Source organism: Talpa europaea (genome assembly GCF_964194135.1).
Source record: "Talpa europaea genome assembly, chromosome: 9".
Lineage (NCBI taxonomy): Eukaryota > Metazoa > Chordata > Mammalia > Eulipotyphla > Talpidae > Talpa > Talpa europaea.
Genome location: NC_140076.1, coordinates 26,462,300 through 26,514,789, shown reverse-complemented (window position 1 = coordinate 26,514,789; position 52,490 = coordinate 26,462,300). Strand labels below are relative to the sequence as shown.

Below are 52,490 nucleotides of genomic sequence, written 5' to 3'. Positions count from 1 at the left end.
GCAGCATCTTCCTAAATCTCTCACTTTACTCCTTCAGGCCATCTTCTATGTAATGGGTGAGGTGTTTAAAATGCAAATTGGATTTTTTTTTTCACTCCCCTGCTTAAAAACCTCTGATGATCTCCTATTACACTTAGAATAAAATCCATATTCCTTCTAATGGCATGCAAGTTTCTGCCAGATCTGGTCCCTGCCTCTTTAAATCTTATCTCCTACACTATCTTTTTTTGCTATAACCTCAACTTGTCTCTTATCTTAATCCTTATCAGGTTCAACCTGTGTCTAAGATATATTCTTTTCCTTCCTTGGATTCCACAGTGTGTCATGGTCTTCTGGTTTTTCCCTATCTCCTGGAACATTCCCACCCAGTTTCTTTCTTTGCTCTCTCCCTTAAGTGTTGCAACTCCCAGGGGTCCTTGTTCCACCCTTTATATTGACCTAATGGCTTCAGTACCACTTATAAATGAGCAATTCCCAGACTTTATCACTCTCTTGACCTTCAAATTCTCAGTTACTTTTTAGACGTCTCCATTTGTTGTTCCACAGGCACTGCAAAGCTCACCAAGTTCCAAATGGAACTACCACTAAGTCCCATGTACCCTCTTGGAGCTTCTCTTGATATATTCTGCCTCCCACCATAGGCTGCCTAGGCATCTAAGCCAGAAACCTGAAAGTTGTCCTCAAATCTTCATTCTCCCTTCGCTCCTGCATCAAATCTGACCAAGGCTTTGTGCATTTTAGCAGGAGGCAGTGTAACTGTGGTTAAAAGTCCACAAGATAGGGGACTTCTCTATGACTGTGATAGGGTTGACTGGGGCTTTCTGCTCCTGAGTGGAAGGGGGTCCAGCTTCCTGTTCTTGTCATTTTTCTATTTCTCTTTGCTTCCATACACTTGGAAAGAGGTACCGTACCCCCCATCTTTTACTACTTCAGAATATCAAGCAGAAGCTGCAATGGAGCTAGGAAAAAGGAGACCACTTAGGTCTTCCTACTCTTTGGCCAATCCAGTAAGCTCTTTGTAGTCAAATACAGATCAGCAAATTTAGGTGTTTCTGTTGGGACATAAGTTGAAGCCCTACCGTGCAGCTGTTGCTCGAAGAACTCAACGAGTTCCTGGAAGAGGATTGGCTCAGGCAGCAGTGTGCTGACAAATTGTTCTCTGGGTGAGGGAGCCCTGTTTTCTAGGATTTGCTGCTTTTTGTGGTGTAAATTCCATGGCCTTGGTGTAAATTCCTTGTGGTGTAAAGTTTCAAGTGACTAAGATGATTTCACAAAACAGTGATCTGTGCAGAGAGTTGGCTCTTTTGAGCCCATCCTTATGCTCTAGCCCTCCATCTCCCCAAATTTTTTCCAATCATATCCCAGGATAGGCAGCTTTAGGCACTTGAGTTCTCTGTCTCCCCACCTCTTTTCCAACATTGCCAAATGTCTCTCTAAAATGGTGGTTCCTTTTAGATCGCTAGCAGCATGTAGAGCATTGTATTTCCCCTACACCTTTGTCGATGTTTTAAGTTTGCCATTCCTATAGCTGACAATGCTTTTTTCTGAAGTTTAGATTGACTTTTATTCTTGCCCTGCTTAAAATCCTTCCATCACTCCACAAGATCCTTGGATCAAGACTCAGCCCCAGACGCTGTCACCCTGGCCTTCAGAACTTGCGTTTTCCTATTCCCGCCATCTCTACCTCAGGATTTTCCCTTCATTATTTCCCAAACCTTTTCCTGCCACGGGGCCTTGTTTCCTTGCTTCCCCAGTCACAGAAACTTGCTGGAACTCACTTTATGTTTCAAACCTTTCCTAAGTCATGACTTCTTGGGAGTCTTTTCTTAAGCCCTAACTATATGAAATTGGGGAAATGCAATTTCACATCCCTTTCAGAGGCCTCATAGCTCTTTTGTGATTACAAACAACCAGTTGAGCCTTTGGTTGTGGCCTTGATAGAAGGAGTCAGAGAACTAAATATGTTGATTAAGAAATTGATGATAATTTTAGAATGGACTGTGGGAACTCCAGAGGAAAAGGAGGGCTAGTAAGTGAAAGACCTAAGCAAAGAAAGCAACCTAAGCAAAGAAAACTTACCCAAGGGGAAGGTGCAGGGGAAAGACTGCTAGAGGATGATTTCAAAACAGCGATGCCTAATACTTAAAGTGTTTTCCCTACTCTGTGAATGCTTAAACTTCCCTATAGCCTCCCCAAACATTCAGCAAAAGTGTTCTATACACAAAACCTTACAGTCATGGCATTTTAGGAAGAAAGGCAACATGGCTACCCCAGAAAGTGGGTAAAATATAACCAAGAATTTAGAGAAAGCAGGAATTCAGACTGAGCAGTGACCGTGGGGACATAGCCCCTTGGGGAGTCCTAGTGAGAACAGGAGGGGCATGGACTTCCCAGAGGATGTGGAATGTGGACTGAGCTATTCTAATTGGGTATAATGGAAAAGGTGACCCCAGAGGGCTGTAATCCTTGAGAACATTTGGGTTCCTATGCAGTCATCCCAGCCCCAGAATTTTGTGCTTCTATTGGGTTGCTTGTATACATAAACAACCATGCTGCACTTCTGCTGTAGCTAGACAAGATGTGAACCCCATCAAGTCATCTTGGCTCATTCCTCCTGGGTAAGAGTGGGTGCCTTTTCCTCCCCGGTTCCCTGCCCTACTATCGTTCTGCCAGTTGCCAGTACCCAGCACTTGCTGTTTGCCAGCATTGTCTCGTGTCATCACACAAAGCGTCTATTAGGTGCCCTTGTCCTTTCTTTACAGAAGAGAATAGATTAAATGAATTGTCCAAAATCTGAGATAGATTAAATGAATTGTCCAAAATCACTCTGAAGGCAGAACCGAGACTTGTATTCAGGTCTGTTTAACTTTAAAGCTCGTTCTCTTAACCACCACACAGACACCTCTGACGGGGGCTATTGTTTCCTCCCCTTTATTCATTTATTTAACAGTATGTGTTTGGCGAAGAGCCTGGCATGAGTCTTTCTCAGAGTATGAGGCTGGATTCAAAATAAGCATCAGGAAAGCTTTAACTCAGGTAAGTGGAAATGGACAGTAGGTGTCCAGCAGTGACCCCAAGCAAGAGAGTTTCTGGGGTCCTGGTTAGGTCAGCCCTCTGTCCTTGTAGAGTAGTGGGGCTCTCTCTGAGCCTTGAACCCAAGACCAGCCAAGGAATCATGAGGTCCAGCCCACTCTAGCTGGACTCTGGTTGGCCTGCCCACCCAGGAGAGGGAGAGGGCCAGGGCCCCATGAGATAAGAGGATGCACAGCCCAGGGGAGGAGTCTGAGCTGCCCAGAGGGCCTGCAGGAAATCACCCCTTCCTTGAGGGCCAAGAGGGGAATGACTCAGGGCCCACTTGTGGAAGTTCCGTTTTTTGTGGCCAAGACCAGGACGGCTGCAGAGAGGCCCCTTGGTTAAAGTGCTCAGGTTTGCCTGCCCCTGCTGCTTGCCTCAGAGGCTTTATGAGGTGTGCCGTGGCCTTTCCTCTTCCCCTTCTCCTCACTTCCCTGGAAACAAGTTTGTGCTGCTGGGCTGGTCTCTCCCTCCAACCCCTGCCCAACCCAGGCCAGCTCCTGTGAGAATACGAAACAGTGAGGACTGGAGCGAGCTGGGCGTGGGGCAGGTGAGGCAGGGCTCCGGGTGCTCCGTATTGCAGTTTACTGCATTGTTTGGGGGCTTCCAGGAGCTCTGGGGCTAGAGTGGAAACGTGGGGACCTTCTGTTTGGGAGGGGGCCCTGGGGGCCTGTCTTCAGACCAGGACCTAGCATGCAGTATGTGATCAGTGTATTTGTGTTGGATTTGGAAGTTGTATTGTACCCCAATCTCTCACCGTCCCATGATGCCAGAGAAGCCACATGGCACCTTGGCGAGGAGAGGGACTCTGAAGTCAGAAAGGCTTGGTTTGAGGTCCAGCTCTGCCTTCACTAGCTCTCAGACTTTGGCTAAGTTACTTACACTCTCCGAGCCTGATTTCTCTTTGTAAAATAGGGATGATAGTAATGGTACCTACTTAATAGGGTTGTTGAAGATTGAAGGAATTAATAGGTACAAAGGGCTTTATAGTTTTAGCTCTTACACTTAGGTCTTTGACCCATTTTGAATTAATTTTGTGCATAGTGTTTGCACTATGTACATAACACTTTGTACATAGTGTTGCAGCATAATTTGTTGAAGACTGAATAGTCTTGGCATTTTTGTTGAACGTTAGTTGACCTTAGACACATAGGTTTATTTCTGGACACTCAATTGTATTCTCTTGATTTTTGTTGCTTTATAGTTTGGAAATTGGAAAGTATAAGTCTTCCAACTTTAGCTCTTCTTTTTCAAAATTGTTTTGGCTATCTTGAACTCCTTGCAATTCCACATGGATGTTAGAATCAGCTTGTATTTTTCTATAAAGAACTTAAGTGGAGTTCTGATAGGGATTTCACTAAATCTGTAGATCGATTTGGGAAGTACTATTATCTTAACAATATTAACTCTTCAATTCATAAACATGAGATGATTTTCCATTTATTTAGCTGTGCTGTATTTTCTTTCAATGGATTTTGTGGCTTTCAGAGTGTAAGTTTTACACCTTTGTTATATTTATTTATTAAAAAGATTTATTTATTTATTTATTTATTTATTTATTTATTTATTTATACAAGCACTGGGTACAGTCAGAAGCGCGGGAGGGTGAGAGAATTCATCAGAGCCAGAGCGGGGAGCAGAGCAGGCAGAAGGACCGAAGTACACTGCTGAGGGGAGCAGCGGGAGGCAGGAGAGGTCTGCGCGCCATGTGGGACCCTCCTCTGGTGGCCGGGGAGCAGCCGGGGATTGAACTGGCGCTGCAGAGACTGCGGGCAGCTTTGCAACCCAGCACTCAACTGCTGCGCCACTGGGGAGGCCCTTTGTTAAATTTATTCCTAAGTATTTTATTCTTTTAAATGCTGTTTTAAATGGAATTTTCTTATTTTCATTTTCAGATTGTTCATTGTATAAAAGAAAATGGCTTTTATATATTAATCTTGTGTCTTGTAACCTTTTTAAATTCATTTATTTGTTTGAGTAGTCTTTGAGTGGATTCCTGAGGTTTTCCTATATACATAATCATGTTATCTGAATACAGAGGCGTCCTCATTCCTTTTCAGTGTGGGTCTGTTTATTTTTCTTGCCCAACTGTCCTGGCCAGGCCCTCCAGTACAGTGTTGAGTAGAAGTGGGGAAGACATTTAGTCTTTCATGATTAAATGCAGTGTTGATTTTTGTGACTATCATAGATCAGGTTGATGAATTCTCTTTCTGTTCTTCATTTTGTTTTATTCTTGCATCATGAAAGGATGTTGGACTTTGTTAAATGCTTGTTTTGTGTCTATTGAGATGATCATATTCTTTTTTTTCTTCCGTGGACATCATGTCACACCAACTTTTTATTCCTAGGATAAATCCCATTTGGTTTTGGTATATAATCCTTTTTACATGTTGCTGGATTTTGTTAGCTAGTATTTTCTTGAGAATGTTTGTGTCTACATATCTGGCTGTAGTTTTCTTTTTTCTTTTTTAATTTATTATTTTTATTTATACAAGCACTGGGCACAGTCAGAAGCACGGGAGAGTGAGAGAATTCACCAGAGCCAGAGCAGGGAGCAGAGCAGGCAGAAGGACCGAGGTACACTGCTGAGGGGAGCAACAGGCAGCAGGAGAGGTCTGCGCGCCATGTGGGACCCTCCTCCGGTGGCCGGGGAGCAGCCGGGAATTGAACCAGCGCTGCAGAGGCTGCAGGCAGCTTCGCAACCCAGCGCTCAACCGCTGCGCCACCGGGGAGGCCTCTGGCTGTAGTTTTCTTATGATGTCTTTTCTCTGGGTCTTAGGGTAATACTGGTCTTCCAGAAAGAGTTCAGAATTCTGCTTGTTTCATCATTTTTTGGAAGAGCTAGTAAAGAATAGGTGTTAATTCTTCTTTAAATTTTTGGTAGAATTCACCAGTGAAGCCTACTGGGTCTGGCGGTTTTTCTCTGGACATTTTTCTGTTTAATTATTATTAATCAAATCTCTTCTCTTGTTTTGAGTCTACTCAGATTTGCCTTTTTTCCCCTTGGGTTAATTTTGGTAGTTCTTGTTTTTTTAGGACTTGAAACTCCGTCTTTTTTTTTTTTTTCTTTCCTAACAACATATGGATAGAAACCTCATCTCCACTCATGCTCCTCTACAATCATCCTCCACGGTCTTCAGATGATCTTTAGAAAATGCAAATCTGATCATGGCACTCCCCAGCATGCAGCTCTCCTGAGGTTCCTCTCTGTCCTGGGGTTAAAGACCCACCTCCTAATTCTGCCTGAAGGGCCCAGCAAGGGCTGGCCCCAGGAACCACACTGGCTCCTCCACCCCCACAGAACTATGTTCTCCCCTTGTTCTAGCCACCTGGAACTCTTTGCAGCTCCTCAAGACAACATGTCACCGGTGCTGTTTCCTCAGGAGGGGTCTTTTCCTCTGGAGAGCTCCTGCTTCTTCATAGCCCAGATTAAAATGTCACTTTCTCCAGAAAATCTTTCCTGACTCCATCTCCTTCCTATGGTCCCCTCCGTCTCTGGAGCTGACACCACTCTTTTTCTTATATGTTTATGTATCTGTCATTCCACAGGGGTGTCTTTGTTTATGTATTAGTCACCACCAGGGGAATCTTTTCAACCCCCACATCCTGAACCTGGCACTAACCTTGCAGTGGATCTGAAATGAAATTTCATTCTAACAAATCCCATCTTTCCTATCCTACACGGCCTTAGTTAATTTCTTGTTCTTAAATTCAGCACCCCCGCTCCACCACCCACCATTCAATTCTTTTTTGGACCACAGATTCTGATGATCCTTGCCCGCAACCTCCTGCATTTGTATATAGTATCATTTCACCTTTTTAAATGTAAGGACATAAACCTCATCTTCACTATGACTAGCCCAGTGTTGCGAAAAATGTGCTGTGTCATCTTATTTAGTGCTGACACCATTGAGGTAGTTCTTACCTCAATTTCCTCAATAACCCCATTTTCAGAGGAGAAAAAGAAGCTCAGAGAGGATAAGTGACTTGACCAGGGTCACACAGATATTGAGATGGGAGGGACAAGGACATAGGTCTGTGTGTGATTCCAGAATCTGCTCTTAACTACAATGCCCAATGCCTTCTTTGAGTTTGTCTGATTCACCAAAAAATTATATGAAGCAAGACAGGTCTTATTTCCTAAGGACCAGTGGGAGTGGCATCTGAGGCCAGCAGTGACAAATCCAAAGTGTAACATGGTGACAAGTCTGAAGGGCTATCTCTCAGAACACTCTGAGGCACTGAGGAAAGCAAGAGTCCCACATGATGGGCTAAAGTTGGAGGTGACTTCTAGTTCCCTTCTTTGAGGCCCACAGATGGGGCAATAAGGTGGCTGCCAAGCCCAGGAAGGCTGTCTGGAGACATAAGGAGAAGTGGGGCTTCCAGACCCACCAGAATTTGGTGCAGAGATTGATGCTCAATGGACTGTTTGGACAGAGCAAAGGATCCTACACAGGAAGTTACTTAGAGATTCAGGGAGACTTGTTGGCGATGAAGGTTGGAGAGCAAGGAGGAGACCAGGGGAAAATCAGAGGTTTTCATTGCCATGGAGATGCAGGGGTGGGGGTACAGTTGGGGGTAGTATGAATGTAAAATGGGTCTTCTAGAACATCCCCCATCATGGAAAGCCAACCCTAACTGAAGACAGTGTAACAGGGGACAGCATATCTTTTCTGGAGAGGTCAGTTTCTTCCTTTTTAGTTCAACTTTTCCCAGGGATTGACCAGCAGTAGAAGGTAGACATTGAATAGAGCTTCTCAGAACATTTATTTGTTCTGATTACAAGGCTGGGGCAAGAGTAGCTGAACAGGGCTTGTTAGTATGTGAGTGTTGGTTTGGGTGAGGAGCTGAAGTAGGGGTTGAGTGTGGGGAGTAGCAGAAGAGGAACATGTATGTGGAGCTGCTCAACTATAAGGAAGGGTGTGAAGGGTAGTGGGACAAGCAAATGCAGGATGCAGGGAGCAGCTGCAAAGGATGAGGACCCAACTCCCCTATGCACACCCCATCCTGGGTTTCCGCTTTTCTTCTTAAGTTAAAAAAACTTTCCTGAGGCAGCTCAGGTCAGCAGCTCCAAGGATCAGAAGTCACAGGTTGGCATATGGGGTTTGCTCTGGCCAGCAGAGCCAGCTTCTGGCGGGATGGCAGCTCAGGCCTCCTCAGCTGTAGCGTCAATGCCCGCGTAAGTGAAATTCTCGAACAGCGACATGTTCACATAGGCCTGGGGAGCAGAGTAAGCTTTAGTGCGGGTCAGGTTTGGAGGCACTTCTGGCCTGGAGGTTCTTGACTTTCACATCGTTGGGGCGTTTGAAAGACACTGATTTGTACTGGACACTAATGATAGCACCGTGGTGGAGGACAGCCCTTACCCATCCAGTGCAGTGAGGGCATCAGACCACAGCTGGGGCACGTGGTGGGAGGCCCCTGTCACAAAGTCAGACAGGAGATTTTTCATGCCCTCATCAGATGACTTGCTTGCTCATGCAGGCAGCCATTTGTTTGCTTGTCATCTCTTCACAAGGCTAGTTTTGATGATTTGCTCATTTATCTGGTTGATCATTCCTTTATGCTTAAGAAGGTTTACTAATTCCTATAGTTATTTAAGTCATTAATTCATATGAAGAACTTCACATTTATTCATTTTGGTATATTTCTTCATTTATATTTGATCATTCATTCACATGCTTGCTTGATTATATGTTTATTTCTATGATTATTATATGACTATTGTACCATCTACCCACTAGTTCTATTCATCCATTCACTCAGTTTCTGTATCATCCATTCCCCCATCCATTTGTGGGCTGGCCATTCATACATTTCACTCCGTCCCTGTGCCAGCGATGATACGTGGCCCAGCTAAGGAAGGACTGAGGGCCCTGGCAGAGGACAGACAAGCATTCTGGGGCCTGGGGGTGGGGTTTGCTGCTGGGGCCCTCTAGAGTCTAAAAGGGCCTAGTGTCTAACCCATTAAGAGCTGGAAAGGGGTCTCCATCCTGGAGCCAGTGGGGACAGCAGCATGGAAGCTGTTGCTCTCAGTTTGCTATGATAGGGCAGGCACCCCAAGAGGCTGCCCATCACCCTCAGTCTCCTCACCTTCCTGGCTTCCAGCATTCGGCCCAGCTGCAGTGCGATCTGAGCAAAGGGGGGTCGCTCGTATGGACGGTCCCGCCAGCACTGCCGCATCAGCTCGTACCTGCAGATGGGGCACTGCTGAGGTGAAGGGTCAGGACCAACAGAGGTGATGGGTCACAGGGCTCAAGGTTAAGGTCACTCCTCAGAGAGGGGGCCAAGGGTTGAGGGATGCGGTGACTCACACTTCATCATCACAGTTTCGAGGCTGCTCCATGCGGTAGCCCTGAGGCAGCTTCTCATAGAGCTCAGCGCAGGTCATGCCGCAGTAGGGTGTGCCTCCTGCAGGACGAGACAAAGCTCTCCCAGCCCAGGACCCGGGGAGGAGGGGTGTTAAGGGGGCCACTTGGGAACTGGAGGTTGGGTACTTACCAAGACTAACGATCTCCCAGAGGAGGACCCCAAAGGACCAACTGAAAGGGGGAGGGTGCATGTAATTAGCTGCCAGCCCTGGGCCAGCAGCTCAGCATCTCCCCACCCCAGGTGTGAAGCCTCCTCCTGGCCCCTGCACACATGGGCCTCGATCAACGGTTGTCTCTGCGCCATGGAGAGACATTCACAGTCCCTCCAGGCTCAGTGTAGTCATAGCTCACATTCCTATCATGCATACTCTGGGCCAGACACAGATCATTTAGTGTATATAGTAATTCTTTTAACCTTCATGCCAAGACTTTGATAGAGGGACTATCAGTCTCCTCATTTTATAGATGGGGACACTGAGAAGCTGGCTAGCTTGCCAAAGGTCACACAGCTAGTAAGCGGCAGAGCCCGTACTCGAAACTTGGCAGACTGACTTACTCTCTTAACCGCCCCTTGTACTGTAAGGACCTCTGTGCCAGAGAGTCAGGTGACACCAAGGTGGAGGGGATCTCTAGAGGGAGGGGATCTGGAGTCCTGGGGCAGAAGGGGGACGTTGGCGAGTGGTGATCAGAGGGATGTTCTGTGTGGTGGACAGTGAGCCAGGCAGGCCGGTCAAGGGGCTTGGGGTGAGGGGCAGAGTCAGGGCCGGAGGACTGGCCAGGTAAGCTTCCTGGGTGGGGAAGGGTATGCCAAGATGGCTGTCCGGTGAGGGAGGAAGCACAGAGAGGTCTTGGAGGTTCAGTTCTGGTTAAGTCGTCAGGTGGGGATGACACTACCCTTCAGAGAAGAAGGTGAGAGCATTCTTAGAGTGGTCTCTTGGCCACCCTGGCATTAGCTGCCAGCATTCCCAACCCTTCCAATGCATCCCTCAGTCTCTTACACAACTATTCCTACCCCACTCTTACTCCTGAAATACCTTCCAGGACTAAACTTCCTTCCAACTAGCCCTTCCCACTGAGATACTGGGCATCACCAAGGTAGACCCAAGACACAACTGTGTCACACCTGGACACTCCTGGGAGACATGTCCAGGTTAAGCCTGCCTGCCTGTGTCCTGTGTGAACAAGCCCTCTCTGCCCCTCCCCCACTCACACGTCACTCTTGGTGGTGTAGACACTGTAGTTCAGAGACTCAATGGCCATCCAGCGTACAGGGAGCCTCCCCTAGGAGAGAGAGGGATTGAGCGGGTCAGGAAGAAGCCTTCTGGGGTCAGGCACAGGCCCTGAGCAGGAGGACTGAGACTTACCATTGTCTTCTTCACATAAACCTCCTCCCCTCGAGAAAGGCCAAAGTCTGCAATCTTGGAGGCCAGGTTCTCTCCAACCAGCACATTCCGGGCAGCCAGGTCCCTGTGGATGAACTGCAGGCATGGTCAGAGGTCAGGGAAACCTGGGGATGAGTGAGCCCAGGACTCCACACCAGCCTTTGTGGGTGCCCTCCATGCCTTTAGCAGCATCATACCCTCCTTCCACATTCCCTGCCCCCTGTGCTGCCACCCCCCCACCCCGAGCCTCATCCTGGATCCGAGTTCTGCCTGAGAAAAGTCAGTGCAGGCTGTCATCCCTCCCTCCCAGGACTGCCCTGGCCAAGCTCAGTCTGACCCTCTTCCCGGGATGGTGGTGGGCTTTCCCCAGCCACCACGTCGCACTGCCCCCTCTTTGCATGCTCACCACCTGCTCTCTCCCAATCTCCCCTCTGCCTCCATGGAGGAGGCTGGGGAAAGCCCTTCTCTCACCCAAAGTGGCTTTCCCTGGAGTTCTTGGTCCTCAGCGCTCAGCCCTTCATCATCCTCAGAGCCCTGCCTCCATCAACCCCTCCCTCCCTGCTTTCAAAGACACTCAGAACTGTCCTAATTTTAAAATGCCTTTCCTCAGATCATATTCTCTACCCTTGTTACTGTCCCCTCTCTCCTTTCATTCAAGCAGGCCTCCACTCTGCTCCTTTCTGCCCCCCACTCCTGGTGGGCCCCACCTACTCCCTCTCCATTACTCACCATCTGTGGGGGTGACAGCCAGATCGTACTGTCTGGCTCAGGCTTCTCACCTGAGTTGTAGGCTGGCACCTGCAATTACTAACTCATCTCCACCACCAAGATGTCTCTTGGATGCTTCGTGGGCAGCACCCCTCTAGACCTGCGTCTTGTCCTGCGATCACACTCATTCACTGAGGCCAGCAGCCTGGGCCCATGCCCCTATTCTGCTTTTCCATCCCACAGCCAATGAGAGCCTGCTGGTTTGATCTCCTGAAGTTGACCCAGTGGCCCCCTTCTTCCCTCTGGCACTGCCCTCTCAGCGCCCACACACCCACACACCTGCTTCTCACTCAGGTACTGCATGCCGTTGGCAGCATCACTAGCAAAACGCAGCAGCTGCCTGGAGCTGAGGGTGGAGGCTGTTCCATGTTCTCGGGCAAAAGCTGGATCTGTTTCCAGGACCCGGCTCTTCCGGAGAAAATCCAGCAGGTTCCCGTAGGGTGCATATTCAATAGCTATATACAAGTAACCTGGGAGGTGAGGAGGTAAGTGGTGGTTTACGTACAGGTCACCTGGGGTGGCAGCAGGTGCTCAGTGGTGATAGACAAGGGGCCTGACGCATGAAGGAGAACTGATGTTGGGAAACATGCAGCTCCCAGCCAGCTAGTGATGTGGGGGAGCTGATGCTGAAGATGGGGGTTCAGAAGAAGGGCTAAGTGATAAATTGGGGGTTCACCTCGGTTCTCACAGGCCCCCAAGAGGTTGATGATGTTGGGGTGATGCCCCAATTTGCACAGAACTTCTAGTTCTCCAGCAAAGTCACGATGGTCATTTTCAGAGGCATATTCTGTGTAAAGAATTGGCATTAAAAAATAAATAAATAATCTAGTATTACCATTGTCAGAAGTGACTCTGGAGAAAGGGCATGGGAGTTGAGGGCTTGGGTCAGCTGCTAGAGGGAGCCAAGTGGGGCCTGGGATTTGTGGGAGAAAGGAGCAAGTTAGGACTGGGGTCAGGGGTCACTCCCAGGGGACCTTTCAGCATCTTGATGGCTGCGTTCATCTTGAGTCCATCCTTCTTGATCATGGCCCGGATGACCTGGCCAAAGTTGCCCTCCCCAATGAGATCCTCGAAGGTGATGTCCTCCCACTCCAGCACGGGGTAACTCAGGGGCTCCGGCTGTGGTTTTGGCCGCCGGGTCAGCGTCAAGGTCCCTGAGCTGAACTGCAGGATGGTCTCTTCACCCTTCACAAGGTGGGCAGGGGCAGACACAAGAGACATGAGCTGGCAAGGGGGCACTGACAGGTGTATGCAGAATGGTTAGACTAAAGGACAGAGACCCAGACAGAGGGCACCCTGGTGGTCAGCTAGGGACAGACATACAGACAGAGGACATGTACTGAGACAGAATCATAGGAGACAGAGCCATGGTTGGGTGTTGGGTGGATGGAGGCACAGACTGGGGATCAGGTGAATCAAGCTGCTAGAAGTCATGACGTGAGTGAACGCAGGACTAATGTTTCTAACATTAGAAACAGAAAGGAATTAGAATGGCCTGTGATGGGAAGCAGTGAGCTTCCCATTATTGTGCTGATTGCACAACCAGACTTTTTGTTACCAAGGATGCTCTGGAGAGGAGTCTAGCTTTGGGGAGGGTACATGCATGGAGCACCTACTATGTGGTAAGCCCTGAAGTGCTGTGAACTAGTGGAAGGGTCTTCTCCACAGGAGCCAAAGCAGCGATGATAGCTTCCTACCCTTGGGCAGTCCATCCATAGCCCTAAACTCACCCTGGGTCCTGAGGATGGAAAGATCATAACAGAGACTAACATCTACTTCCACCAGATGTGTGGGACCCACCTGGGCAGGACTGATGATGGGAAAAGGAAGCAACTGAGCAGGACCAGTATGAGAAGTGGAAGCAGAGCTGAGACACTTGGCAGTACAGACCCCTAACTGAGCTGAAGTCCAGTTTGATGGACACGGATGAGGACATGGCTCATGTGGATCTACAGCTTAAGGTACACACCAGAATGCACACACCTGTCCGGGTAGCAGGACTGCAGTGCAGCCATGCAGGGCACACTTGCTCATGTGCCCACAGAGGAACTCAAGCACAGGGACACTGCATCGGGGCACATGCATATACCGATGGGGATGCACACATGTGCTTGTACATGGAACACACACACAGGTGCACGCATACCTGCCTGCAGGCACATGTGGCAGAAGTGCCTCTGTTGTATTAGGATAATAGATGTGCTAAAAGCTACTTTCCCACCTCCTTCGTGCAACACTGGGAGCTGTTACCCTGCCCCCACCATAGCAGTAGCTTTCTGTGCGGGCTGACCTCACAGGGAGAGCCAATGAACCAATGCAGTCTGGAACAAAGAAGCCAATTGAGTCTCTGAAGGGAGATTTGAAAGGCAAGGCAGAGACAATAGCCTGGGACACTAGGCTTTCTATCACAAGGGTCAGCCCTTGAGAGAGAAGAGCATTTTTTTTTTTTTCTTGAAATGCCAAAGCTTGGCTGTAAATATCAAATGCTCAGTGCTGGAGGACCAAGGGTAGAGTTCAACCCTAAGCGACAACAGTGGGGGTGATTCCAGAGGAGACAGGACCACCAGGTGGAGCGAGAGATGGAGAGATGGGAGGAGGTGATACATGAGTTGATGTTGGGAACCTGGAAAGGAGTCAGCATCGCACCTGTACCCCCAAGTCAGCTGGAAGGGCACCCAGGTGCAGAAGGACATGAGGACTCAGACAGGTCACAGGGAAGCCGAGAGGACTGGAGTCTTGTGCTCCTGCCCCCCAGGAGTGAGGGGGAGCTGCAGGTCTACTATGACTCCAGCGTAGTCACCACAGCTGCGGGAGGGGTCAAGGCAATGGATCTGGGGGCCATGGCAAGGGCTAGGGAAGCACCTCAGAGTCCTTAAGTCACCCAAAGGAGGTCCTGCTACGTGTAAGGATGGTGGTGGGGTAAGGTGCCTGCATCCTGAGTGGCCTATTAGCAGGAAGCCACAGAAGGCCTGAGCCTCAGCCCTGAAGTGACAGATAGAGCCTGCCAGGACAGAAGCCAGCAGGAAGCCAGGGCTACCGAGACTTAGATCACTCCCAGGGAGAAAGGGGAGACCTCAGAATTGACCATGGTGAAGTATGGACACACTGAGTTATTCTGAACTGGGAATATAAACATTTCACCACTAATATAAATGGGCTCATGAGCTGAGTTCAGTTCTAGAGAAATAAAGTTATGCTTTGCGCCCTTGAATGTGTTCTAGTCTTATACTGTGACATAAATCCTTGCCTGCATGCATGCTTACACACACACACACACACACACACACACGAGGTATATAAGCATATGTGTGTATATAGGTGGAAACATTTCCACAGGGTTTGCACACATGTGCCCTGGATGGGTCAAGGTGACTGACCGAGCCTGACTGGTAGGTGAAGGTGCGTCTGCGATGCAGGCAGCTTCTGCGAATGCACACCAGGGTCAAGAGGGCGGCCAGGATGGTGAGGCAGGTGGCAGACACGGAGCCCACCACAGCCAGTATCAGCTGGTGATCTAGGTCTTCTTCAGCTGCCCGGATCTCCTGGACTGGGCCCTCGCTCTGTAGCCCTGGACACAATGAAATGTCACCTGGGTGGGGGCACACAGAAGCCACCAAGGGGTCACCCAGAGGTAGAAATCAGAGATCCTAGCTCTAGGAAAGCCAGGGATGTCAGGTCTAGGACCAGAGGGTCACTGGAATGACAGGACTGTCCCAGCTCCAGAGAGTGGATCCTAGAAAGGGGAGGGTTGAGAGTTCCCAGTACCAGGCCTTGTGTCACTTGTTGGGAGGGGCTGGAGGCAGGGGATCATGTGGAGGGAGACTGGTCCCCAAGACCCAGGGGTCCCCATGGAGCCTGCCCTCTCACCATTGCCCAGGGTGGACTCTTCTACCACGTTGCTCCAGTCCCCGGGCCCCTGGACACTGGCCCGCACCCGGAACAGGTAGTGTGTGCTGGCATTAAGGTGACGGACGATGGTGCTGGTCTCCTCTGGCCTGTCCACATCTATCCACAGAGGATCTCCTGAACCCCCAGCCACCTGCACCTCCACGATGTACTTGGCTATAGGCCCAGCCGGAGCCTCTGGCCGCTGCCATGTCAGCTGGATCTCGGAGTCTGAGAGGGCCTGTGCATGGAGGTGTCGGGGGGCTGGAGGGCCTGGGGAGACGGGGGTGGGAAGGCAGGATTCAGATAGGGCCAGGATATGTAGTGGGTCTGACAGATCTTCTCTGTCTCCCTTGCGCTGTGGACCCCAGAATGGCAGCCATACCACCAACCCCCTTCTTCCCCTCCTGGGCCGAGTTCTTCTCATCCCATGGCACCCTTCTGCTTTCCCTTGTTCTCCTTACATCCCAGGTCTTCTTGAGGCCCCAGCTCCTCCTGGCGTCCTAGTCTTCCCCACGTGTCCACTGTCCTGCGTTCCCCTGAGTCCCACGTTCTCCTGATGCTCTGTGTCCCTAGTTTGCCACGTGAACCATCACCCCCGGGCTCTCCTTCATCCCATGCTCCTGGCCACCCACATCCTCCTGCTATCCCGCGTCCCCCTATTCCCTGTCTCCCCATGTCTGCGGATATGCTAGGACCTCCTTATGGCCACGTCTTCCTCACGTCCCATGTCCTCTCCACATCGACCCGTCCTGTAACCTCCATGCCCTTTGGACCTCATGAATTCCCTGGCCCCACGTCCTCCCCACATCCCAGCCCGCCGCCGCCTTCACGAGCATACCGCTGGGCGGCAGGAGCACGCGTGCGGGGGGCGAGGCCGGGCCCAGGAGGGCGCAGTGGTAGAGCCGCACATCCAGCTGGTAGCTGGTGCCAGGCGTGAGTCCAGTCAGGAGGGTGGTGCGGGCCTGGGGGGACGAGACGTTCTCCCGCCGCTCCTGTCCCCGTGTCCCGTCCCACAGGCGCAGCAGGAAACCATCGCCCACCAGCGGCCCGGGCACCGAGGGTAAGGACCAGCTCACTCGCAAGCGGTCAGGGCCCTCCACGTGCCAGCCCTCCAGCCACGGCTGCAGCAAGGGCTCTGGGGCCAGAGATCAGGGGTCAGAACTTCCAACAGTCCTTAGGACTGGGTGAGCCAGAGCCCCAGTGGATGGGGTGGGACCTCCGGTGGGAAAGGCAGGGGCCCCTGGGCTGGACAAGATGTGACAAGCCCTGCGTGCATAGGACAGTAACCCTGAGGGGACGGGAAGGGATGATTTTGGCTTCTCACCAGGACAGTCTGTGGTCATGAGGGTGGGAGGCCCTGGGGGCCCCTCGCCACCTTCCCCTGGCCTGCTCAGCTGCACGCGGACACTGTACCCTGTCTTCGGCCTCAGGTTCATTAACGTTACGTTCTCACTGGGGTCCACTGCGGGAGGGGCATACAGCACACATGATTAATTCGTCTTCCAGAAACCTCTGTCTTCTTCAGCCTCTCTCTTCTCCTTATATCATCTCCCTCCCTGATCATTACCCAGCTCCCCTGTCCTACCCCACCCAGTCCTGCCCTCAGCTCTCTCCCCACTCACCCACAATGGCAGACCAGGCTATGGTGCTGTCCTGGGGCCGGTAGTGCAGGCGGACAGAGGTGATGGGCCCATCCCCAGAGAAGGAGGACAGTGGAGAGACCACAAGCTGGCGACTCTGCTTAGCCAGGAGCCGAGGCGCGGTCAGGGGCTCCGGGGGCACTGCAAGGACGCTCGGGGTGAGGCATGGCCCAGGCAGCCTGCCCAGTCCTCAGGAAAATGAGAGGACTCAGTGCTCTGGGCATCAAAGACACCGCTGAGTCTTGGTTTGACTCTGGGGACCCTCTGGGCTAGGGAGAGACCAAGTTTAACAGATGACTGGAGAGGCCAGGGTCCAAGGGGCAGAGCTCTACCCTTGGGCAACTCAGGGCATGAGGAGTGGCAATGAGAGTATGTGGCATCCCAAGAGATGTTAAGCAGGGGAATGATAATGCCAGCTAGGTGTCGGGGAGGGCATAATACCCATGCAGTGTGGGGTAGATGCAGGAGCTGAAACTCAAGACAGGGAGAACCTGTGTCATCTGCTCTCTGTCCCTTCCCCCAACAGTCATATCGCTCTTAATTAAAAAAAAAAAATGAATGAAAAGCATTTGTCTGTATGCTTCAAATGCATGATCTCTAATTCTCACAGCTATCTTCAGGCAGGGCTCACTGCCCTGTTATGAGTGAAGAACCTGGGACACTGAACAACTTGCAGAAGGACACACAGCCAGGCAGAGACGCAGCCTTTGAACTAGGCCTGACTGGGTCACCTAAAGTCAATCATTTCTGCCCCACGTAGCCTTTGTATTCCTGCCCAGCTTCCTCACTCCATGGTCAGTGTTGCGGCTATAGCTTTTCCCGCTAATTATTACATTAATGCTTTCCACTGGTTCCCTTGCCTCTTCTAAACATTTACCACTAGCTTTTCCGGGAAGAAAGGAAAGAAAGTGCAGGGGGACGGTCAAGAAGGACTCAGGCTCTAAGCCAATGGGGCAGGAGGAACAGTGGCATCAGGCAGAAATGCGCCTGTCTTAGGAGGTGCTAATCTGGTGGGGGTGAAGGCCCTGTTTGGATCTAATTTGGGCCCCATGGAGCAGGCCACCCTCCAAGTCCTAGCCACCCCCCTGTCCTAGCACCGAGTGCCCTGCCACGTGACTCAGAGCAGGGAAGCAGAGTCCAGTGGCAGGTAAAGGCACACGTCTGTTTGTGGGGTGGTAGAGAGAGGCCCAGCCAGGCAGGAGGCTGAGTGGGGCTGCAGAGTACCCCTGGTCTCCAGGCCACTGGATGTCCTTTGCGGATGGGACTGAGCTGGGCTCTGGCCTCCACACTGCCCAGGCCTCTGGCTATTACAAGCCCTCATCTTTACCTGGTGCTGGGGCTGTGCCCTTTGGTGCCCTTTCTGGTAGGACACCCAGTCTGAATACCACAGGGATGTGCTCACTCTGCCTGCTGTCCAGCCTCCAGGGTCCCTGGATGTCACTGACCTTTGATGCTGACCCTGAAGCGCCGGCTGTCTTGGCCACCGGAAGTTGACACACGGCACTCCCAGAGCCCACTATCTGCAAGATCCAAGTGGGACACCTCGAACTCGGCTGTGGTCCTGTCTGGCTCCACAATGGACTTGGTGGACTGAGAGGCAGGGGAAGGGGAGAGACACAGAGAATGTGCACACGGAGCAGATGCACAAGCGTCTGGACTGACAGCGGGGGGGGGGGGGGCAGAGGCTGGGTGGCAGCCCTTCATCCATTAGCCTGACCCCATCAGGGCCATCGTTAGGCCAGCGGGTGGAACCTGCAGAAAGTACTAAGGGGTCAAGGGGCTGGGGAGCCTACTGGGAAGCTGGGGAGTGAGGGGCTCTGGATCAGGAGCTGACCAGCAGCACTGTGCCATCCGGCTTGCGGAGCTCCATGCTGCCCCGGACCGGGAAGGGGTTCCCTGCGGCTGCACAGGAGATCCGGGGCTTCGTCCCTAAGTTGAACTCCAGGTCTGAGGCCACATCAAGGATCTGGGGGATCCGGTCTGAGGAGAGGAAAGACACATATCCTGGAGCCCCCACAGGTGCAGACACATGGCCTCCAAAGTGCCCCTTCACTTGCCCGGTCAGCCATACAAGCTTGAAAGCCAGCCAGGTGCCTCTTCTGGGCCCTTGCCCCAGCTGTGATCAGCTGCAGAGTTGACCTCCTGTACCCCTCACCCTTTTATAATATCCTCTCATATGGCAACAGGGTCCTGCACTAGCCTGCTCGTGGGTGAGCTGGCTCAGCCCTCATTCATTTCTGACCCGGGCTACAGATCCTCCTGCGTCTCCTGCTTCTACTCTCTACCTAGAAGCGAGAGAAGGGCTTGCCACAAGTATAGATTCGACTCTCTTGTGCCTCTTCCACAATTCCCTCCTGCCCCTGTCATACAAGGCCTGCTACTTGGTCATTCAAAGTCCCCAAGATTTAACCCTCGTGACCACTGCCCCAGCACCTCTTTCCACACTGTCCTGGTAACCAAACCTGAGTCCTCAGCCTCTGGACCTTTGCCCAAGCTCCTCGCCCAGACACCTCTCTCTTGTACTTCATATCTCATCTCAGATCTCCCCTTTTCTCAGGAGCCTTTCCTGACCTTCTTAGGCTGGTGCGGGGTCAGGGTGGGGGGCCCCTCTGGGCTCCTGCACACTCAGGGGAGCTACCTATTGCTGTATGTACTGTGTGGCTGGCCGGTGAGAACTGCTACCAGACCTGCGGTGTTGACTTGAGTTGCGGGATGTCAGAGACCACTGTGCTCATACCTGACTTCTCACAGTGCACTCCATGCCACCCAGAGGGACAGACACAGCCACTGAAGCGGTCACAGGTGCCACCATTCTGACACTGGCACTGGAGGCGGCAATCAGCCCCAAAATGGCCAGGGGCACAGGCTGGGAAGAGAGGAGGTGTGGTCAGAGGAGCACAGTCAGGGGGTAATGAGAGCACAGCCTAGGCCTGTATAAGGGCAGAGAGGGGCACTGCCCAGGTGAGCAGGGGCACTTGGTATGGTTAGGGCCAGTATGAAGGGTCAGAGACCATGGGGTTTGAGTCAGTCCATACCTTCCTGGCACTGGCTTCCCCTCCAGCCAGATCCACAAGAACAGCCATAAGGATCAGGGAGGCAGAAGGTGAGGCCCCGGCAGCCTGAGGTGCCCGGGCACTGCTCCTGGCAGCTCTGCCCAAAACGTCCTTCTCTGCAAGCTACAAAGAGCATATGGGAATGTGGGACACTGTTGGGCTCCAGGATCAGGGACCTATAGGCACCTGCACCCTCCAAGCTCTGTCTCCATGGTTGGTATTCTTTCCAGCCTGGGTACCAGTTCCCCCTCCTCCTTACCCTGCTCACAGCGGGTACCAGTGAATCCAGGAGGACACACACACTCGCCATCCTGGTCGTGGCAGACACCTCCATGCAGGCAGCCCGGGCACTCCTTGGTACAGTCTGGTCCCCAGCGCCCAGCCCCACAGCCTGGAGGAATGTGCTTTCAGTAGTGGACCCTCACCTACCTGAACTCTGCTGCAGAGGACTGAGGCAGCCTTGGGGACCCAGAGGATCCAGGTAGCCCATAAGAAGTGCCCACAGGGCTTCTGGCCTCCCATGCCACCCGTGACCACTACCCTCTGGCCCTGACCCCTCACGATGAGCCGAAAGAAGGCGCTGCCCAGTGGGCTGGCTTCCAGGTAGGTGGCACTGTAGATGCCACTTGACGGTGGCTGCACATTTGGGAGCTTCAGAAGGAACCGCCCATTCTGGGCCTCATGCCAGTCCAGGGTGTAGAAGTAGGATCCTGGGGACATCAACAGGTCAGGGCCCTCAGCAGCTCGTGAGAGCGAGTGTCCCCACCCTCTACCCACCTCTGCCCAGGTCATGTCAGTGTGTGTCAAGCACAGTGTCACACCTGGAGAGAGGCACAGCAGGTATCTGTACCCAAACCAGAGAGTCGGGAAGCTTCTCCAGGCTCCACCAACCATGCAGCTTATCATTAAGTCCTGCTCAGCCTTTCTCCTCCCCAGCTCTGAAAGTGTCAGTGCTCTCCAACCACTGCCCAGACCTGGCCTCCCAGAGCCTCCTAAGCAGTGTCCCTGTTCCATCTGTCCTCCACTCAGCAGCTGGTGTGGGTTTTTCTCCGCTAGATTTCTGAGTTCCCACTTAAACTCTTCAAAGAAGCTCCACTGCTCTCAGAGCATCCAGCTCTTCAACACGCTATTTTCAGCAATTTGGCCACCGCTTACCCCTCTAGTCCCACACCTTCCCATACCCTGCCCAGCTCCCCATATTCCTGCATTCCTGAATTGCTTCTTTGTCTTCTAGAAAGACCAGGGCATTTCAGAGTTTCCTGCTTTTGCCCTTATCCATTCTTCTAGAATGTCCTTCCCCCTTTCTCTGCCTGGATCATTCCCATTGCTCCTCTGAGGATCTGGAATTTTTCCCAGGTGCCTCACCCTCCAGACCAGAGAACCCTGATAATAGAAGAGTATCCCTTTTCTTTCCCCACCTTGTCTCACCTCTTTGTTCAGGATGGAACAGATGTCAAGGAGCCCAAGTCTAACTAATTATCTACATATTTTTCTTTCAGCAAGCCTGGGGCTTAGGAGGCAAACCCCTTGGGCGAAGGGTGGGGCGGTCTCTCCTCCTGTAGGAGCCCAGGGATGCAGATGCTGAGGACTAAGGTGGGAATCTTTGGGGTCACACAGGAAAATGGCTTCCTCCTATGAGGTGGCCAGAGGCCTGACAGGGCCAGGGTGGAGGCAGGCAGGGCTGAGAACCACAGGTCTGCCCAGGCCTCTGCACAAGTCTGGGCAGATCCTTTGGCAGGGGCTCTACCTCCCCCTGTCAGTGTAGGGAACAGATTTGCCCTGCTATGTGACAGTTAAGTCCCAGCAGACAGCCAAAGGGGAGGGTTTAACCTTGTGCAGCTTTGCAGATGACAGGGAAGGAGGTAGCAGGCCACAGAGGCTGCCCAACTCTTGAGTGAGGTAGGAGGGCAGCTCAGAGCTAGAGATGAGGTGGATGCAGGTATCCAGGCCAGAAGATAGGCCCTGGAGTTTGGCCAGTAGGTTAATAGGTGTATAGAAGTGTACACGTGTGGTCAGGAGCCAAAGCTAGATACTTGAGGGCCCTGGAGGTGCGTGGGTATCAGATCCATGGGTTCACCTGCCCAACCAGCAAGATGCCCCTCTCACCATTGCTTTTCCAGATCACATCTGTTTGCTTCTCCTTTCGCACACGTGCAGAAAGCACAGCTGTGTCACCTTTGTTCACTGTGTAGGTGACCTTGTCTGGGAGCAGTTGAGCTGTGAAGTGGAGGGTGAGGTCAGAGTCCATAGCAGCCCCTGCTCCCAGCTCCTTCCCCTTCCGGGAGACTCACCTGCAGGGTTGTTGTATACATAGATCACCCGTGTGCGCTGTGCCCCTGAGCCCCCCAGGCAGGAGAAGACGCCAACAAGGTCGGAGGGCTGCGAGAAGCCACTCAGTGTGAGCTGGTGCGAGCCGTTGCGCGCCAGGTGCAGGGGCTGCCAGGGCGTGCGCACGATGCGGTTGTCCTTTTCCAGCAGCAGCGGCTGGCCCCAGGTGTCAGAGCCCCGGCCTGCCCCGGGCTCCCCGGACACGCAGGTCAGGAAGAAACGCTGGGCCTCGGTGAGACGCAGGTCCGCCCACAGCGTCAGATCCACAGCAGCGCCTGGGACCAGGACACCAGACCTGGGATCCTAGCCGGGTCCCCACCCCCCCATCTAGGCACCCAGTTTCAGGCGTTTCCCTCCTCTTCCTGTCACTTCCCCTTCTCTGGGCTCAGCCCCTTTCCCTCAAGTCTCCGCATCCTAAAATAACGAAAACAGAAACAAAGCCCTTTCTCTAGTCCTTTCACCCCCTCCCTTCTCTGCCAGATGGCTTTCCTTTGCAGCCCCGCTTTTGGAAAGAATGATCTATGCTCCCTGTCTCCGTTTCCTCACTTTTTACTGCTTATCACTCCCCTTTCCTGACAGGTCTAATGCAGCTTTGCAAGAGGAGCCGCTTTCTCAGCCCCCTTGAGGAGGGTGAAGGCTGGGAGGAGGAGGAGAGCAGGGAACAAAAATGTCAATCCAGAACCTAGAGAGCTTGGCTAAGCAGGATTCAAGGGGCTGCCTTCTGCAGCGGGTGGTTGTGGGGTAGAAAGACAGCTTTGGGCCTGGCCCAGAGAAAGGGCTGGGACAGGGAGGACAGGCCCAGAGCAGGCCCGCAACCCCCCCCCTACAGTCCAGCTGTGCCTTGGTTAGAGCCCTGCCAAACTGGGGGTACAGACATAAACATATCTCTCAGATGCAGGGTATGGAGAAGGAGCACCTAACTCAGTGTTGGGGGGTCAGGAGGTGAGGCGATGCCTCTTGGGAGATAAAACCTGAGGGTCTTGGAGCTGACAGTTACAGTGGGATGAGGAAGGTGAGGGCAGGAAAGGTAAATGGTAGAACAGAGCATTCTAGGCAGAGGGAGCAGCCTGAGTCAAAGCACAGAATGAAAAATGTTAGGGTGCAGAGTGGGGGCTTTCCAAGTTTGGTGTGGCTGGAGCACATGATGTAAAGCTGAGAGTGGGGGGCCTCGTGCAGCAATTCAGAAAGAGGACTGTTCAGAGGGAGGACCATTTGGGAGGAAGATAATGGAGCATCTTTCCAGACTTCCCAGTCCCTCCTTCTCTGACCCTTCTGTTAACTTCCCAGTAATTAGTTTAAAGGCCATTTAGGCTATTGATGACTGTTTGTGGACCACGAGGAAAGAAAGCTAGCATCTTCCATGTGGCAAGCTCCTGTTTCCCATCAGCTCCTCACCCCTCCAGGAAGGCGATGCCTTTCCGTTTATAGAAGAGGGTGGTAATAATTATTCTACAGGCTTCCTTGAGTAAGCTCGCCCATTCCCTTATCTTTAACTCTCACTGCTGAGTCTCACCCCAGGCCTGTGTTTCCATCAGCTTTCCCTGAACCTGCCCTCTCCAGCGCTCACTGACTCAGCACCAGCCACCCAAGACATATACTTTGGAATCCTCTCATATTCCCACTGTCATAATAATTAAAGTTTATTGGTGGTCAATTATATGCCAGGCAGTTTATTTATGTCGTCTCATTTTATCATCCCAACTATCCCAGGAGGTAGTGTTATTACCTAATTTTATAGCCAGGGAAGGAAGTCTCTGGGAGGTAACTTGCCCGTGGTCACGCTGTTAGTAACCAGCAGAGCTAGGCAGCTAAAGTCCACACTTTAAAGCTAAATATTATGCTGGCTGTACCCAATCAGTCCCAAAATTCTGCAAATGCTTTTTTCTCAAGGCTCTTGGATTCATCTCCATCTCCCCCAAGTCCACCCTTGTTTTGCCCTCACCTTTACTCACCAGGACCATCCCAATGGCCATACCCCTCTTTCCTCATCTGGTACTCCATAGGAACTATCTAAGACCTGTGACTCTCGGGCCTACAACCTCCCACGGCTCCCCATTGCCCTCAGGATGAAGTACGTGTTCTTAAGCCCCTTGCTGCTCACACTCTGTCCCTCCTGCCATGTTCCCTCCTGGAGCCTTCTCTCCCGTGCACATGCAGGCCTCTGAGACTTGCCTCTATTGTTTGTCTGCTTGGAATAAAGACCACCTCTCTTTCCTGACACCCTTCCATCGCTGCCCTGACATGAAGTAAAATGATTTCTCTTCAAAGCTCCTCCGGAGCTCCTTGTATCTATCATTTTAGCCCTCACCCCATGACCTGTTTCCCCCATTAGACCCTGAACCACTCAACGGTAGCCTGGGTGTCTAATGTTCTTTGGCCAGAGCACTGATAGAATCAGCTGCAGCTTATTCAGAAGGCTACTTACCAAGCGCCAGGCTCTGTGCCAAGCACTTTGTGTAAATTACCTCATTTAAACCCCATAACAGCCATGGGAGGTGAGCATCATTTAATCTCATTGTACGATCTGGAGGCTGCCTGCCTTTTAGCTAATGGCCTACCACTTTGCGCAGCTCCTGATATTGTTGATAAATGTTTGCCAAATGAATAATTGAGTGACTCCAAACACACTAACCATATAAGCACACTCTGAAAACTTCACGAAGCCCTTAGGCCCTGGTGCTCCCCACTGATCCTAAGATCCAATATAGTCAACAGTTGCTACCCTCTATCCCATCTCATGCCCCACATCCCAGGCCACAGTGATTTCTAGAGCCTGCCTGGGTTTTCCTGGCCCAGATCCCCCTTTTATCTGGTCAGGGTGTGGATGAAAGTGATGGCGGTGACCATACGGTTTCCTGGGGGAGAATCAGGGCCTGACGGTCTGGGGCGGGGTGGAGGGTGATCAGGGGAAACTTACCAACATGAGAAGCCAGGAAGAGAATGGGGAGCAGCAAAGAGGGACTCAGCCAGACCATACTCTGGAGGCTGACCAGGCCAGCCAGGATAAGCTGGGCCCACGGTCAGCTACTCTGGGTCTGGCTACTTAGCCTGTGCTAGTCAGTGTGTATTGGAGCTAAGGAGGAAAAGGAAGTGAGGTGGCCTGGGTGGGAGGGGTGGGAGGGGAGAGGGGTGGAGAGGGCTTAACCTTCTTCTGGGCCTCTAGGCCCTCCATCCTGGCCCCTACAAGGTTGGGGCTGGGTGTGGCCTGGAAGGCCCTGGTCTGCTTGAGGTAGGGGGAGGGCTGTAGTAAGGACTGGCCCAGAGTCGGCTGAGCTGACTTTCCATGCCCTTTTCTTGCCTCTGTCCATTAGTCCAGCGGCTCACAGGAGGCAGGAGGCAGGAAAGGGAGGAAGCCAGTGGCTTCCGCCTATTGAGGAGGGATGGGGGGAGGATATTGTTCTGGGGTCTCCCCTCCCCCCAGCACAGATATACAATACGGTCACACAGTTTTTGGACTTTTTGCCCCAGGACACAGTTACGTGTGTGTATTGGAGAGCAGTTTGCATATGTAATGTAAAGCTCTCTGTGGGTCTGGGAATGTACATACCCCAAAAAGCAAAAAAGCTCACATCAGTGGCAAAAAAAAAGGACCTTAGTACTGGTCTTATATAACCCTCATTTGCGAATGGGAAGCTGAGGTATGCAAATCTGAGGGTATTCTGAAATCGCTGAGCTCGTGGCAAGCCTGGGACTTGGTCTTCTGACTCTGTGGCCCCTCAAGGGCTTGCATTAAGCAGATCCAGGGGAGCATGTGGGAGCGAGGTTCTTGCATCTACAGTCCTCAGCTTATACAGCTAACTGCCTGACGTCATTGGTTTTGCAGCAGACCCCTGCCGGTCCCCTGGGACTGCGCAGCAGGCGTCACTCCGGCAGTGTGATCACCCGTTTTTTTTTTTTTTTTCTTTTCAATTTTATATGTTTTTTTACATCATTTTTCATTTTTGCACAATGTATGGATTTTCATCTTGGTTATAGTCCCCATACAATTCCCACCCCCACTTGTTTTGATTCTACTCCCTTCTTCCCCCCTGCCCATTGTGTTTCTGGTTTAGTTGCTTGTTTATTTTGATTTTTACTTTATTATAATTAGTCTTTTTCTGGTCCCTTATTTAGGTTTTCCACATTCCTGCTATGAGTGAGACCATCCGGTATTTTTCTTTTTCTTTCTGGCTTATTTCACTGAGCATGATCCCTTCCAGCTCCATCCATGTTGTTGCAAATTGCATGAGTTTAATCTTTTTTGATTGCTGAGTAATATTTCATTGTGTGCTCTTGAGGGCAATGACAACCTGGAAGCTGCCCTAGCCTCTTGACAAAGCTTCCAAAGAACCATGGATCTTGCCTTTGCTGTGCCCCTCATGTCTCACTGCCCTGGCGCCATCCAGCCCCTGGCAGTTCCCAGAACAGAGCGTGACCCACAGGCTCATGCCTGCGGGAGGGCGGTGCACTCTGTCCTTGCTGGGAGCAGAAGGAGAAGGCTTGGAACCATCAGCTGTGTGGGATCAGCTGGTTTAGTCTGCAGCTCCTCCAGCTGAGAGTGGAGTGGCTGGGGTGGGATGAAACCTGGTGCCAGCGTAGGCGGCTTGGGTTTGGGAGTCCAAGCCCTCTGTCTTCCAAGCACCTCTTCCTGGGTGGACTTACCCCTGGACCCATCAGGCTCCAGCTCACTATCCTAGGCCCCTGCAGCCTGGTCGAGCTGGTTCAGGCCCAGGTTCTTCTGAAAATCTCTGAAAGACCCAGGAGAAGCTTTCACTCCTGATGTGGCATGAAAAAGCATCAGGGAATAACCCCCACCCTTGAGGCTCACAGGCACCCCATTCTTAGAGTGACGCTGGGAAGAACTTTCATCAGACAAGTCTCGGGTGGGAGTGGGAATGGGGTGGGGGTGTGTGGCTGATGCCTTAGACTTCTGCTCATGTTGGTGCCCAGGTCTTTGAATCTGTCATAAGGAGGCTGCTGGGAAACGCTGGAACAGTCTGTTTGGCATGGTTGTGGGCAGAGTACACTTTTGTGTGGCTTTCTCCTTGATTCTGGGAAAACCTGGTGAGCCTGATGTCATCCTGCAGATGTATACAAAGAGCACTTGGGCAGCATCTGTTCTCTGGAAAATGACACAGATACTGGCACAGGTGTTTGCTCTGAGTGAAGTTTGGAGAATCCAGACACCGAGGCGCTTGCAAAGACCGCCAGGCCCATCCACCCTCCCCACTTTCAATTGGGAAACAGAACTCAGTAGTAATGATCTGTAGATAAATCCAATACAAATCCTGCAGAGTTTGCACCGGAGGATTTGTCTATAGAACAATATCCTACAAGTAAGTATAAAAGTATATTTTTACATGTGCTGATATTATTTTGTAAGTAATTTAAATACCATATATTTACAAACAGCATGTCTCAAATGAAATATAATTATACAAGCAAAGTTTGAGTGGGTTGTATGTACATCTCCTGTTATAATAGGAATACTTGAATCATGATGCATATTTTAAAGTCTCAGTCACTGGAAAATTGTATAGGCCAAAATGATATTATAGGCCAAAAATAATGTTAATACAAATATTCAGTTCTCCATATTGTAAGGTTTGACTCAAACTCAAACTGTTAATCATGGCAGAGGTAATTTATGTATATGAAAAAAAGCGAGAATAACAGCATGACTAACTCCACACAGGGCTGATAATTCACTGCTAACAAAGTCACTTTCCTTCAAATACTGGGAATTCAGCTGTTACGCATGGGCACCTACAGAAGTTTTGCCAGGTGGCCCGGGGTTTTGGTGTAGCCAGGTTTCCTTGTGGAACTCTGAAATAGTTTTTAGTAAACTCTATGTGCCAATTTTCATTTCTAATGCTACATTTTAGTGACCTCCATTTAAAATGTTACTAGTAACCAGTCTGATATTGGTGATTGCTTGTCAATCACAATAGAGGAAAGCACTTGATTCAGAACTGCCCGGGACCCACTGGGACAGGCCTGTGTTTGCTTGATGGTGTCAGCTGTTTCATGTGAGGCTGAACATGCTTGTAGATTTTTTGTAGCTAATCTGTAGATTTGGGGCCACTTCTTTTGGAGTAGTCTAGATGACTTATCAGCAACAAAAATGTTTGTCACATATATGGCGGCTAAAAATCCGAGACTGGGGTGCCAGCACAGTCAGGTCAGCAACAGATTCATTCTGGGTGGAGGCTGTTTGCATGGAGGATGTGCTTGGTGATGTAGCCTTGCTTGGAGGGTCTGTTTGGGGGTCGAGGCTGGGTGAAGTAAGAAAAATAAATAAATAAATACATTAATAAAAAAAGTTAATGTAGAAGGGGAAGAGTGAACGCTTGGATTTTGAGGTGTTTCTCTTGGACATGAGTTTTTCCTCCAAGCATGGGTTTAAAGAGGGTTCCGGAAATACTTGTTTTGAGGTTGAAGATAGAAGAGGTGGGGGAGCAACTTCTCAGACCTCACCGATCGCCATACCGCGTGGTTACTAGGTGCTCTTCTGCACCGCTATGTGATTCCTTACCCCCTGATTTGGCCAGAATGAGTCCACTGGTCATTGCCCGTGGATGTTGCAGCCATGTCAAAATGCTCTTAAAGCCTCTGAATGTTGTCTCAGCTTTTGCCCTTGTCTCTTTGCAACAGTTCTCAGACTAGTGTTACTGGTAACCAGTCTGATATTGGGTTTCCCACCACATTTTGTGTAGTACTAATGGGGTAACCAACAGGTAACAGATTTAATGGGGTATTGGCTGAAGTCAGAGTTGAGGTCTGAATGTATGCTTTGAGAGTCTCAGCATTTCTGGGTTATGATGGAGTCCACAGTGTGGCCATAGGAGAGGCAAGAAAGTGAGTAACAGGAGATGAGAAAATAGGAGTTTGGAAGGGGGCTTTTAAAGATATGCCTGTGTCTCGCTTCACCATTTGGAGGGGTGTCTCTGCACAGATGCAGCTGTACGGGAACCCTGCCCCAGCATTTCCAATACAGGCCTTCCTGACTTGAGCATCAAACTGCATGGTGTCTGTGACATGTCAAGATGCTTAACTGTTTCAAAACAGAATTCTGTCTCTCCTGCAGAGTGATTCCAAACTCTCTTGGGATGGCAATGGGAAGGCCAGGCCTCCTATGCGGGGTTAGACCAATACGTATCCTACTTGACCCCAGGGGCTCAGAGGACCCCAGGCCATAGGAGATCCACTGCACTTGCCTATTTGGGGCTGGGACTGCTTTTTTCCATGTTAGCCACCCCCCATCTTCCATCTGGTGTCTGCCTTTCTCATCTGTGAATGGAGGCTGGGAAGTGGGTGGGGAGGAAGTAGAGGAAGTAGGGAGGAGCAAACCACATTGGGCTGTGGGCAGAAGGCTGCTAATTTAGTAGATTTTACTTTTTAGAAGAACTTCAGAATTACAGAAAAATTGAGTTTCCATAACTGCCACACTCACTTCCTGATGGTGCAAGGGGTTAAGTCTCAGCACTATGTAGCTATCTGCAGCCTCTGCAACAGAAGTTCGATCCCCAGCCAGGGAGCTGGCCTACATGGTGCAGCAGACCTCTCCTGATTCACCCTCTGCTCCCCTCAGCAGTGTATTTCAGTCAGTCTGCCTGTTCTGTTTCTCGCTCTGTCTCTGGTGAATCCTCTTACCCCCCACACTTCTGGCCTGTACCCCAGTTCTTGTGTGCATAAATAATCTTTAAAAAAAAAACCAGAAAGAAACCAAAATCTAGGTGCTAGGTGTGCTCACTTCTGTTGGGGTGTCACTGTTTCTTAGCTCACAAGGAAATATATGTGTGTATACCAACTTGTATATATATTTCTATATCTACTATATTAAACAATTTTTATTTATATTAAAATATATTTTATATTTCTATATTAAACAATTTTTATTTATATTAAACTAAACATGAGTTAATAAGGATGTCCCCAACTCTAATTCCTTAATTAGTTCATTTTCTATGTAGCCAACATCCACGGTCCTCTCACAGAAATGGTGGTGTAATGGACATTGTAAAATTGTTATGCAACTTATGCACACACACACATAAAATGCTGATGGAATTTAGGGGAACAGAAAAAAGGAAATTATTCTTGCCAAACTGGCCCTCAAAATTGACATCCAGGCCCCCTGAACAAGAGTGTTGCATTGGCCCTCTTCTAAGTAACAAAGACTCCTCCCAAGGAAACCTGTCAGCCAACGGTGGGTTCCTTAGCTGTTGATGCAGTTATTTTTCAAAATAAAGAGAGTCCTCTCTTTGCTTTTTGGATTTAAGTCAAACTATTCTTTACCTGCTGTGTAAAGTCAGTATGAAGTTGAAGGTTGCTTTGTTTTCTCAGTGATTGTCAAGGAGGTGGGGAGTGCCACCATGCCTCCTCCATCACATCCCTTTGTGCTCCTAAAACATGCCCCTGAGACTTGACTCCTAGAATATTTGGAAAAGTACTTCAGACGTTTCTGTTATGTGCAACCCCCAGTGCTGTGGTCATTACATATCCCATAAGTGCTGTGACTCTAATGCTTGTCAGTGGGTGATAAGTTGCCCAAACATTCTGAGGTTTTCTTTTGGTTGAAAGATGAACACAGGTACCCAATTTGTAGGCCCTGTCTTTGCTGGGAACCGACTTACCAATAAGTTGTCATTCATGTTGTGCAGCAAAAGGGGAAAAAAAGAAAAAAGGAAGTAGCTTAAGAAAGATGTTACTTAGGTTTCATCTTTGAGAACAATGGTACTTTCACTTGACTTCAGCAGCCACGAAAGCCATATTTTCATTTCAAAAACCGTTCTTGCTGTTCTTCCAGGAAATCCCTGTCTAGGGAGAGGAAGTCTGTCTGCAGATGCTACTGGAATGTCAGGCTGAAGCTGCGTCCCTCGAGTGAGCAAGTGAACCAGCGTGTGTTCTCATTTGGGGCCGAGAAGACGTACCAGGTGTTTGTGACAAGCTGTGATGAGGGCAGTAGATAACTTGGAATCCATTGTGTTCTTTTCCTTGTTAGAAAAAAGAAGCTTCGGAAAAACAAGGCTGTCTTTGAAGAAAGTCCCAGTTAATCCAACAAGGCTTTGAATGAAGTGCCTTTTATATAAACTGCTTGACAAAGGCCACTTGGCCCAGAGGACACCTGTGAGGCCAGTGGTGGGAATCAACACCCACAGGGGTTCAGCCAAGTCGAAGCTCAAGCTCCAGACCTCCTTACAGCATAACAGGATTTTATTGGGCTTGGGCAGAATGAAACTGAAGGCAAGCAAAGGTCTTAAGTAGAACACCAGTAGACCTTGGTGATGGAGCATTTGCAGGTGCTACGCCTCCTCATGGCTCACTTACCTTTCCAGCTTGGTGTCATCACTAATCCCATTCTACAATGAGGAAACAAATGCTTCATCATTTGGTGGGGCTCAGCTCTGACTGCGGTTTGCTCCACAGCTGGGGAGATTAACTGCAGGAGACCTGCTAGATCGTCCCATCTAGAAGCAGGTAGGGTCTGCCCATGTTCCCAGGGAGGCTACTCCCATCGACATGTGTCATCCTAAAACTCTTAAAAACAATTTAAGGATGCCAATCCTTGTGTGCTCGGAAATCATTGGAGATCCTACTTTGCAACGACAATGAGTTCAACTCTGCTGTATTGCGACAAAGTGGAACTCTTTAAAAGGCAGGAGGGACCAGCAGAGGTGGGCAGGCAGGAATTTTAAGGGCTTCTTGCCTTTAAGGTGCATCAGGCCCTTGCTTCATCCCAGATCACTCTGAAATCCTAGAACCAGGAGCACACAGCACAAATGACTCATTGTCCTTCTGCCTCAAACAACACTGAGCCTACTTAGAATACAAAGCACATTTTATGAGCGAAAGCTGTCACCACAGGCCACAGCCACACATTCCTGCAGGAGCGAGGAGCTCCACCAACCATAGGAGGACTTCCTGCTCAGGCTCACTTTTTAATGTTGTCTGAGGATAAGGAGTGGTAAGGACACAAGTGCAGTAGCTGAGAGGGTAAGAAAATGACTGAAGGTAGCCTCTCCCCCAACTCCCTTTTCTCACCCATTTCCCTGAGTGCTTATTGGTGTTCTGCCAGCTGCACCCTGCGTGGCCTGGAGGAGATGCACATTTTTCAGTGGGGGGTCAGAGAACATGCCAATGAGACAACCCCCCGGGGAGAGACATCTCCTTCCACTTTAAGTGGTACCTGAGACCAGAGGATTCCATCCTGGGGGTCTCAGGTGGGCATGACTTTCCTCTTTCCCCCTTTCTTTCTAGAGTCCTGTGATAAAGCAAGCATGTGAGAGATGGCTGCTGATATTGCATGCGTGCAGCCTAGGGAGGCCGGGCTGGGTTGAGGCAGCAAGATATGGCTGTTCTGCCCAGCTGTTCTGCCACCTCTCGCCACTTGCTTGGGTGTGAACTTCCTCAGGAGAGGGTGTGGTGGTTCTCTGCCAGGCCTGCTGAGTCCTGTTCCTCCTGGTTACCCCAAAGATCACAGTGCGGTGTGGGTGTGGGGGGGCACACAGTGCTACCACATGACACTGGATATGTGTGATGTCTAGTTATATATACCCAATGTGGCAAGATGGAGCTGGTGGCTTGGGAAGAAGTTGTCCTAAGGAGCCAGATGTTGGAGCTGATGTGGCAACCCCATGAGGTAATTATACTGGAGTTTCTCGGGTGGTATGATTGGGGATGTAAAGGCTTGGTAAGCTCCCCCTCGGGGCTTTGTGGGATACAATGGTCCCAGATGAACTCAAGCTGCCACCTCCAAGGTTCCCTTGTCTTGGGCCTAGGTCTGGTGACCTCGACTGGGGATCAATTCTTTGAGTTGACCTCAGTGAACTCCGGCTTCTTAGTAATGACTGGGTCAGAGGGCCCATTTTTATTAAGCTTCAAGCCCAGTCCCCAGCAGGACTACTTCAGGGATTTTCCTGAAATGATAGGGTGTGTCCCGAGGTCAGTGGTGGCAGACTGGAACTGGGGAGAGGCCTCCCAGGAAGGTAGACTGAAGGGGTACAGAGCCCACCTCTGGGTGACTGGAAGTGACCAGGAAATGGGCAGCCAGCCTCCTTCCAAAGGCTTGACAAGAAGACAAGCCTCTGTCGATTCAAAGGGGGCATCTGTTCACAAAAGAGCGGCGGTTCCTGCACACAGCACACGCACTCAAAGGGTAATATCCTGGATGTCTGCCCATTCATTTATTCAGCCACAGTGTTTTTTGGGATTTTTTTTTTTTTTTTTTTTTTTTTTACTGAGGCATCTAGAAGCACTACATCATGATGACCACCAAAAGTCTAGTTTCCATCCACCACCACACAATTGAGCTCCTTGACCTGTTTCACCCACCCCAATCTCCTTCCCCTCTGATAGCCAACAATCTGTTCTCTAGCTAAGAGTTGTTTTTGTTTGGTTTTGTTTGTTCATTTGCTTTGTTTATTTATATTCCTCTTACGAGTGAAATCATGGTGTTTGCCTTTCTCCAAGTTACTTTACTTAGCATCATCCCATCAAGATCCACAGGGCTAGGGCCTCCCTGGTGGCGCAAGCGGTTAAGCGCAGCACTGTGAAGCTGTCCACAGCATCTGCAGTGCCAGTTTGATCCCCACCAGCCTTGGAGCAACCCACATGGCGAGCAGACCTTTCCTGTCTCGCCCGCTGCTCCCCTCAGCAGTGTATTTCGTCAATCTGCCTGTTCTGTTACCCGCTCTGTCTCTGGTGAATCTTCTCACCCTTCTGCGCATTTGGACCGTACCCTGGCTCTTGCATAAATAAAATAAATCTTAAAAAAAAAAAAAAAAGATCCACAGGGCTGGGCCTCCTTGGTGGCGCAGGGGTTAAAGTCTCAGTGCTATCAAGCTATTGCCAGCCACTGCAGGAGCTAACCCATATTGTGCAGCAGATCTCCCCTGTATCGCCCTGTATTTCAGTAGATCTGCCTGTTCTGCTCCCCACTCTGTCTCTGGTGAATCCTCTCACCCCCCGCACTTCTGGCCTACAACCCAGTTCTTGTATGCATAAATAAATCTTAAAAAAAAAAAAAAATCACAGGGCAGTTGCATTCACTCAAGTTTTCATCGAGAACCTTTTGCATGCCAGGCCTGTGAGTGTATTTGTGACTGGGTGTGTATGTGTGTCTTCCTGCCATCTTTGGCTTCTCAAAGATACTGCAGTCACCTCAAGGGTAAGGTCCCCTGGGCTGCTGCAGGAGAGGTTTGGCAAGATGGAGAAGGGAGTGGGTATGGAGTGGAGACCAGGACACCTCCTTCTTTTGCTTGCTCAGCATCCATTCTCTGTTCTAGTGGCAGCATCATAAGTCCTTTTGGCTAATGTAATTAATCTTTGAAAGGAAGTGACTGCTGTCATTCCAAATGATTTTGAGGACTCTAACACCTGGATGATAATTTCACTTAGGAGCAGATGGATGTAGTAGGGATATAATAGGTGGGTGCTGGACCTAGAGTCAGAAGACCTGGGTTTGGAACCCGGCTCTGCCATTTATTAATCAAGTTATTAGTGTGTTATTAGAAGGTTGAGTTGAGTAGGTACATGCTTCAGATAACAGTAAAACCATGACTGGTATGTGGAGCTCATCTGAGGACCATTCCATCATCTATAACCTTGGTCTTGTTTTTGTAAAGACCTGCATCTCCTGAGTAGACGCCACCATCGGTCCACCAACTCCTATTTTTTCAAGATACTCTCTCTAGTATACCAACAATCACTCTTTAATTCAATGGATCCTCTCCTCTCCCCATCCTCCAGCCTCATTTTCCTCTTTACCTTCTTTACTGCACAGAGCGCACATCACATCCACTCCCTTGTCCACCACTGGGCCTACCACTGTCTTTGGCTTAATCAGATTTTGTGGCAAATCCCCAGTCCTGGTTAGACCTGTCTTCATTTCTCCCCACCTGCACTTAAGAGTGGCTGGAAAACAAAACACCAGCCACCCTAAATGACCTCACTTTAAATCCATGACTTGCACCTTAAGGGGGGCCTTGATGCTGCCTTGCAAATCTGGTACAGGCAGCTGGGGGTCATTGTCTCTCCCAAGTTGTTGAATTCATACTTCTTCATCTTTCCTCCAACCCCAGCACATCTCCTACTCTTCTCTCTCAGGTGACAACATTGCTTCCTATTTCTCTGGTAGCCATGGGGAAAAGCTTCCTACCATTTTATTTGTACAATCTACCTGCCTCAGAGGGCCTCTCCCTCCACCTGTAGTCTGACCCTCACATACCTTGGTTTCTCGTTGCTCTTTCTTTCTTCCTCCTTGTCAATTTCCCCTGTCTTCTGGATAATTCCAACTACATACACACTTGGTCTTACAGAAACTAGCCTTAAAAAAAAAAAACAAAAATAACTTCCCTTGATTGCACACCTGCCCCCAGTGCCAGCCATATTTCTCTTTCCCTTTTCTAACAAAATGCCATGAAGGACTTTCTCTACCTCTTTTGCTCTCATGTTCACACATCACTCCAGTCAGGCATTTGTCCCAAACATATCAACAAATTTACTGTTGTCAAGGTCACCACTGACCTTCATGTGGTCAACTTCAAAGTTAATTCTTGGTCCATATCTTAGTTGACCGATCATCAGCACTTGACACAGCTGACAAGCCATTGTCCTTGAAAGACTTTCCTCTCTGACCTCCAGGGCCTCTCTCACGTGGCTGCCTCCTGACATGTTGACGGAGTCCTTGCCTGCTGCTCCTGGTCCACCTCTGCTCACCCTCTTCTCATGCTACACTCCTTGGAGGATCTTACCTGGGTGGCTATCTTTAAAAAAATCATCTACGTTTGTTGATTCTTGCATTTCTACGTCTACCCCTTAGCTGACCTCCTCTGCGTTCAGGCTAGTTTATGCTACCTCTGGCTTAGTATGTGGCTGGATGTCCTTTAGGCGCCTCCCATCCAACATGACCGAAGCTGAGGTCCTAACAGCCCTGCCAGGTCTGTCCCTTTCAAAGCCTTCCCACAGCCCACCCTTCTAGTTTCTTAGGTCAAAACTTGGGAGTTATTCTTTGTTCCTTAATTTTTCTCAAACCCCACATCAAGTCAAAAATTTGCTGGATTCTCCTTCAAAATATATCCAGAGTCTGAGCGCTCTCCCATCTCCACCTGACTACCCTGTCACAATGTTGCCTCTCTCCTGGAGGGAAGCCTCCCTGCTTCTACCCTGGCCCCCCTATAGCCCGTTCTTCACATAGTCCTTTGCTTAACTCCTCAGTGACTTCCCACCCGACTGAGAGGGGGACCCAAGGAGGCCTCACTTGAGCTGGTGCCCAGCAGGCCCCTCACACAGCCCTCCCACCTCTCCCCACTCACTGCACTCCATCGTCGGCCCCTCCCTGTTGCTTGAACAAGCCAACTATGCTCCTGCCTCTCCATCTTTGTCCTGGCTGTGCCTTCTTTCTGGAATGTTCTTCCCTCAAATTGGCATGGTTTCTGTCTCTTATTCAGATCTCAGTTTGTATTCCCTCTTCAGTGAGTCCCTTCTTGAGTCCTTTCAGTGAGTCCCCGTTTTCTGTTTCACATTCATTGCAATCCCCTCCACAATTCCCTATCACATGATGCTATTTTACTTTTTTTTATAGTACTTACCATTATCAGAAAGAATTTACTCTTATGTATTGTCTGTCTTCTCTGCCAGAATGAAAGCTGTATGGTGGCAGCAACTCTGTCTCCAGCTGCCAGCACATAGCCACCCGTATGGTTGCCAGGGCTGCCCTGGAAGGGTGTAAAAGTTATTTACTGCACCAGAGTCCTGGCTGAGGGACTGTGGGTGCTGAGATCCAGCCTGCGCTCTGTGCTCCAGGTGGAGGGGGCATCTGGCAGGCCGCCTTCTGCTGGTTTGCCTTGTGTGCTGTGCAGGCTGGCTGTGGCTCTGTAGTGGCTGTCATTGAAAATGACTGATAGATGTGCAGAACGTGACTTGTTTTCTTCTATAGGAGATCACTTAAATTACCTTCTCATGGTCTCATATTCTTCATCTATGAAGGGGATAATTAACATCCTTCTCATAGTACAGTTAATGAGGATTAAATGAAATAGTTCATTAAAAAGATGAAACAGATTTGATTATATTTGTAGATATGATTATATTTGTATACACTATCATCCGTAGTCATCCTCCCATAGGCAAATTCAGAGACAGAAAGCAGATTAGTAATTGCTAGAGGCTGGGGGAGGGGAAAATGAGGTGTGACTGCTTAATAAGTAGGGGTAACATTTTGGTGGGGTGAAATGTTTTAGAACTAAAGTGATGGTTACACATATCCTGAATGTAATAAGTGCCACTGAATTGTGCACTGAAAATGACTAAAATGGTGAATTGTTTGTCATGTGAATTAGTTTATGTGATGTAGATGCCTCAATTAGAAAAAAAAGAAAAGAAAACACGGCATGTTGCCCAGGACATCACAATGTTAAGTGACTATCTTTTGAGTCTACTATATGATTTTCTTGCATCAATATCAAAGCAAAAATCCTACACCTTTGACTGCTCACTGCCCCACCCAGGTTAGTATTTCCCTCCTCTCATCCATTTATTTCAGAAGTATTTATCGTTGCTATTTCATATCTTGGGGATAGGAAGGGCAACAAGAGCAAAGCAGACCCTACCCACAGTTTGTGGGCTCAGAGGGGGGCCTGCCAAATAAAGGGAAAATCACAATACTATGGGAGAGAAAGGCCAGATTGGGGGGGAGCAGTAGGGCAGAGTCAGGAAGAAGGGACACAGACTAGGGAGTGTCCGGTAAGACTGGTCTAGTTAAAGGGGCAGTTAAACTGGAGTCTGAGTGATGGTGGGTTTAGGAGGAATAATCAGGAAGCAGGGAGATGGGCATGTTGGGGGAGGAGCTGGAAGTGAAGGTTCGGGGAGAGTAGGGATCCCAAGAACAGGGCCTGGAAGGTGAGAGCATGGTGGGTTCTAGGAATAGAGAACAGTTCAGGGGCCTCCCTGGTGGGGCAAGGGGTTAAAGCACCACACTATGAAGCAATCTGCAGCCTCTGCAGCATGAGTTCGATCCCCGGCCAGCCAGGGAGCTACCCACATGGCAAAGCAGACCTCTCTGGTCCTGCACCCCAGCTCTTGTATGCATAAATAAATATTTTTTTTAAATATTAAAAAAATAGAGAACAGTTGGGTTTGGAGTGGCTGGGGGAAGAGCAAGGGAGGGACCACTGGTGGTCAGAGCCCAGCTTCCACGCTGAGATACTGTACGTCCTCTGGGAACTGCCTCTGCTCTCTAGCTGCACTTCTACCGTGGCCACTCATAGCTCCTGGCTGCAGCCTTTGCTCCAGCTGTGTCTTGTGAATCCCTGTGGACTCTTGCACCGGCATGACTTAGCTCAAGCAACCATTCCCCAGACTTTTTTTAAAAAAAGATTTATTTATTTATGCACACAAGAGCTGGGGTACAGGCCAGAGATGCAGGGTGGGGAGGGGTGAGAGGATGCACCAGAGACAGAGTGGGGAACAGAACAGGCAGGTTGACTGAAACACACTGCTGAGGGGAGCAGCGGGAGAGACAGGAGAGGTCTGCTGCGCCATGTGGGTTGCTCCCTGGCGGGCTGGGGATAGAACTCGTGCTGGTGCTGCAGAGGCTGTGGATTGCTTCATAGTGCGGTGCTTAACTCTTTGCGCCACCAGGGAGGCCCCCATTCCTCAGGCTTTTACCGAGAATTTGCCCTGTGTAAGGTGCTGCGAATCCATAAACTGCCCAAACTCGGCTCCACCCTGGGGCAGAGGCGGCACAGAAGGAAATAATTACAAGATTGGTAGATAAGGGCATTGATCTCAAGTGCTGAGCTGGGGAAGAAGTTGACCTGGTAGAGGTGGGATTAGCGGGGTGGAGGCGGGGCGTGAGGGGTGGAGGTGGGGCTTGCGGGACTGCAGAGGACTCGGAAAGGTGACTCCTGAGCTGAATCATAAAGGACCAGGAGGCACTAGCCACGGGGACGAGAAAGGCAAAGGGAGAAAGGTTCAGAGCCTCATTTTGTGTGGTCACAGGATCCTTGAGATCCAGGTGAGGCTTGAACCCTCAGTTCAGGTAAAACAAACCCCTCAAGGGGCCAAAGGGCCTCTGAACTCACACTCCGCATGGACCGCCACATCTCCCCCACCCCCACCCCGTGCAATTTTGCGAGTCCTTGGTCCTCGGCTTTGCCTGGCGGACAAGCCCTCCCTACTGCCCTCTGGTTCCGGTTCACCGAGGCCGGCGGCCTGCACAGTCCCGCTCACTCTGGACTTTGTACCTGTCATGCAAATTCGCGTGAGCAAGCTCGAGCGGTAGCCTGCTGAGGTGTGTGCCCCTTCTAGGACCCGCTGGACCCCTCTCTGGATCCCAGGGGCACCATCACCCCACCACTGGGGCCGGGGGCGAGGCCTGCGGCAAGGTCCTCCGCACACGCGAGGGAAGAGGTAGAAACCGTCCTCCCGCCAGGAGGCGCTGCCTGCTGCCCGGCCCTCCGCCCTCACCTGCGGCTCCAGCCCCGCCTGCTGCGTCCCCAGGTGAGTCGAGCGGCCGCTCGGCCCGCCCACCCGTCCAGGTCTGGTCTGCGCCTTCCGGAAGCTTCTTCCAGACTGTGCCCAGTTCCAACAGGTGGGGAACAGAGGGGAAGACATTGGGGGCACTGAGTGGGGGGCGTACAGATTCTTGATGGCTCCTGGAACGGGAAAGCAGCAACAAGCCAGGGTGGGGCGTGTGTGCCTGGGCAAATCAGTGTGTGTGTGTGTGTGTGTGTGTTTGTCGGGGAGGAAATGTGACCCGAGGGGGTGGGGTGACAGCCTGTGTGTGTGTGTGTGTGTGTGTGTGTGTGTCCTTGGGAAGAATTTACAGGGACAGACAGGAAGAAAGGAACAGAAGTAAAATCTTAGAAACGTCAACTTGAATCCAGTTTGTTTCAATTTCACAAAATCTTACAGTGAGGGCACATTGCCCAGTGTGGGACCTACACTCAGTAGGCACCTGAGTGTTTGCTAACAGATGAATGATTTACCTCTCCTTTCTAAGGCCCCTACCCCCATGTATTCACTCTGGATCTCTCCTTCACTCACCACACAAACATGCACTGAGTGCCAGGCTCTCTGTCTGCCAGTGCCCAGGCAGGTTAATCAGCTCGGTCCTGTCCCCAGGGAGCTGCCCATCTAGTAAATGGTCAATTCTGGGTCCTGGGACAACCTCATCTGGAGGAATGGTCTGAGAAGCAAGAGGGTGGGTGGGTGAGGCAGGAGGGGTGTGTGTGTGTACGTGTGTGTCTGTCTGTCTGTCTGTAGGTGTATGGTATGGGGGAGGGAACTGCGGAGGACATGAGGAAGAATGTGGCCTGGAGTGGGGTGGGGTTGGAGGCATGTGCTGAATTGCAGGAATTGGAAGAATATACTAAAGAATGTGCACAGCCCTCGGGGGTCTGTCTAGGGAGCTCATAGTAAAGCAGGGGAGGGGTGGGGTAAGATTTGGGGAATGGCTGTGGTAGAGACCAGTTTTAGGAAATTATTGTAAGAATTTAAGTACAAGATAAAGGTGAAATTCTATGGGGACTCAATCTGAGGGGATGGGGGATGCAAATATTGTTTAAAAAAAGAAAAAAAAAGACAAAAGTGAATTGGGGGCCTCCCTGATGGCGCAGTGGTTGAGCGCTGGGCTGCCCGCAGCCTCTGCAGTGCCTGTTCGATCCCTGGCCACCGAGAGAGGGTCCCACATGGCACGCAGACCTCTCCTGCCGCCCGCTGCTCCCCTCAGTAGTGTACTTCGTCAATCTGCCTGTTCTGCTTTCTGCTCTGGTTCTTGTGAATTCTGTCACCCTCCCATGCTTCTGACTGTACCCAGTGCTTGTATAAATAAATAAATAAATCTTTAAAAAAAAAGTGAATTGGATGGGGCTACATCTTTGGGGTGGAGAGGAGGTGATGGCTATTCCAGGGATATTTAGGGGAAGAAAAGATGGGGCTTGGTGACAGGTTTGAGGTCTCAGCGTTAAAAGATATGATGAATGCTTTCCTAAACCAGGTGCTTCTCTCCTAGGTGCTTTCTTCACCTGGATACTGCTCAGGTCCTCCTCTGATTCAAGTGATCTGCCTGCAGATCATCTTTAGCCCTAGCTAAAGATTCCTCCTCCAGGTACTTCCCTAACCTAGTTGCCCTTGTAGATAGATACCTGCCTCCCTCAATCCCCTTTCAGGCATTGCTCCCCCAGACACTCCTCTGATATAGACACTCCTCCTCTGGCTATTTGCAAGCCCAGGTGATCTAGTCTCTAGAAGAACTTCCTTTAATTCTCCTCCACTAGGTGCTCTCCAGCTCTGGTGACTCCCATCCAGGTCATTTCCTTATCCAGGTGATCAGCACTTGCCTACTTCTAGGAGCGGAGGAGAATGGACAAGGGGTGTGCCTGAAGGGCTGAGGGTAGAGGTGAGGTGGCAGGGGATCCTGACTCAGGAGCAGAGGAGCCAGGACTGCCCTGGCTGCTTCTGGGAATTCCTGCCCTGGAAGGGGATGGGCACCATCCTCCACTGGTAGCCTGCACTCGGCTTGTTAGCACTGAGCCATTGCTGCTCTCCATCCTCCTAGAACCAGGACCTGCCTCTGCCTCCAGCCCCAGCCTCAGCTTGGTCAGCCTCAGCTTACTAAGCAGTGTAGCCTACTGGGCTCTGGCCCTCATCCAGAGACCTGGGTTCAAGTCCTGTGATTTTGGCTGAGTCATTCCAACTTTCTGGGCCTGGGTCCTCATTTATGGAGTGGGGGTGATGTTTATAACCACAGTGCAAGGCTCGTAGCTCATTGCCTGAATCATATGGGGTGCTCAGCCTGTTCTCTCTTCGAGTCACTTTTTCAGCCTCTTCCAGGCCTGGGCCCTACAATGTCCCCTTACAAATAGCCTGTTGCCACGCACTCTTTTCTCTCCTGTGGACAGCAGGTTATGGCCAGTTGTCTGTGCAGTGGCCTGACATGACTGGGACAGTGGCCTGAAATGTGCATGCTGTGGCTGTCCCTGACACCCACATGTGTGTGTTTCAGGACTCTGTGCCCAGGGCCGCCTGGCATCTGGGGGTCTCCTTGGAGGCAGAGCTCTTCTGGCAGAGGCCAAAGCTCACCAGTTCTTCCAGCCCCTCCATGAGTGCAGCAAACAACAGTGAGTGACATTAGGAGGGACACTGAGGAGGGGTGTGGGTTCCCCTTATCTGCTGGGGGTGGGGGAAAAACCCTGCTCCCTCTCCTCTTGATTTCCCCTGGAATCCTGTCTGGAGCCCTATTCACACAGCTGTCCTTTCTTTGCAGCCACTGTGGGGCCCTCGGAGTTCCCCACAGCATCAGCCATGTCCCCTGGACCAATCACTGGGACCCGGGCATGGCCTGTGCTGGTAGGGGTTGTGCTGGGGGCTGTGGTGCTCTCTCTCCTCATTGCACTTGCTGCCAAATGCCACCTCTGCCGCAAATATTATGCCAGCTACCAGCACCGCCCACTGCCCAGGCCAGGGAAGGGCTTCCGCCAGGAGATGGGAGATGATGATGACGATGGCTTCATTGAGGACAATTACATTCAGCCTGGCGGGCTGGGGACAGGGAGTAGCAGGGACCACTTCTCCCTCTGAGCCCTGATCTTTGGACACCCCCGGCCCCCAGTGCCTGACAGCTAAGGATAGTGGATTCTACATGGGAACCACGAGCCTCAGGGACAGAGGTGGCTAGGATTTAAGGGATGACCAAGGCTAGAGCGATTCTCCCCTGATACTAGCCACCCAAGTGACAATGACCCTCCTGCTCAGCGACTCTCAATGGCTGCCTGCTGTTCCCAGGGTGAAGCCTACCCAGGGCCTGACTATGGAGATCAGGCCTGTCAGTCTCTTAAGTTTCTTTTCTTGCCTTTCACTGCTTTACTCCCCACTTAATTATTTGTTATTCCTTCCCCTCCCACCAATCTGTTTCTTCATGCACAGACACTCCCATACTCCCTCCCTCCGCTTCTTCCTCCCCACTTCCTGGTTCGTATCCTCTGTGACAGCGATGAGAAACCTTCTTCCTACCTGCTGTCTTTGCAGAGGCACCCAGGTGATCATATTTTAGGAGAAAACCAGCATGCCCAGTTTCTTATTGAAATGTTTTCCTATCAATGAAGTTGATACCTAAATGGTTGTGTTTTTCATAGGTCTTAATAAATCAGTTTTCATTTTAAATAAAAAGTCACTCATTTTGCTTTCCTGACCTGGCACTTGTGAATAAAGATGTTCCTTGTCACAGTGGAAAACACCATGTGGACAGCGGCTCCCAACACTCCAGGCTTCTTTGCCATTCCCTTGCCTCCTTTATGTGAATTGTTATCACAATTTGCATTTACACCTACGGTGCCTCAGGGAGCTCTGGGGCCCGCAGCTGTGCCTCTTTCAGTCTTCAGGGTCTTGCATGGCCAATGCTAAATATTTGTCAGATTGGTTCAATTACTGTGGGCTAAGAGTGAGTAGTAAAAGGTGGGAGAAGGGTCGGGCGTGTGGAAGACTTTATCAAGAATCTTGAAGAAGAGAAGGATAGAACCATAGTTGGAGAGATTGGAGCAAGGAGGCAGTTTTAAGATGAGACAGGCTGCAAGCAATGGAAAGGAATGTGGGGAGAGAATGAAGGGGGCTGCTGACCTTGGAGGCGGGACGCAGGTGATCCCAGCTCTGGGGGTTCAGCGTGGTACCCCCAGCACTGTCACTTAAGGGTATTAATGAGGCTGCCTACCTGGGACTCCACATACTCCTCTCCTAGTTTCACATATATCAGGTTTCTGGGCTGTTTCCTTCAACATGATTTCATTATGACATCAATGAACAAAAATGTATCCTGGCTAATATTGGACAAAACATTTTTCGAGGACCTAATTTTGTTAGGCACCATTTAATTGCTTAAAGTTGCAGTTTCCAAGAGCCCACTGCCAATGTCAAGAGAGGACTTACACAGGCAGGCAACAGAATCTGAATGGGACAACTGTCTGCCACTGGCCCAAACTGCTGTGACGAGGGGGCAGCTCCTGTAGTGCGTAGGATTTGGGGATCCCACTTGTTCCAGGTTTTTTTCCCAGACAAGGGGAAGTTGTCATGAGTCTGGTGGCTACCTCATATGTGTGCAGTGGATGCAGTGTTGGCCTTTGGAAAGAGCCAGCGGAGGCGAGTGATGGGATGACCAATGTAGGGAATGCTCAAGGAAGTCGAGGAGGGCTGCAGTGTAGAGTTTGAGGGGTGCCCTGGCAGTGATACGGCTGAATATTGGGATGCTGTGCAGGGATGGATTGGAGGGGAGAGCTGATGTGACTAAATATGGCTCAGAGAACAGTGTTCAGAGCTATGCAGGAGGCAGACCTGACTGGACTTGCTAACTGCTTGGATGTGGGAGCAGGAGGGAGTCAGCCAAGCTGCTTTGGCTTCTGTGGCTTGATGGCTGAGCTCACTGAGGAAGAGTTGGATTATGGGGATGGAGGCATTCAATGTTGGATGCAGATTATCAGAGGAAGATGCCCAGGGCACCAGACAACCTGGCTGTGTGATTTCTCTGTAACTGCAGCCGGCAAAGCGGCAGATGCAGCACAGGGAGATGGGTGGATTCATCCAGGGAGAAGCTTTTGCTAGGAGGGTGGGCCCGAGGGCAGGGGCTAAGGTGTTGAGGACTATGACAAGGAGTGGGTGAAATGATGGGTCACAGAATCTTAACCAGAGGGGTGGGAAGACATGAGGGGAAGGGAAGAGAGGCAGAGGGACCCATGGCTTCAGGCTGCAATGTGGACCACGATGAAGTTTAGTAAGATGCTCTAAGTGAACAAGCAAGTTAAGTTTTCCTGACTGAGGAAGTACTGACATAGTCCTGCCTGCGACTCCACCAGCTTTACCATGCTGCCTCTTTATAGTTGGGTGTGCAGATGCCTTTCCAGTGCCCTTTTGAACAGGCCCCCAGGGGGCACAAACCACATTCTTCATCTGGCACCATTCCCAGGAGAGCCTGACCCTGGCCTTGCCTGCATTGCTGCTCACCCAGACCGGCATGCTGGGAAATGTCCTTCCCCACTTTCCAGCTCTGTGTTTCTGTTTTTCTGTTCGTATCTTAAAAGAAATATTGATTCTGACCCTGTCTTAGTTGAAAGGAAATGTGATTTCTCTCCATATTACAGGAAAAGTGTTCTGTGGTCCTCTACTGGCCTAGGAGTTGGTGCTAATAGGAACCCAGGAAGAGAGAGAATTCCTGGGCCAGACAGGGCAGGGCCTCAAGATGGCAAGATTCAGGCCAAATGTGGGTAGTGGTCTGACTCCCCAACCCTTCCCAGTTATAGCTGGGTAGCTCCATGGCCCACACACACGCACACACACACGCACACACACACTGCTGACCCTCTAAGCCAAGTCCTTCATCCATCCAACACAGCACCTACTATGTGTCAGGTCCATGCTGGGAACAAGGGATACACAGATGCGCAAGACCCAAACCCTGCCAGGAGGAGCTCACCATTTTAAAAGACAGACACACAGAGAAGGAATTGGGGACTGGTGTCCAGGTTAAGGTATGGGCATAAGAGAAGGACAGTTTACCAGTTGAGCGGGAGAGTGCTGGGGGAGACTCCCAGAGAATATGGCTTCTTAGGGAACTGGGTCTTGAAGGAGACACAGGCAAGGAGAAGGGCACTATGGATCTGAGACAGCACAGGGAGGTTATGCCAGTAGTTCAGGGGGGCTGGCTCAGGAGGCATTTTGGCTTTGGCTTTTGAAGGGAGAGGGAGGCCAAATTTTGTGAGGAAGTCTGCCAGAGGTGGCAGGCCATGGAAAAATTTTAGGCAGATTTACATATTCATTTTAGGACAGTTTTTCTGGCTCAAGGGTGGTGGGGTGTTGTGGATTTAAGAGGAGAAAAGAGACAAATTCGGGAGGGTAATAGGGAGACTGCTGTATGAGTCAGACAAAGATGAAGCAGGCTCTGTGTAAGTAGTGACTGTGGGGGCACGATTACCAGGCAAATATTTATGGGGAAAGTCACAGAAGTTGGTGTATTTATTGGCCATGGGGTGAAGAGGGAGGGAGGGAGCCTTCTGGAGCCACTCTGAGGCTCAGCCCTGGATGCTAGGTGGATGTGAGACAGAGGAGCTAGTTCAAGATGGAGAGGAGAGCCGTTCAGTTTTGCATGTGTGAAGGCTAAAGTGTCTGTGCAATACCCAGTGCTTCTGGACATGCCCTGTCATTTCTGCTCTTGACTCTCCCTCCCTGGGTGGGTGACACCCTTCCCCTCCTCCACAAGCTCACCATTTTTTCCAGGAGGCCGCCTGGTCTGGACAGCTAAGAGCAATTTACTCTTGCCAGAGCCTCTGTAGCTCTAGTTAAATGCTTTTGAGAAGCCACATCTGGCTTCCCATCTCCCTTGGGATCCTCCTTGGTACTTCATGTAAACTGCACCCTGCAAAGCAGGAAGTGAGGGAAATCAGCCGCCCCCATCTCTAGCGCAATTCCGTGGAATTTTAGGGTTGCCTCCCAGGAAGGGGAGATCCCTTCCAGGGCTCACCCCAAGAAGGAAGTGACTCTTACAGCCCAAGGCGGTTACAAACTCCCCTCCCATGCTTGGGAGCCCTGAGCTAGGCACCTGTGCAGCAACTACACAAACCAGGATGCTCTGGTTTCAGAGGTGGGGTCAGGAGCTGCAGCCTCCAGAGAAACGAGATGAAAAAACCCTAATACTTGGGCCTCCCCGGTGGCGCAGCAGTTGAGCGCTGGGTTGCGAAACTGCGCGCGGCCTCTGCGGCGCCGGTTCGATCCCCGGCTGCTCCCCGGCCACCAGAGGAGGGTCCCACATGGCGTGCAGACCTCTCCTGCCGCCCGCTGCTCCCCTCAGCAGTGTACTTCGGTCCTTCTGCCTGCTCTGCTCCCCGCTCTGGCTCTGGTGAATTCTCTCACCCTCCCGCGCTTCTGACTGTACCCAGTGCATGTATAAACAAAACAAACAAACAAACCAGCAAACAAATAAATAAAGCATGCCTCTATAAAAAAAAAAAAAAAAAAAAAAAAAAACCCTAATACTTAAGGCCTCAGGCTCCCCATCCTCTCTCCACCCTCAGGAAGCTGAGCATCCCTTCACCCTAGCTCCCCTCCAGCTTCTTAGCACCAAAAGGAGAGGCCCCAGGTCTGACTGGAGAGGTCTTCACGGAACCTTTGCTCAGCCTGAGGGGGGCACAAAGTGTTCCCTCTGGGAGGGGTGGGGGAGGGCAGGAAGGGTGTCTAAGTGAGCAATAAAGACCATGACTGTAATAGTGAGCACTGCTTTTATTGCAGACGCGCCCCTTCCTTCCACATGTCAGTCCTCACAACAATCCCCAGAACTGTGACCATCACCCTCAAGAATGGAAGCTCAGAGAGGTCGAGTCACTTGCCTGAGGCCCCCAGCTGTGAGTGGAAGAGGGGGGGGGTTCCAATCCAGGCCAGTCCCACTCCAGAGCCCAGGTCCTTTCCACGTTGCCACCATTTACTCTCCTCAGGGGTGCTGGCACAGTCTGTGGGTGGGCAACAGTCACTTCTGTGGAAATTCTTGACAGGTGGCACCGGGCAGGGTTGGTTTTGAGGGGTGTTGGGAATAGGGGCCAAAGATCTTCAGGGATCCCAGACACTTCTCTGCCCAGAGACTCCAGACACAGACAGGTCAACTCTGACAGTTGTGGGACAAACACCAGGTTCCCGGGAGCCCCGCACTCACCCTCCTGAGGTGCGGGCATGAGTACAAAAAGGTCTTCATCACCTCATACAATCCACAGGCAGGCCGACCGTCTCGGGACAGGCCCATGCCTCATCCGCCCTCTCCCCTCCCCTCTCGCACACGTGCTGGCTCACACGCGTGACCTGGCACAGTTCTGCGGCTCCGAGCAGGTGGTGGGAAGGAAGGCTCCGGCTCGGTCAGATGAGATTGGCGATGCTGGAGGTGGTCTCAGGACGCTGGCCAGCAGACAACTGTCCCGAGATGCTGAAGACGCCGCCATTGTCCCTGGGGTCACCATGGGCAGTGGGGGTGGGGGCGCAAATAGGGGGGCAGTGTCCACTCATGCCCACCTGGTACAGCAGCAAGCCCAGCAGTAAGAGTGAGCCTGAAGCAGCCAGGGCGATGCCCACACACAGCATGGTGGCCAGGGGCCGGGTTGGGGCAGGGGCTGCGGCCAGCCCGGCCAGCGTCAGGCCCATGACCAGCAGCACGAGGCCGCTGAGTAGCACCATGAGGGCATCGGCGCCCCCACCGCTGCGCAGCAGGGCCACGTGGTGGGGCTGGCGGATGCAGTTCATGTCCTGCACGGCCGAGCTCATCAGTTGCTTCACCAGGACCAGCAGGGCCAGCAGGCAGAGCACAGTGCCCACTGCCAGCCGCCACTCACCTGAGCGGCTGCTGGTAGAAGAGAGCAGAGCCACACCGCCCACCCCGCAGCCCGCCACAAGGCCCACAGCCATGGCGAAGCAGAGGGCAGAGCGCCGCGGCTGTTGGGACCACCATAGCTCCACCTGCTCCGCCAGCACTTCCGGGGGCAGCCCTGGGCGCAGGGAGCCCTGAGCTTCTCCTCCAGGCATGGCTGGGGCTGGCAGGGTCAGGGCAGAAGGCAGCGGTCAGTGTCAGGGGTTAAAGGGTGCAGAGCATGGCCTACTTGGCAGCTAGAGGCCCTGAATCCCGTTCCTCTCACAGTCCCGGGTCTGGTCACCATCACCTGCATGGAGATAATCAGCTTGTCACCTCCCAGACCTCCCGCCCTCTCCTAGGAGCCTGGGGATGACCTTAGGAATCTCCCCCAATGAAGCCTCCTTTCCCAGCCATGGCCCTTGGGCATGCCCCTCCAGTGACCCCAGGAGAGTTCACCCCACATAAAACACCCCCACACCCCTCCAGAAAGCCCTTTTGTCCAGCCCCTGACCTCTCTGGCTCCAGTTCTCTCGGTTGCCCGTCCCATCCTGGCTGGCCGAGGATGCTGGTGCCACCGTAGAAGATGGAGGAAGACTCAAAGATAAAGCCTCATTCAAGATCCACTCACATGGCCTCAGCTGTCACCGCTGGCTCCTGGGGGGAGGGGAGGGCAGAGGGCGGGAGCTTATGAGTTAACCCTTCCAGAACCAGCAGCCTGGCCCAGAATCTTCTCTCTGAGGACTGCATCTCCTTCTCTGTGGTTTAGGATGAGACCTCCAACACCCAACTGCCCCTGATAGTCTATCCAGTCTCACAACCAGGGCTGCTGGTTCCCAAGCCCCTCTCTCTCCAACCAGATCTCCCTCCCTTAAGCCAGTGGTCACTTTGATGTCCATCATCATCTCTCCTGCAAGAGCCTCCAAACTTCTCACTTTACCCCAAACCTGCTCTTCCTCGCGTGTTGCTCGCTTCCTCATTGAATCCACATTCCCGTCCATAGGGTGGTAGTCTTTAAATAATTCTCCCCCCAGGTCTCTGCTCTCATTCCCACTGCTCCTGCCGCATCACCTCCCTGCCCTATCTCCTCACCGGCCTTCCGGCTCTCCTACTCTTTCCCATGCCCCCACCTCCTACCCCATGCCACCCTCTCCCACGCTTTCACTAAAGCCTAAAGCTGCATGAAGGAGAAAGGAGGGTCTGAAGTCCAGCTCTGGTCCTAGCACCTGTGGGCTCTTGGGCCAGGGCCTCACGGTGATAACTCATTTAACATGTCCTCCAGAGCCTGCCCACCCTGGCAGCTGGGCTCCCTGACCTCCAGAACCCCATTTACAGCAGAGGTCCTGTCTGTGATCACTGCTGGCGGTGGGTTTGTCAGAAGGGGGCTCGGCGGGAGGGCCGGGGAAGCTCCCCTTGAGCTCACCTTTTAGAGCCAGGGTCCCCTTATCGTAAAAGTGAGGACAATAACATTTCTCTTGAGGGGTGGGGGTGAGTCATTTGACATCTGCATTTCAGAATTCCAATGGGAATTCTGGAGCCCCCATAGATGCCCGAAGCATGTTTTTGAATAAAAGAACACTGCCCTCCCTTCCAACCAAGGTAAGACTCCTGCTTTATCCACAGGGCGCAAGTCCTGAATCATCCAGGGGTTTGACTACGTGGGTCTAGAGGGGTTACACCCCAAATGAGGACTCTGTCCTCCACAGCTCCTCTGCAGGTGCAGTCTGGGGAACACAACTTGGGAGGGGCAGGTGTTGATGCTCCCAAGGGAGACGGGGGAGGGGCTGTGACTTCACTGGGTGCCAAGTGCTTGCACAGAGGTGCTGGGAGAGTGGCACCGGGTGGGGGTGGGGGTGGAGGGTCTCGGGGAACAGCCAGTGGGAGAAGGTAGGGGTGGGGTGAGGTGGGGGGCCGTGGGGCACTCACAAGAAGCCTGGAAATGCTGGATCCTCTCTGAGCAAACTGGGCTGGCGGGTAGGTCACTCCGGCTCCGTTTCCGGGGAGGTGCTTCACCTGCCTAACCTGCACCCAGGTGAGCCTGGAGTGGGGGAGGGGGAATCAACAGGTGTTTCTAAGGCAGGACTTGAGCTGATTGGCTGACGTGGCAAGGTTTCTTCTGCTGGGCTGAGGCATTCCTGGGAAGGGAGGGGCTTCTGTTAGCTGCTGCTAGGGCTCCAACACAATTCCCAGATGGGGCAGCAGCAGGAATGTGATCTATCTGCCCCAGCGTCTTGGACCCCACCCACCCCTAGCTCCAACCCCAGCTTGGCTTTATCCTCAGTCCCAAACCTAACCCCGACTCCAGCTGCAATTCAGACTCCAACTAGAACTTCCTTTCAGCCTCCTACCCCACACCGCAGCCCTAGCCCTGAATCTCAAATCCCAATCCCAATCTCAGCCCCATTTCCAAATATATTTCCAGCCCCAGCTGCAAAACATAACCCCAAATCTGACTTGAAACCCCAATCCCAGCTCTAAATTATGGAATTAGGCCCAATACCTTACTCTCTCACCCTCAGCCCCAACCTTGCCTCCCATTCCTGAACCCAGTCCCCAAATCTCAACTCCAAACCCTGCCTCAGTCCCAGATTCCACACCAGCTGATATTCAACCCCAGCCCCAGTACTCTACCTCTGGTGCTTTTCCCTAGGCTGGATACCCCACAAATCCCTTGCTCATTCTCAAGTGCCTGACCTTGGCAGGACTGCCCCACAAGTCTGGCACCTGCTGGGAGAGGGCGGGTAGGGGAGGGGTGGCTTAATTGCACTGGGAGGAGGGGTAGAAGCACTTAAGTAGGAAACAGGAACTTCCTTGCTTAAATCACTTGTAGGACACTTTGTGATAAATGCCACTCTCTCCACAGGCACACAGAGCCCCTGCAACCCACTGGGCGTCCCTTGTCACTAACCCCGTCCCCCAGCCTGCTCGCCTGTAGTTCAGTTCTACCTGCTCTGCCCTCTACTCTGCCCTTCTGGATGGTTTTGAAGTCAGAATTCTCACTACCTGGTTTGTTTACCACTCCCTTGTCTCAGTCTGGCCAACTTATTCAACTGAGATGTCACCTCCTCCTGGAAGCCCTTCCAACCACCAGGCCGGTTTAGGGGTCTCCTTGATGCATCTGTGAACTTTGTACTTTCCCCACAACCACTTTTCTTGCATGTGCTGTAAGTGCCCTTATTTGCTTACCGGTTATCCGCTGCAGACGCGCGGACCCCTGTTTTGCTAACCATCACGGCCTCAGCAGCTAGCATGTGCCTGGCACATGTGAAGTAATCGGTATTTGTTGAGTGAATGTGTGAGCTGACAGGTGCTGGGGTTTTGAGCAGGGTGCATGCGAGAGGAAGCTGGAAAGGCAGGTTTGGCAGAGGGTGCACAGCCCCTGGAATGCCATGTGAGGCATTTGGACTGTGTCAGGTGCCAGAAGAAGGTTCCAAAGTACAGCAGAGACACAGTGGGGGCTCTGCTTCTAGTATCCAAATCTTAAGCCACACACCCCCTGCTGGATGGGCCAAGGGGGCTGGTAGGAAGGAGGTGGTTGTGGGCAGTCACCCATGTCCTGGGCTCAGTGCCTTCTAATGCCTTTGCTCTTCTGATGTGTATGAAGTAGACAGGGAAACAAAATTGAAGTAATCTTTCCATTA

General features: G+C 51.3%; 3 protein-coding genes across 3 annotated transcripts; 1 reads left to right on the top strand and 2 right to left on the bottom strand.

Moving 5' to 3' along the window:
* Nucleotides 1-8,218: 8,218 nt before the first annotated feature.
* On the bottom strand, nucleotides 8,219-25,477 carry TIE1 (tyrosine kinase with immunoglobulin like and EGF like domains 1; the record flags this gene model as incomplete). The annotated part of the gene is made up of 23 exons (XM_084243174.1): nucleotides 8,219-8,290; nucleotides 9,166-9,265; nucleotides 9,387-9,483; nucleotides 9,574-9,614; nucleotides 10,654-10,724; nucleotides 10,808-10,921; nucleotides 11,873-12,063; nucleotides 12,270-12,380; nucleotides 12,568-12,778; nucleotides 14,971-15,161; nucleotides 15,461-15,751; nucleotides 16,320-16,616; nucleotides 16,806-16,943; nucleotides 17,104-17,262; nucleotides 18,567-18,711; nucleotides 18,956-19,101; nucleotides 19,859-19,987; nucleotides 20,157-20,297; nucleotides 20,434-20,565; nucleotides 20,729-20,884; nucleotides 22,281-22,391; nucleotides 22,466-22,777; nucleotides 25,420-25,477. The coding sequence occupies 23 exons, from the start codon at nucleotides 25,475-25,477 to the stop codon at nucleotides 8,219-8,221; spliced, it is 3,414 nt and encodes a 1,137-aa protein (XP_084099300.1).
* A 7,574-nt stretch (nucleotides 25,478-33,051) lies between these two features.
* LOC311176637 (type III endosome membrane protein TEMP) lies at nucleotides 33,052-43,064 on the top strand (the record flags this gene model as incomplete). The annotated part of the gene is made up of 3 exons (XM_084242289.1): nucleotides 33,052-33,123; nucleotides 42,490-42,604; nucleotides 42,751-43,064. The coding sequence occupies 3 exons, from the start codon at nucleotides 33,052-33,054 to the stop codon at nucleotides 43,062-43,064; spliced, it is 501 nt and encodes a 166-aa protein (XP_084098415.1).
* A 4,762-nt stretch (nucleotides 43,065-47,826) lies between these two features.
* TMEM125 (transmembrane protein 125) lies at nucleotides 47,827-49,025 on the bottom strand (the record flags this gene model as incomplete). Its single annotated transcript, XM_084243173.1, has 1 exon — nucleotides 47,827-49,025. One exon carries the CDS (start codon nucleotides 49,023-49,025, stop codon nucleotides 48,366-48,368), a length of 660 nt encoding a protein of 219 aa, XP_084099299.1. The 3' UTR covers nucleotides 47,827-48,365.
* Nucleotides 49,026-52,490: the final 3,465 nt, after the last annotated feature.